The following is a 70,691-nucleotide window of genomic DNA, read 5'->3' on the forward strand; positions in this document are numbered from 1 at the left end:
CCAGGCTCAGCAAGGAATTCTGTAGGAAGTAGCCCCGTGGAGCCTGTCAGCCCCTTCAGGCCTCAGCCTCACACCTACAATATTCCCAGGGACCAGCCTGGTCCAGGCACATGGTATATATCGACTTTATACTGATTGACTTAGCAAAAGAAAAAAGATGTTAATCAATGAACTTCTGCTGGGTAATCGGAAGTCCTCCTCTGATGCACAAGGCAAGGATAAACGGGGTTCAGGATGGAGTCACCAGGGGAGCCCCATCCCTCCCTCAGTGACGCCGAGAGTGGGCGTCTGTGCCCACACCCCTGGGGCATGTCCCCGAGGCTCGGGCCATAGCCCTGGCAGGGGGGTGGGTGAGCCCCTGCCGTCATGGACCCTCTGTTCTCCTGGAGGTCACAGGCCAGTGAGAGCGAGGCACCCCCTCCAGGAATCCGCAGAGAAGCTCAGCGTAAATGGGGTCCTGAGAGATGAGAGGACAGTGGGGAGTGGCGGGTGCGGGGGGGGGGGTCTTGGTTGGCTGGGCCTGGAGGACACTTCGAAGCTGACACCTGAGCTGCCTTAGTAGAAAGAACCAGCCGTCTGACAGCTGTCGGGTAAGTGTTTCGGGCAGAAGGGGTAGCAAGGTCAAGGTCCCAGAAAGGTGACGGGGCGGGGGAGGGGAGCCCAAAGGAGACAGGAGAGGGGGAGGGGGAGGGGCGACCACGGAAGTTGGGGAGGGAGGTCACTGGGGGGGGTCAGCAGGGCACCAAGGGTGTCATGCCTGCAGTGTCCCTCCAGTTACTCTGGGGGGTGACTGCAGGGGGCAGGCACAGCGGTTGAGGCTCTCTTGCCCCTGCAGGTGGCTGAGGGCTTGCGGGGCACCAGGCACTTCCCCAGCCCTCTGTGGGCTCACGGGTCCCTGGAGAGGTACTGGGGCTCCCATTCCGCTGTCATTTAGTCAGTGCAGAAGGGCTGCCTCCTGAGAGCTGAGCGAGGTGTGGGGCCCCGGAGTCCACATCCCAGAGGCTGGCCGGCCTGTCCCTCGGCTGCAGCGGAGTCTGGGGTTTCTGGAGTGGGAGGGACAGATGGGGAGAGTGACGTCTCGGCCCAGGCTGGGGGAGGGCTGCTCCCAGCCTTGCAGATGTGGGATCCGGAGTTCCAGGGAGAGGTAAGATCAGGATAGCTCATCGGCCCTGGCTTGAAGAGCCACGTCCCCTGTGGAGGGCGGCTAAGGAAGGCGAGGACACCAGTGCCACTTCTGTGGACGTGGGTTTACATCTGACGGCGCGTTTGAACAGAAGTAGGACAGGTGAGTCTGCGGCCAGACGGGGCTGGGCCTGGCTGGGGTGAGGCCCGAAACCCGACAGGACGACCGGATGAGTGAGCCCGGAGGCCAGGAGGCCGGCCAGGAGGAGACCTGACGCCGGCAGCTGAGCGTCAGGTGTGGGAGTGCAGGACACAGCCGAGGGAAGGAGTCCAGCACCCTGGGAGAGCACCGCCTGGCCTCACCCGGGCCCCACGCTGCTGCAGCCAGGTCGCCGTGACCCCCGGGGTCCCCCACTGGATCAAGAACCTGCAACATTTGTCTTTTCACAGTGTCTCGGAGGTTTTGTAAAGCAGCAAACAAGGGGAAAGTGAAGAGATTTGGCGTCGTAGCTCAGAAGCACTGATGGGAGGACAGAGCAGAGCCCTGGGCCTGAGAGCAGCCCCGGCTCCCTGCCGGCTGTGCTGTGGGACTAGAGTTTCGGGGGTCACTTTGGCCTCTCTGCCCTCTGGCCTGGAGCCATACACTGGTGTCCCTGCTTGGTAAGCATCCCCACCGCATGCTGGGGACCCTGGAGGGGGACCTCGTTCCACCTGCTGACGCTGCCAGAAGAGCCCTGGGCTGGCTCAGACCGGGCTCCGACCCGGTGGGTTTGGGGGTGCGCCTGTCTCCCAGGCAGGAAGCCGAGGCCCAGGGCGGGGCTGTGGCAGTGTCACAGACGGCCTGGGGCTGGATCCAGGCTTCCACTCTCACAGCCCCGTTTCACGGCCTCCCCAGCTTCTGCCCGGCCGCATGCGGGCCGAGGCCGCTGGCCACCTCCTCACCCCCTAGCATTTCTGGGCGGCTGCTCCCTTCCCACCGGGACTACAAGTAACCCGCGACCTCGTCCTGCCTGGCCTCCATTCACAGGACCCTCTGTTCAGGAATCCTCTCCTGCCCCCGGCCCCCTGCACCCTCACGTCGGAGTCACACACGGTTGTTTCTCCTCTGCTGTCGGGCAGGGCAGAGCGAGTTCCAGGAACCCTCCGCCCAAAGGAGGGTGAGAAAGCCCTTTGCTGACTCAGGGCCAGGAGAACCTAAGAGGAAACAGATGCCTGCCGCTGCGGTGTCTCCATCCAGGGCGCCCAGCTCCCTGCTCCCGGCTCCGGTCCTGCGCCCTCGACGGCTCCGCCCCTGCAGCCCCACCGGCTCAGCACTGCGAGGGTCAGATGGTCCCGGCCCCCCGCCCTCCCCTCCAGACCCCCTCGGTTCCCGCAGAGACCGAGATCCCGGAGTGAGGGGCGCTCGGAACGCCCCAGGGAGCCGCGCTGGGCTGACCCTCCTTCGATTCCACCCAAACCTCAGCTGCTCAGAGTTTTCTCGTAAGAAGAGCAGAGAGTTCATTTTGTTTGTCTCTTTGTGAACCCACTGGCTCATTCTCTAACTCAAAAGGTACTTACGGAGCATCTGCAGCACGTGGTACAGAGCAGACCCCGTTCTCCGGCCAACGGCCCCGCGTGTGCCAGGACCGCCCCGTGTTTCTGGTGAATCCCCTGCCACATCTCCTTCAGGGTCCATGGCCATCAGTTGACGCTCAGGTGTTCATTGTGACTGGAAGTCGCTGACAAACAGGGAGCTGCCAGGAATGAGCGGGAATCTCACCCTGTTTCCTTGGTACGTAAATTCTAATTTTGCTCCAGAGACACGAAGACACCTTTTCCAGAGGCTTCTCCAGGCATCTGGAGTCAGTGGCGTGGCCCCCTAGGCATTTGCTCTGGTCCCCTCTCCATCCCACCCATCCTTCCCCCTCCTGCCCCAGGGACCACGTCCATCTAAAGTCCAGTGTCTGGAACTGGGCACCTGCCTGGTGGGGCTGGAAGGGGCAGATCATACGTGCACTGGGCACTTATGTGGGAACACAGCCCAGCCTAGGCACCTGGGGTGAGAGCTGCACCCCATACCCCACCCTCTGTGTCGGATGCCCTAAACAGGGTGATGTTTGATCCCGTTGCAGGAACCTGCCTGGACCCCCATCTGTCCTCCTCATCCCAGAGCCCCTGATTCCCGATCAGACTCGGAGTCATAGCCAGGCTGAGCCCAACCCCAGCCGCGGACGGTCCCTGGCCCAGTCGGTAGCTGGTCCTGCAGTCCTAAGGTAGCTTGCCCCACTCCACTCCACCCGGGCCTCCCACAATGACTGTGCAAATGAGTTTCTGGAACCTGGCAGTGCATCTGCGTTGGTCTCCTGGGGCTGCTGTAACAAAGTGCCACAAACTGGGCGGCTTGAAACAACACTGGCGAATTCTCTCACCATCTGGAGGCTGGACATCTGAGGTCCAGGTGCAGGCAGGCCTGTGCTCCCTCCAGAGGCTCTGGGGAGGTCCTACTGCTTCTGGGGCTGCGTGATCCTCAGGTTCCTTGGCTTGTGGCCTCATCCCTCCCATCTCTGCTTCTGTCCTCACACGGTGTCCTGTATCCCAATGACCTTCTTGTTATAAGGACACCAGTCACTGGACGTAGGTCACCCTCCTCCAGTACGACCTCACCTGCAGAGACCGTGTCTCCAAACAGTGTCAGGTCACAGGCTCCAGGTGGCCACACACTGGGGGATGTGACCCAGCCTGCTTTGGCCCTTCTTTCCCCTCTTCTGTTAGATGCACACACTCTCCTCATCCCCGAAAACTGATATTCTGCTCAAGCGTCTGTTAACTCTTCAGAATTCCCGTTTGCCTGCTGTGACCGACCTTGCCTTGTGGTTCGTGGTCACATGTCCCTCTGTCCCGTGGTGGCCGCCCAGGACCTGCTCCAGCCTCCAATGCCCCCTGTGCAGCGGAACTGCCAAGTCCAGCTTCCCCTTTGGAAGAAACCTCTTCTCTGGAGCCCCAGCAAGGTAATCCCTCTGGCCAAGCGCTCCTCTGACCTGGTGCTGCTTGTGGTCTGTTCTCCTCAGCTGCGAAGGTGGTGGGACCCTTCCTCACCCCGTGTGCTCCTGAGATGCTCAGCACAGCAGGACTTCCTGTCTTCAAGCTCATTGGGTGAGTGGCCGTCAGACGGGTGGGTAGATAAAGAAAGGCACTGACAGCTCTGTCTGCTGGCAGGTGGGGCATGAGGGTTTAACCACCGTTTTCTAGACAAAGGAACAGCCAACCTGTCAGCAAAGTCAGGTCAACTAGCATATCAACAAGCTCCACTGAAAAGGCTTTAAGGGAAACGGGGTTATACATTCTTCTTTGGAGTCTGAGACAACAACTGAGTTACATAGGGTCCAGCTTTTTTAATTTAAATGATGACTGTGTCACCAATTAGTTGACCAAAAGCAAGATATCTTACCTTGAACAAGACATATACTATATATTCTTTGAGTCAAGTTTCTTCTTCCTCTGTAGCTCAGAAATTGATATTGTGTACCCGGTAATAAATATACAGTCACCATAAACAAAGGCTTTCAGAAAATGCAAACAGTGGGCCAAGGTCATTGTTCTGCTCGGTGACAAGCCCTCTCCCTGTCCCACTTCATCCTCCAAACCCCCAGGGACACCCTGGCTGGGCTGCAGTGTGACTGGCTCTGTGTGCACCTGCTGTCCCTCGTGGCCCCCACCTGGCAGGGACCCAGGTGTAGAGGATGCAGGTTCCTCAGCAACGTTACCCGCATCAGATTTCAAGGTGGCTTAGAGCAAACTCCCTCTAACACCCTTTAGCTGAGACTTGACCTGTCGACTGCTGACCACACCGCTGCCCGGTACCTCGGGGGTCGTCAGCCCATGCAGCCGACCACACCTCCTCTTCTGTCTGCGGTCCAGCCTGGTCTTGGGGATGCCTCGCCTCCTCCCTCCATCCACCTGCCCCTCATCCGCCCCCTCTCCCATCCATCTCCTGCCTCCGTCCAGGGCGCAGCCTGGCCTCAGGGGACGTGTGAGCTCTGGGAAGTGGCAGGGAGTCTGGCTGTTGCTATTCTTACTTCTCGAGGCTTCCTCTTGCACGACCCGCTCATCGGGCTGTCCTGGTAAGCGAGCCTTGGAAGCTGACTACGGCTTGTTCATGCCGCGGGGAAAGTCTGTGCCAGAGGTTCTTGGCCGCACACTGGGCGTCCCCAGGGAGAGGCCATCCTATGGGGTCCGGGCTGAGCTCATGAAGTAGAATTTGGATGAAAATAATTCCCCATCCTGTTTCTCTGTCATCTAGGTGATGTGTTGACTTCCTTTTAGATTAAATATCGTACTTTCCGCACATGATAAATGAATTGGCCCGTATAACTTCATCAGTAGGTGGACTGATCATTTCCACACACTTACCCTTTTGCGTTTTATTGATTGTTACTTATTTGGTTTAGACAGACCATTCTCACTTTGGGTAATGTGAACCAGATCTGAAGCCTACAGCTTGCATTCTTTCTCCTAAGCAAAAAGGGGAGTTCCAGCCAATCTTGTTGGTTTTATTTATAGCATTTTATTTCCTGAGAGAAGACAGGAAAAGTTAGTCTTCCCCTCACTCATCTGGCTTCTCCTCTGTGGTCCCCCAGCTGCGGGTCGGAGCAGGGGTGGGGCCACGGGGTTAGGGGGAGGCTGGACCAGACCGGTGCCCGGTACTCCAGCAAATGCGAGATCAGAGGAGGAATTATGTCATTTCTCCGAAGGAGTGAGTTCAGCTTGCTTCCGCGTGTGTCTGACTGACAGCCCCACACAGGACCCAGCGCATATAAGGAGCGCCTGCTGCCCAGCGGGTACCGAGCTCTGAGCCCAGCTCCTCTGCTGAGTGGGGCTGGGTCTCCTCCCTGACCCTCATACCTCCTGGACCCCATTCCCAACTCTGAGAGGAGTCATCCCTGCAGGTTTTCCACATACCAGGTAAGAGCTTTTTTTAAATTTACCAAAACATTTCATTGTAGTTTAATTTTCAGAAAAGGTTCTTTTTGATTCTAAGAGGGGAGAAGGAGAAAGTGCAGAAGAGGTTTAAAGTAAGGAGGGGGCATGCCTATTAGTACCTCAACAGCAAACACGTCTTCACCTTGTATTTGTGCCGCCCAGTTGGAGAACTGAGGCGAGTAAACTCATTTTCAGCACTTTATTTGCAGGGATAATGTTGTGATCTCCTGGGCTTTCGCATCACCTGAGGATTCTTGTTACTTTCGTGAACGTACCTGCCTGGAAACTTGGGCAGATGCTTCTGTTTTCAGCTACAAAATAAGACATTTCCACATAAAGTTTATTATCAAGGTGTGGCCATGAGAAAGAAACTAGAAAAAATTGTTCCTGAGCATGTGAAAAACAAGCGGAGAGGTTATAGAGACAAATTCTAAACATTTTTCACAGATGACAAGTGCTTTTGAACGTTCTTAATGAATAGTATTTAGTGAGCCTTGCAGAGTGTTCCGGCTGCCCGTGGACTCCAGCTGTTCTTGAAAGTCTGGGGAATAATTTGCAGATGAAAAGGCAGAGGGGAAATAGCGTTACTTCTGTCAATCCGAGTTGGGCTCCTTTGGGGAAATCACGGCGCTCTCGGCCGAGGGAAGGAGTGTTTCTCAGTGAAGTTATGTTTGCTTTGATTGTTGATATAAAAAGAATTTTAAAAGATCTTTACAAGTTCTAATGGTATTCTGTTGCAGAAGGCTTTGGAAACCTTTCCTTTGGAAAAAAAATATGACCTTAAATAAGCAGTAAATGTGTGAAGTGAGGCGTAGGATATGGGAGCGTGTGTCCCCGTCCCTATGGCGTGTGTCGTAGGATATCACACGTGTTGCCTTCTAAGAACACAGGACTTGATAAGGCTGTACCAGCCATACCCGTGACTCCGACCCTGCTGCGTTCTTTTCTGCTGTCGCGATCCCCTGAGATAAGATGGGACAGATGGCAGAGGGCTGATACTTCTGCTTTAGAGTCAGAGGATTTGATTTTGTTAGCAACAGAGTTCAGCATACTCCCTTGATAGGAAGCTGAGCCTCCAGAATTTGGAAATTTACATTTTGGATGGAGCTTGTCATTGCCAGAGGCAGTGGTCACTGCTGTCTGCAGGGGACAGAGGTGCACGTGAGGCTGAATGGGGAAAAGACCTGAGCTTTGCAGACGTGCCTGCCCACCGTTTACTCTGAAACACTTGCGTAGTGTTCACTGAGTGCCAAGTGCTAGTCCAAGTCCCTTACGAGGCTTCACTCGTGTAACTCAGCCCTCTGGAGTCCTATCAACACCCTCACTCCTACTGCACTGGGTGGTCATGGGACAGCGCATTCCAATGAACAGCCATGCGCCCTGTGCTTGCTGGGCTACCTAAGCCTTTACAGACACTAACTTGCTTGATTTATTCTCTCACAATAACCCCATGAGTAGAAAATTTAAATGCCCATTCTTCATTCTACAGGAGAGGAGACTGAGACCAGAGAGGGTAAGTAAGTTTCCCCAGGTTGCACAGAGGGTGCCTGACAAGGCAGCCTTGAGCCTGGCCCGGCGGGGGCTTGCCTGGGCACACAGCTGGCTCCTCGATGTGCAGGTGGAACTCAGCGAAATTCTGGACTTGCTGTGGGCAGACTGAAAGCAAGTGTCTGGATCCCAGGGGGAAACCTGAGGGTCCTGCATGGACCCCACTTGCCCAGGGGATGGTCCCCATCTTGGGGGGAATGGGTAGTTCTAGGTTTCCAAATCCTTCTGTAGAGGGGACTCCTTGGATTTCTTTGTCACTGAGAAGCTCAGGATATTTGAAGCCCTAAACAGGGAGGGGTGAGGGTCTCAGCTTGGCTTCGCCTCAGCGGGACGCAGTGTATCACCGGAGGGGCGTTGGGACCGTGCGCTGCTCAGCACGGAGACCAGGAGGCTGAGCAGGGGTTAACGGTGGATGGGCTCCCGGCCAGTCTCTGACTTCTAGGCCAGTGTCTGCTGAGCCTGCCAACTGAGAATCCTCAAGAATGGAAAAACAGGCCTCAGGAAAACAGAAGAGCAAAGTAAAAGTGATTACTCAGTAGAAGGCTATTTTTGTTTTTGTAATTATGATCCACCAGACTAAGTTTACTTCTAACGCATATACAGTTAATATTTATTCTATTAATTAAGTCATGTGCAGCTTTTTTCTTGGCTCTTTACACAAAATGTCTTCATAGGTCATTTTCCCCAAGCTGACATTTTTCTGAATTCAAACTTCCTGGGTTTACATCCTGGCCACACCTTTCAGTAGCATCACTGCTCTGGGCAAGCACTTAACTTCTCTGAACTCCACTTACCCGTCAGTAAAAGGGAGACGATAATAATAGTTGTTGCCTCCTAGGTCATTATGAGGGTTAAATAATATGAATACTTAGGACGTCATTAGCATAGTGCTTGTCAGCAAATGCTAGACCAGGGAATACCAGCTACAGTTAGAAGAATCCATTTGAAAAGCACATTTCCTATCTAGCTTTAACTGCCCACAAATCCATGTGGGCAGTTCTGATTTTCCTACACAAATTCTTTTTAAATGGTCATATGAGTAAAAATCCCAGTCTACATTAGACGTTGAGGTCATGTATTCAGAAGTAACGGGTCTGATTTATTCGCAGGGGTTCAGCCCGGCAGAGGCAGGATGCTGTGGCCGCTGCTGCTGCTGGCCGTATGGCCCTGGTACGGTGCTTGGGGTGAGTGTGGACCCTCCCCCCCCCCGCCCAGTGACCTGGGCTCCCAGAGCAACAGCCTCGCCTGTGGGAGGAGGGATGGGCAAAGTGGAGGCCCGGATGGAACCTCCTTAACTTAGTTTAAGATGAATCCCCAATTACCTTTGAGTCCATACACCAGGAAATCATTTATTTTTGGAAAATCCAGGTGGTAGAGAAAGAGACCGTCTGACCTGGAGATGCAGTCTTTGGCTGGGGCACTTTTTGCCTTTTTTCATATGTGATATTCACAGCATACTAAACTTTTTGGTGTTTTATAACTTATTTCCTTCCCACTTTTTATTCTGCTCTTAAAAATGTATCAAAAATATTTTTCCATGTGTTTCTTTTCTTACAACATGATTTTTCACGACTGTATCATATTCCATTAGAAGGTAACACCCAGTATTTTTAGGTCAATTCCCGTTTACTTTACACATCCCATCTACACTAGTATAAATGATGCCTCATGGAATACTGCTGTGGATACATATATCCTAGAGTTTGTGGTTATATATTTAGGATAGCTTCCCAACGTAAAATTGCTGAGTCAAAGGTTTTAATTATTTTAAGGATTTTTGAGATATGGGCAAATAGCTCTATTGCAGGTAGTAAAATGACACTTCTATCAGCAACACTGTGTATTATAATGCTTTAATTTGCCAAGTATTAGATGAAAAGTTTTTCTCTGTTTAAACTTTCTGTTCAGAAAATTATTGTGAATGACTTAAAGTGTTAGGATTTGGGGAGGTCCGACAACAACTCTTTCCAGTAGTTTAGACGGTGACTTAAAACCATTCATTTGTGGCCTTACGGCTCCTCATCTCTCAGATGCTCCCCCGCAGGGTGAGCCCTGAGTGGGAGCACGTCTTTCTACAAAATAAGGGATTCCCACGTGACAAGCTCAAGTCCGCTGATCTAAGAAAGCGACATGAAATGTGACTGCTTTCTAATGATGCGCCAGTGGCAAGACTGGAGGTGCACTTCCCTGCGGGATGCCTTTCTGGGCAATCAGAGGCTAGAAAGAAGGTCGCCTTCGAGCTTCAGCTCTGGGTGGAAGAGCAGGAAAGAGCAGGCGGCCAGGGTCCTGGTCCGGGAGCAGGTGGGACCGAGTATGACCCGAACGCTGCATCCGTCCTGGAGGAAGGCTTGCTGGGCAAAGGGTCAGCTGGTCTGAGCAGAGCGCCCCTGACGGTCAAGGGCGGAGCTGGTCCTGTGGAAGCAGATGTCTGAGGGGGGAGGTAGCGGTGGTTTTCGAGGAATAAAGCCCGAGCACCCAGGCGAGGAAGGGGGGACTTGGGGCCCCGAGATGAGGGTGCCTGTGCCTGCTGCTCCCCGTGACCCCCTTGCTCTGCTCCCCGGCAGCCGGCGACCAGGACGAGGACACCGCCTTTGACCTCTTCAGAATCAGCAGCATCAACCGCAAGACCATCGGGGTCAAGCAGTTCCGGGGCCCGGACCCCAGCGTGCCCGCCTACCGCTTTGTGCGCTTTGACTACATCCCTCCGGTGAGCGCGGAGCACCTGGGGCGGATCGCCGAGGCCATGCGGCGGAAGGAGGGCTTTTTCCTGACGGCCAGCCTGAAGCAGGACCGCAAGTCCAGGGGCACCCTGCTGGCGCTGGAGGGCCCAGGCGCCACACACAGGCAGTTCGAGATCGTGTCCAACGGCCCCGCCGACACCCTGGACCTCACGTACTGGGTGGACGGCACCCAGCACGTCATCTCCCTGGAGGACGTGGGCCTGGCTGATTCCCACTGGAAGAACATCACTGTGCAGGTGACCGGAGAGACCTACAGCCTCTACGTGGGCTGCGACCTGATGGACAGCTTCACGCTGGACGAGCCCTTTTACGAGCAGCTGAAGACGGAGAAGAGCAGGATGTACGTGGCCAAGGGCCCCGCCCGAGAGAGTCACTTCCGGGTAGGTTGTGCGGGACGCCGCCGAGGGCCCCGCTTAGTGCGCTGCCTCGTGCAGGGGTCGGGTGTGGCCTTGGAGGAGCAGACACACGTGCACCTACCCACACAAGCTCCACGTGCACCATGCACACCCACCGGCACATGCAATCCTGTACACGTGCACGGACTATACACGTGTACACATGCTTGCACACACACTCGTAGACGCTCTTACGTGCACACACGGCACACACGGCTTTCTGAACCAGGAAGGAGCAGAGCACGCTGGCATAGGTGCCCTTTCTCAGCTGCACAAATGGTCAGCGATTTCCTGAGTGAAGACTCATTTGATGATTGAGGACGCAGCCCCATGCAAATGTGTCCAGATTCCAGTTCAGTACTGACATGGCAGGAAGACAGGAGAGAAACTATGTTTTCTAAGGAAGGGGCTATTGATTTATGAGGGAATAGTTAGTTCCATGTTCACCTCAGTTATAATAGTTTTTACAAGAGGATCTCCCTAAATGCAAGTGTTTAGAACCGGCAGTGGAGGGTTAGTAACTGTTCTCCTCCAGGTGTGTGTGTATTCTTTGGAAATAAATGTATGATTAGACTCAGTTATTTCAGTAAAGGCCTAGAGATGCTGGTCGTGGTCTCTGGCCATTGTCAGGAAGCCCCCCAGGCCCACGTGGCCGACTGGCCCCACTGGGACAAGCCCCTCACTGTCACCGGGAGGACGGCCTGGTCTCATAGCTGTACCGTCTGTTCTGTGGTTGGAACAGTGCACGTTCCCGAGACCCATGGCCGCGTGCGGGAACACCAGGCACCCGCAGAGTCCCCTGCGGAGAGAGTGTGGCCCCCGCTGTCCCCTGAGCGTGTTCAGAAGACAACCCTTGCCATCCCTCTGGGGGCCACTGCCCCTTCTCTAAGACACTCTTCCTTCTCCTCGGGTCAACCCCACTGTCTGCCTCTTGCCTCAAACGAAGCTTCAAAGTAACACACAGATAACCCATTAATGAGATTTCAGACCTGCTGAGAGCAAAAGCACAGACGAAAATGTTCTCGCTGCTGTAAGGTTACATCCTGTATTTTTGAAATATCGTTTAACGTGGCGTCGAACATTTGCTGTTTATCCATCTCTGTTTCTTTCCTTGTACATATTTCAGGGTTTGCTGCAGAACGTCTACTTAGTGTTTGAAAACTCTGTGGAAGATCTTCTGAGCAAGAAAGGTTGTGAGCAAAGCCAGGGAGGTAGGTGTCTGGGCTGCGTGTGGTGCCCCATGTCCCACCTCTGACGGGTTCCTCCTCTGGTGTGTGGGGAGGGGCCGGTGGGACATAAGTAAACATGTTGGAATATGTTTCAAGCGCTGCCACGGCCTTGAATGAGCTCGCTGGTCAGCTGGGATGTGTTGGCCTCTGAAACAATACATTGCTTGAAGGATTCATTATGAATATATTTTAATTATCCAATAGAATCCATTTTACATGCCAAAAAATAAACCCCTGGCATTTTAACATGATTTTAAATACATGCGACTATTCCAGTCTACTGATGTGGGAAGATCAACTTAGTAAGATAAACCAGAGACGTTTGTCCAATTTGGTTTATGGAAGTTTTTTATACTATTCACAACTGTTGGTACAGCCTTATTATGAAAATGGACGCCACTGGCATCATTGACAGGTAATCCCACGCTGTCTGTTAATTGCATTTTGAATTTACATTCAACCATAATTTGTCAACATTGTCTTGAGCATTTGGTATTTGAAGGTCACTATGCTGGGGCTTTCTGAATGCATTGTGTCATTTCATCTTCAAAACCCCTTGAGTTGGGCTTATCCACTTCCCTCACTTTACAAATAAAGAAGCGGGGTGCCAGGAGGGCCGCTAATTGTCGGGGGAGTGGCCTGTGAGCATCAGAGCAGCGCACCTCCCGCCCCCAGGCCGCGTCCCACACAGGAGGCTCTTATCTGCCACGTGATCCCATTTTCCGACTTACTTCCATTAAAAGGCTTCTTTGTGTCAGCTGTAAGGAAACATAAACTGTACTCGTGTGGATCCGCGCGTGAGGACGCGTAGGATCTGATGTCTGTAATGCGCAGTCGCGGCTGGTGACCCAGCCGTTGCCCCCGGAGCGCCCGGAGGGCTGGCTTGACGGCTCAGAGCCGGAAGCCCCGAGCGCCGGCACTGCAGGCATCATCCGGGTCTCTCCATCCGAGGCCGCCCACCTTTCAGTCTGTGCGTCTTTCCACAGTCGGCCAGTTGAGTTCAGGAAAGGAAAGAAATGAAACTGTGACTTTTGGTGGCCTGTGCAGTGAGAGGACCTTATAAGGCCTCCCGTCACACACCCTCAGCTCCAAACTCCCTGAGCACCACAGCCTCTGAAGCTCTGGACCACATCCCATCCCCAACCACCAGCTCCGGCTGAAATGCCAATATCAGCCCCTTCGGATTAGGTCATAGACATTTTTTGCGGGGAGCTGAGGTCATAAAAAAGCAAAAGTTCTAAAAAGGCTAAGACAGTACTAACTGACATCCCACAGGACACAGAGAAAGAGAAGATGGTCCTGGGGGCCCTGATAGAGGGAGACTTGCTTGTCTCTAGATAAGAGCTTAGCATCCTTGGAAGCGGTCACCCGGTGGGGTGGGCACGTCTCTGTGACAGAGAAAAGGAAAGGGGGCACTTGACCTTCGATGCGGGGGAGAGTGGATGTGGCCCTCACCCCGGTCCCTGCCCTGCATGCCACGAATGGGGGTGTCCTATCCTGAGGAAGGGCTCTGCCCACCTTCCATGAGACGGTCGTGGGACTTCCAGGCACTTTTATTATTGCCGTATTTTTATTCTTCTACATACATGTAGTGATTAATATGCTTATGTCTGTATGGTTATATATGGTTTTAGGTCTGGTGAGTCTGAGGTATCAGTGTGAGTTGCAACAAGGATTTACAAACAACAAAACTCGATCATAGACTGTCTGACAGAATTATGACATTGACAGGTCATAACTCAGTAATGGAATGTATCGGACGAGACAGTTGAGCATCACTGCAAAGAGGACGCTGGGGCTGGCTTGCCGGCCACATCCCAGCTGGCCAGGCTCCCCCGAGGGCGACACCCGTCTCGGCACTTGCCCAGATCACTTTTGTAACTAGTGGCATAGCCGTGTGTGTGTCCCATGTTCAGGGACTTCCAGGCGCTTGTACTATTTCTGGGGTAGTGAGCTCTGAGCCCGTGGTTGGGATTCTGCCTTTCTGGGGGTCTCATGAGGCCAGCAGGGAAATGATGAAATGACTCATTTAGCAAGAAAAGAACTGAATTTGCCTTCATGCAGTAGCCAAACGAAAAGGCATTTGGGATGGAAAAAGGGGATAAATGAGGAGTGAAAGGAGTTGTTGGAATTCATGGAGAATATGGGGCTGGAAACAGGTTTAGGGTGGGGGACAAAAAGAAGGAACTTATCTCAGATAATAAATGATATAAATATTTATATAAAAACAAGAAAAACAGGAAACTGTTGCCTCTAGTGAGTTTGAGCACGATGCGTGATGCAGCTGTAGGTCTCTGGCTTTTTGCGTCTCTCCATCCCTGAGCTGACCGCTCGCTCTGCTCATGGGCGGTGTCTGGGGTTCAGTCCCCACGGTGCTGCGAGGTTAGCAGCGCCTCTGGTACAAGCAGGGCCGCAACGGGAAACACCTCCTCCAGCTCTCGGGCTCTTGGGCGCCCGTGTAGCTCCAGTGCTCTGGGTAGCGCCCTGCGGGCCCGGCCAGGCTGTGGCCAGAGGCCAGCGGGCTCACCGTTCCGTGTCTTCCCCACAGCCGAAGCCAACGCCATCAGCGAGAACACGGAGACGCTGCACCTGAGCCCCCCAGTCTCCATGGAGCACGTGGGCCGGAGCGAGGCCAAGGGCCCGGAGGTGTGCGAGCACTCCTGCGAGGAGCTGGGCAGCCTGATCAGGGAGCTGTCGGGGCTGCACGTCATTGTGAACCAGCTCCACGAGAACCTGCGCAAAGTGGTGGGTGCCCTGGGGACCCTCCTCGAACCACGAGTAACCTCGGCTGTCCACCGTTAACCAGCACTCTCTCCACCACTACCCCCGACTAGCCACTGCCAGCCGCGAGTAACCACCCGGCTCCCTGACGACCAGGCTGCTGGTCCCGGACGTGTGGCTGGAGGGCGGGGGAGGGGTGCTTATGGAAAGTGTGCTCACGGCCACAAGCGTCCCTCTCAGTCCTTCAACCCTGGGGGCTCGTCTCCCAGGAAACAGGAAGCCTGCACCCGAGGGAGGTGCGTTCACCTAAGGATGGCGTTCAGAGCGGAGCCCGTCCCTGAAGCCTCGAGGCCGTAACAGGCAGATTGGTCTCCTCTCCGCAGCTCGTCAAGGGGCAGAACACGTGCCTCAAGTCTTAGCAAGCGCGCCTCAGGGCTCAGAGCAGGTTGCTGGCAGTAAGCAGCCTCCGTGGGCCCATCCTCCCGCCATGTAGACCTCAGGCTGAGCTCAGCTGAAGGAAGCTTGTGCCCCGGGGCGGCTCCGAGGGAAAGAATACAGAGGGGAGGGGTCGCCAGGCCCCTGAGGCTCTGCTCCACCCAAGGGCCCTGGATGGGGCACTTCTGCTCCAGCTAGGGTGCTGGCTGGGCAGTACCCACGACGAGTGTGGCTTCTGGGATGTCCTACCATGTGCTGGGTGGGGGCAGGAGTGGGGCGGGCGGGGGAGAGCACCCTCCCCGCCCAGCGCTCGCCACTTCAGGGAGCCTCCAGGGCTGGGGGCGCTGAGACCAGGGTCACTCGCAGGCGGGGGCCCTGCTGGGCGGGCATCTTCGTAAACGTGGAGGACCTTCCCACGAGCTGCACGTGGCGTGTGACCTCTAACTGGCTGCTTCAGGACACAGAGCCTCAGCCCTGCTGGTGCCGGTGGCGTCCGGGGGGTCCCGGCGGGGGAGGGGCTGCAGAAGGGAGGCCGAGACAGGAGCGGGGGAGCCTTTGCCCCTGACGCGTCTCGCTTTCAGCTGAAAAGAGCTTCTGGAGAAGTTTACCTACATTGGAGTTGGGGATTAAGGAAATTCGCCAGCTCCCTGAATCACACAAAAACATCCGGATGGTGTGTTTCTGTCCATTTTGCGCCAGAGGGGGGGGGCATATCTTTTGGGTGATTCTCAAAGCGCCCATTATCCCCAGATCAGAGATGTTAGCGGGAGCAGGGTGCCTAGAAGGAGGGAGGTGACAACACACGTGCTCAGGGGACAAATGGTGTAACTTTCACTAGTTGATTTTCTTTTAAACTTTGCATTGTTTCCTGCAGTCTGTAAACCCCATGACAGCAGGGCTTATGTCTGTTTGCCTTTGCCGTTGTGCTACCACAGCTGTGTCTGTCACACTTGGAAGAATGGGTGAATTCAAGAATTGAACCTCAGTTTTCAGCTGCGGGTGGTGGGAGGGACCCCGTCCCCCCTGGTCCAGCCTGAGGCTCCTTCACGACTGCACGTCCTGCATCCGCCCGTGTGCGATGGCTGCAGAGCCTGCTGTGGCTGTGCTGACCTCCTTCCCTCCACTTTCCAGTCAAATGACAACCGGTTTCTCTGGGAGCTCATTGGAGGACCCGCCAAGACCAGGAACATGTCCGCCTGCTTGCAGGACGGCAGGTTCTTTGCGGAGAATGAAACCTGGGTGGTGGACAGCTGCACCAAGTGCACCTGCAAGGTGAGACGGGCACGTGGTCTCCTGGCGGCGGCCCCGGGCTGGAGGCTTCCTGCTCTCTGTTCCCCGCGCCGCGTGTGGGGCGTGGGGAAGGGGGCCACCTCCAATGAGGCCCGAGTGCCCCCGTGGTTCTGCGCCCAGAGAGCCGGGGAGGGTGCAGCCAGTGTCACCCGATGGCTGGCCGGTCCCCCACATCTTTGCGTTTGAGGCCACTCGGTCCTGCAAGGGCCTCGGGTTCGGCACAAGCCGCTGGGGATGGGGTCACTGCCCACGACACAACATGATGCTTAGTTTCCTTATGTCCTGGCACCTGGTCTCCACTGCTGGGGGCCTGGACACCAGACGCCGCTGCGACCTTGTGCATCCCCCCGCCCGCAGCGCGCGGAAGGCCCCGTGCCCGCGGCTCCGCGGACGGAGAAAGGAGCGTGCGCGCGGCGAGAGATGCGCTCGCGTCCTTGTAACCGGCAGGGTCTGTGGGCAGAGACCTCCAGCCTTCCTGCCAACCCTTCCAGTCCAGCCCTGGGTCAGTGTTCATGTTCCTAAATGAGTGACATAAATGCCTCTTTTCCTTGCAGAAATTTAAAACCGTTTGCCACCAGATCAGCTGCCCTCCCGCCACGTGCGCCGACCCGTCGTTTGTGGACGGCGAGTGCTGTCCCTCCTGCTTCCACGGTGAGTGCCCGGCGGGCGGGCGGCGGCCTCGGCCCTAGCGGCCCCGGCTGTGGGACCATGCGGGTCTGTGTCGGATGGTCTCGCAGGCGCCAGGGCTCCGAGGTCTTCCTGAAGCGCCCAGATGCTCGTGGCTCTGGAGTCGCAGTGGCCCTGGTCCTCCTCAGCCTTCCCTCCTGTGCTGATCCAAAGCCACAGCCCCCGCCTCTGTTTTGAGTCCCCCATCGCCCTCCCCAGCTGACCCTAGAGCAACTGAGCCTCCTTCACACCGGCTCCCCACCCCCTTCCTCGTGGTGTCACCGGCAGCCTTGACTGAATCGGTTGCTGCTCTGCGTGTCCTGTTTGTCTTTCACTGTCTGGCCCTCATCCTGGTCTGGGGGTCCTTGAGTCTGGTGACCCGGGCGGGGCTGGGCAGCTTCCGTGTTCGGGGAGCCCACGGACATGAGCACAGGCTCTGCCCCTCCATGAATCTGAGCAAAATGTGGCTTTTCCAGGGTTCAGATTCTTCATCTGTAAAATACAGAATGAGTGTCCCCATGACACAGGCTTAGTTTAGGATGAAAATAAACAGCAAATATGTACGAAAGTGCCTGACGTATATTAGGTGTTAAACAGAGACCAAATCGGACCTGCTACAGAGAGTAACAGTGTGATTGCGGGAGCCCGAGGGCCCACTTTTGCCCAGAGGGAGCCGTTTCACGTTGTTGAGTAAAAGCCCAGGAAGGGTCTCCTCAAATTCTTCTCTTGCTGCTTCTGAGACGTTGAATCGTAGCAGTTACTATTTACCAGAACGATCTCTTGCATTAAGGTACAACTTTTCTGTTATTCAGAGATTGATAATTTCCTGTGAAGAATTTCTTGGCAAGAAATTGCCTTTTTATTTAACTTGTTCCAATTTAAAGTATTTGGAATGAAATTTAGTGTCCTGTAATTTCAACCAAAAATTGAAGTTTCATCACCATATATAAATCAACACATGGAGGTGCAGGTGGAAATAGCTTACATCTTAGCAACTCCAGCGAAAGCTTGTGCAGACAGGGTTCAGCGCTCTCCTTTGTGAGGCCGTTAGAAGCAACCACAGACCCCTTTCCTGCCAGTAGACCCTGGGTTTCTGGCCAAGCTCCTTGTGCATCCCCCTGCTTCCCTTTCCTGGGAGGGCGGCCCCTGCGCTCCGACCCTGGGACAGACGTGGGGCGGCCCTGCTGTCTGCCCGCTGCCAGCACCCACCTGGGGCATGCAGCTCGGAGCCCAGGGCTGGGCTCTGCTGTGTGGGGCAGTCCCCGGGGAGGTCTGATGGGCAGTGGTGCTCCCCCCAGCAGACGGCGAGGACGGCTGGTCCCCATGGGCGGAGTGGACGGAGTGCTCTGCCACCTGCGGGCCTGGTACCCAGCAGAGGGGGCGGTCCTGCGATGTCACCAGTAACACCTGCCTGGGGCCATCCATCCAGACGCGGTCGTGCAGCCTGGGCAAGTGCGACCACCGCAGTGAGTGTCAGAGGCCGGGCCGGCCCGGGGTGGGGGACAGGGCCCAGCCCCTGGGGTCTTGGGGGTCCAGAGACCCCCTGCTGCTGCCCTTTCTGGGAGGGGCTCCATGTGGCCCACGCACCCTGCTCTTCCCCAGCTGGGCTCCCCACTCCTGCCTGGTTGATGGGCAGACTCCCGGGACGGGTCAGCCCCGCCTCTCACTCAGCGCCCTGAGCCTCTGATGTCCTTGTTCCCTCCATGTGCTAGTCCGGCAGGATGGTGGCTGGAGCCACTGGTCGCCGTGGTCCTCCTGTTCCGTGACCTGTGGGGTCGGCAATGTCACCCGCATCCGGCTCTGCAACTCACCAGTGCCACAGATGGGCGGGCGGAGCTGCAAGGGCAGCGGCCGCGAGACCAAGGCCTGCCAGGGCCCGCCCTGCCCGGGTGAGTGGACAAGGGCGGGGTCCGGGCTCGCGGCCGGCCTTTAGCAGGACACAGGCCCGGCGCGGCCCCGCGAGGTCAAGGCACTGGGATCCTCTCGGTTGGCTGGTTTCTGGAAGCTGGGCCTTGGGGTGGATGCCCATTGTGGTGCTCAGCTCTGACCTCCCCAGAACAGACTCCAGTTAATCCACGATGGAGCAGAAATAGGCCGGGACCGAAGGGGAAGTGACAGCAGGCACAGGAGGGGGACTCAGGAGGCGCCCCCCCGCATCTGGGGCATCTGGGGCCTGGGTTTGGGAGGACACGTGCTCCCTGTACCAGGCCTGCTCTGGGACGTGGGCAGGGTCTTCGCCCAGAAAAGGCTGTGCTGTGAGTCTTCTCCTTACTGAGTTATCTGTACTGATGACGAGTGACAGCCTTTTAAAATGAAACTCAGCTCCGCACAGCTTTTCAGACGTGAGCACCTCTTGCCCGTGGCAGGGGTGGACCCATAGCCAGCGGCCCCCGGTCAATGGTCCCAGGTTCTGAGCACAGAAGATTGTGTGATTTCCCTTCCCAGAGACAAAACGAAACAAGTGAACTGTCATCATCTTCATCCCTCCCTGACCATACGGTCCTGAGAGGACTTTCCTACCAGGCTTCCTCCACGTGTGGAGGCGTGGCCTTATCCCAGGCTCTCTGTCCTGAGCCCCCAGCACAGGCTGCGCCCCCAGAGTGACCCCTCTGTCCTCTCTCCCCCAGTCGACGGTCGGTGGAGCCCCTGGTCCCCATGGTCGGCCTGCACGGTCACCTGTGCCGGAGGGATCCGGGAGCGGACACGCATCTGTAACAGCCCGGAGCCCCAGCACGGAGGGAAGGACTGCGTCGGCGACGTCACGGAGCATCAGATGTGTAACAGGAGGAGCTGCCCCGCAGGTGGGTGTGCACGGGACGGGCCCGCAGCCTCCAGCCTTTCGGCCGACGGGCGTCTGTTGTGGGGCCTGGACGCTCCAGCCGCAGGCGTCTTTGAAGACACCGTTGGGTTTTAATTCTGATTAAATGTATAAAAATGCTTGGAAAATACAGAGAAAAAAATCCGTTCTACACACGTGAAGCTTTACGCTCTGCTTCGTGTTCCTCTGGCCTTTTTACGTGAAGGCAGAAAGCATGGCGCGCAGAAGGGAGCATCGTAGGTAGTGCGGCCACAGAGCACGCGGGCCCCGTCACCCCTACATCTCCGACGCTTTACTCTTGGAGGTGGTGACTTTTGGTGGCTGTCCCCAACATCTTCCTAACTCACTCAGTTTCTCCACAGCTGAACCCCGGAGTGTGTGAAGGGCATCACCCGGGCCTCGTGTGTGGGTTCATTACGGCGCCACCTGGTGGCGGCTGCTGACTCTGCTCTGCTTCCTCCGTGCAGACGGCTGCTTGTCCAACCCCTGCTTCCCCGGAGCCGAGTGCCGCAGCTTCCCCGACGGGTCCTGGTCCTGCGGCTCTTGCCCGCTGGGCTTCCTGGGCAACGGCACCCACTGCGAGGACCTGGACGAGGTAGGTGCCCCCTTCCCAGGCGGCGGGGCGTGCCTCGGAGGTGGGGAGCGTGGGCTCACGTCTGGCCCGCTGGTCCCCGCAGTGCGCTCTGGTCACCGACGTGTGCTTCACGACCAGCAAGGCGCACCGTTGCGTCAACACCAACCCCGGCTTCCACTGCCTGCCCTGCCCCCCGCGCTACAAGGGGAGCCAGCCCTTCGGCGTCGGCCTGGAGGCGGCCAGGACGGAGAAGCAGGTGAGCTGCTCGGCCTTCCGAGCTCCTGTTAGAGACAGCAGGACAGTCAGGCGGGAGCTGGGACTGGAGGGTGGACGGGACAGGAGCGGGGACGGCGACCTGGGGGAGAGACGGTCTCACTCTGCCGGCCAGCGCGACCCCACCCGCAGGGACCACAGGGCTGAGTTTTCTCGCACAGCATCCCCGAGGGCCAGGGTGGGGACTCGTGGTCTCCCCGTGACCCCAGGCGCCACCGGAGGCCCGACGTGACCTTGCTGTTGCTCGGGGCCTTCCAGGGGAGCAGAGCCCTGGGTCTCTGGACGCTGCCCCTCCTCAGCATCCCGTGGGTGGCCGGGAGCCCTGCGCCCTGCACGCGGCCCTCCCGTCAGGGTCAGGGTCGGGGTCAGCACGCGTCCTGACACGCTCGGCCCTCCCGCAGCTGTGTGAGCCTGAGGACCCCTGCAAGGACAAGAGCCACAGCTGCCACAGGCATGCGGAGTGCATCTACCTGGGCCACTTCAGCGACCCCATGTACAAGTGCGAGTGCCAGACGGGCTACGCGGGCGACGGGCTCATCTGCGGGGAGGACTCAGACCTGGATGGCTGGCCCAACAAGAACCTGGTCTGCGCCACCAACGCCACCTACCACTGCATCAAGGTGAGGGTGTGGCAGGGGGTCCCCCTTCCTCAGGCCCCAGCGGTTCCAGCTCGGGGCAGCTGTGGCCCTGGAGGTGCCTCTACGGGTCCAAACAGTCAGAGGCTCCGTGTGGGCCCTGCACTCTGCGTGGTCCCCACCCCCGAAGCTGACGGGAGCTGGGGTGTCACTGCCCACCCACTAGCCCCTCCAAGGCGTCTGCCTAGTGGGTTTCTGCAAATTCCAGGACCACTCTGGAAAAGCAGCTGATTGTTGGGAGCTGGGAGAGGACGCGGAGCCTAGTACATGTTTGTTAACTGATACAAAGAGGCTTGACTCATTGGGGGTGGGGCGATGTAAACAGGCCCCACCCTCCTCCAAGGCTGTGGGGGCCTGAGGTCTGCAGGTGGGCCGGGCTGTGCTCACACAGAGCCTAGCACACAATTTTCTTTGCAAAGACCCCCATGAGCTGCACACAGGAAGCGGTCAGGGCCCCCGGGTGAGTGGGGCTTCCTTAGGGCCTGTAACGGGGTGGGGTCCTTTCCTGGGGCCACTGCAGCCAATGACCACAAACCTGGTGGTTTTAAAAGGCAGGACTGCACCCTCTCACGTCCGGAGCCAGGAGTCTGAGGTCAAGGCGTGGCAGGGCTGGGCTGCCTGGAGCCCCCAGGGGAGGGTCCTTCCAGCCTCTCCCAGCTTCTGGGCCCTCCAGGTGTCCGTGGCTTGTGGACACACCACCCCAGCCTCTGCTTCTGCCTGCTCCTCTGTGCATCTGTCTCAAACTCCCCCTGATGCCCTTATAAGGACACGCGTGGTTGTATTTAGGGCCCATCTGGATACTCCAGGGTAAACTCGTCCTTTCAAGACCCTCATATCAAGCGCGTCTTTTGCATATAAGGTGATATTAGCTTTACCATGTAAGGTGATAGCCACTCTTGCTATATAAGGTAACATTTACAGGTTCTAGAGGTTAAGACATGGCATATATTTAGGGGACACCATTCACACCACTAAACAAGGTGTACCAAAACGTTTCAGTGAAGTTTTATACCTTAGAAGCTTCAGAAATATAAATACTACAAACTCACAAAAGACATTACTTGCAAATATACATATATTAATCTATTTAATATTGATTTGTTCTTGTGAATTTTGAGTAAAGAGAGTTTTACATTTTATCTTTCGCCCTCTTGATTAAAGATGGCAGGTGTTGACTGAAACAAAAAGTGAATCTGCTTTGAAATAACAGAGACAAAGTTTGCAACCTTCACTGTATCTCCCTGACCACATTCCCTGACCTAACAAGGTCAGGTGTCAAGCTTGGAAATCCCCGCAGGAAGTGGGTGCCTATTGGATGCGATTACTGATGAAGAGTTCCACTAGGGACCCAGGATGCCCTGGTACCGTAGCAGGAACAATGGAAGGTGTCCACGAGGTGAAGGACACCCCCTTTCTTTTTCATTTTTGTGGAACTTCAGACAGGAATTTAATAACTAAAAAGGTGGCACATCAAAATTTGCACATTATATTTGCATTAAATATAACTTATGGGAACAAACAGATGCAAAAGTAAGACAGTTCATGGGAAGCCCCCTCACCCCGTCTGAGAGGTTCCCTTACTCATCCCGGCAAAGGTGCTGAGTCCCTCCGTCAGGACCTGTGTCCACACCACAGGAATATGCTCTCCTCCTTCACGGGCTGGAGTTGAAGCTTGGCTCCAGACATGGCCCTGGGCTGTGCTTCTGATGAGACCCCTGACCCCCTTGAACCCCTGGGGCTTCTGGGACACCTGTGTTAATGGCATCGAAACACCTTCACGTGGACCCTCTCCTGGTGTTTCCAGCTCCCTCAGGCTGCAGTGTCTGTACAGCTCGGGTCTGAGTCCTTATATCATTGGACTGAAACAAAATGACTTTTTTCCCCCGTTATGGGAATTCTCCACTTCTTGGGCAGAGCTGAATCAGGGAGATGGTTTGGGGAGCTGGGCCGCGGTTCCTGAACAGAGACTCTAGGCCACCTGTGGGCTAGTGAGGGTTGAAGGTTTATGACCTTGGCTTTTGGATGGATGCTTGGAGTTTGTGGGAAGCAGTGGGACGGGAGGCTCTGCCCTGTCCTGTATTTTCATTCTCTCCTGGTTCCCGCAGTCATTCAGCTGCATACAGGAATCCCGAGCTCAGGACACAGGCTCCTTTTGCCTCAGCTCACTGGCGGTGGTGATGTCGGTCCTAGAGCAGCACCTGAGGGGAAACGCGGGGCCGCGGCGTCTCCGTCCTGCTCCCGCGAGGACAGGTGCCTGGCGTGATGTCGCTGGCTCCGCCCTCACCATCTCATCTGAAAGAAGCGGGCTCTTGGGAATGTTTTTGTAACTAGCCTGCTTCCTCTGCTTGCAGGACAACTGCCCCCTCCTGCCTAACTCTGGGCAAGAAGACTTTGACAAGGACGGCATCGGGGACGCCTGTGACGATGACGATGACAATGACGGCGTCAGCGATGAGAAGGTGGGTCCGCACCACCTGGGCACCTGCCCTCGGGTTGAGGAGTGGGGGAGCGCAGTGCTCTGCACCCAGGGGTCCCCGTGAACTGCTGGGTTTAGCGCTCCTGGGCTAGTAACGGAAAGTCACCGACAGGGAACGTCTGTCCTTCGCACAAGCACACGAGGCAGCCCGAGCTTGGAGCCGCCTGGGGTGCTCTGTCAGAAGCGCTTTCAGTGGTTTAGTTTACCTTTAGTTGCATAAAAGGGACTTATCCCCCCTGCTTCTGGGGCGGGTGGCAGCGATGGGGGCTGCCTGGGATGAGCGATATTGCCACTCCCTGCCTTTAGGGCAGAATTTAGATGTTACCATTTCCCGAGAGAAGTGTTGCAGACATAAGTGCTCTGACACGCTAGTCCGTAACTCAGCGCTAGCAGAGACAGAGGCGAACTTCTTATTCACAGGTTTACTGCGCCTGGCTTCCACCGATCCGTTAACTCATTCATTCGTTCATTCCCTTGACGTTTATGTTTCTATCCTCACCATGAAATATGTGCTAGGTCACCTTTACTATAGAAAATATCAAAATTTTTCATAGGGGCAGATGCATAAATAATTATCAAATGATTTGATATCAAGAAAGTGTCAGCAATGGCTACCTTGGCCAAGGTACTTTATCGCTGCCTTGATCATCTTGATCTACTCTGAATACATAGCCTGTAAGTGCTAAGCCATTTTATAAGCAATTCAACAAATACCCCTACCCTATTTCTCAAATTCTTCCCTCACTTTCTCTCTAGGACAACTGCCAGCTTGTCTTCAACCCACGTCAGTTCGACTACGACAAAGACGAGGTTGGGGACCGCTGTGACAACTGCCCCTACGTGCACAACCCGGCGCAGATCGACACGGACAGCAACGGGGAGGGCGACGCCTGCTCCGTGGACATCGATGGGGACGGTCAGTCCCGCGCGTCCTCCCGACGGGCTTCAGGGCTCACGGTCGGCAGTGGTCCCAGGCTTACTGCATAAGCCCAGCTTCCCCTGTGCACTGACATGAGACAACACGATCCACGGCGCTTTGCTCATAGGGTCCCGGCCTCATTCGGCCCCTGTCCCCGTGGGGTCCTGGAAGGGGTTGCCGGCCTCAGGTCGCTGGCCTCAGGTCGCCGGCCTAGTTTCCCCCTTTGGAAAACTACGCGTTTGGCATCTTCCTTTCCTGGCCCTGAGCTCTTGTCCCATGTCCTTGTGGCCAGTCCTGGTGTCTTCTCCCAGGTCCACGTCCGTTCACAGCCCCAGGAACCCAGTACCCTGTCCTGACCCAACCGTGCTTCTGAGAAAGGCCTGAGGACAGCTTTGTTCCCTCCACGCTGTATTTCTGGCCATTCATTGAATCATTCACTGCAAAGCCTCCCCGAGGGGTTGCCGGTACCCTCGGACTTCAGAAACATGCGACACCGCCCGGCTATTTAACCCTGGATGCCAGTGCCGCGGGCACGAGCTCCACACCTCACAGCACAGCCTCGCCCTGGGCATCTGACGCTCAGGGAGCAGCTGGGACAGACTCACACCCACTCCCTCTGACTCCGCCCTCCCACCCCAACCTGCGTTTGTCTCCTGGCTACTTTCTTGGTGTAACTTGACATCACACTCACCAGCTTCCACCGGCACCAAGACAGCGTCCGGCCGTGCCGCTTTCTATGGCTTTCCAGCAGCCGGGCGTCTCCTCCAGTCCTCCGTCTGTGAGGTCTGACCCCCTGCATATCTCAGGGGTCCTTTCTCACTGCCTTGCCCCCTGCCTCCCCCCATCTGCCAGGATAAGGCAGCTGCCTAGCCTGGCTCAAGCTTTCCTGCTGACTCACTGATTTGTGAGGTTTTGCTTTGCCCTTCGAGCCTGATTACTGTTAACTCAGTTTTCATAACCCCAAAGTTGATGAAATTCATTATCTATTTTCAGATTTCTGGGTGTAAGGCACTATAGCTACCCCCCCTGTCAGTCTCTGCCATTGTTATTTTCCTGCTAACGTAGGGAACAGATGAGGCTGTGGGGCCCCGGAAGCTGATCAGGTCCTAGGAGCGCGATGCCAATTTTCTGAATGGACGTTAGGGCAAACAGTCCGCGTGAGGACTCCGATGTTTACGCTGTGATGACTCACTCGTCAGCCCTCCGTGTGTATTGTCATCCAGAAACCTCCGAGAGTTGGTTCTGCTTCAAACTAAGGGAATTTTAAGTTTAATGGGAAATCTGCCATGAATCTAGTAATCTTTACATTTTATCATTTTTTTATTAAACAAAAGTTTGGCCGTACGTTGCTTACTGAGATAGGAAAAGCAACGTGCCTTTTCTAAACTCCATTTGCTTCTGTTTTCCCCCTGAATCCTACAGATGTCTTCAATGAGCGAGACAACTGTCCCTACGTCTACAACACTGACCAGAGGGACACCGATGGGGACGGCGTGGGCGATCACTGCGACAACTGCCCCCTGGTGCACAACCCAGACCAGGTAACTGGCCGGCGACTGACCAGGTGTGGCTAAGAGCAGCGGGGGCGGAGGGGCTTCTCCGTCACAGAACGGGCGCGGCTTTGCAGCTTTTCATCCACCTGTCAGGACGCGACAGCACAGGCTTTTCAATCACTGTGATTGAAAACATTGAACTCAGGTCTGAGCATGACTCGTATCTCCGTGGCCACTGGCCAGATGAGTGGGTGCCTTTGTCCCACTGTCTGAAAGGAGAGAGTCTTCATCTAATTATCTCCGTATTTCCCTGATGCAAACATAGGAATTGGCTGCTTTTCCAGTTGTGCCTTTGGAAGACACGGTGAGAACGTAACATACGAATGTAGTCCCTAGAACGTGTTGCAGCAGAGGTTGTCAGAAAGGACTTGATTCTGTTGCAGCTCATTCTTTCCAGTCTTCCGTAAAGAAAGTGAATCCCCGTAGGGAGGTGGGTTAGGATGGAGAGAGACCGTTTCCTCTCTGCGGTCACGGCTCACGTCGGGGGTGAGGTGGTACCGGCCACGCGCCCTTGGAGACTTTCAGCCTGGCATCTGCTTCACCGGTTGGATGCTCACTGCTGCTGTCCCCGAACTCTGTCTTCCAGACCGACGTAGACAACGACCTCGTGGGTGACCAGTGTGACAACAATGAGGACATCGACGAGGACGGACACCAAAACAACCAGGACAACTGCCCCTACATCTCCAACGCCAACCAGGCCGACCATGACCACGACGGCAAGGGGGACGCCTGTGACTCGGACGACGACAACGACGGCATCCCCGACGACAGGGACAACTGCCGGCTTGTGGCCAACTCCGACCAGGAGGACTCAGACGGTAGGTCCTGTGACAGCCGCCCCGCAGGGGCAGAGAGGTTGCGGGAGCGCGAAATGCCGGGAGAAAGAAGTACGTAGCCCGACTGCTGACGTGAGTAAGTGGTCCATGAGCACAGGATCCGGAGGGGGCAGGAGTCTCGGGTAGCGTGGCAGGTAATGTGGCAGGTGCACCGCTGGGCTCGGTGGTGGCTTGGCTGTCCTCTGGCATCTGCTGGAGCCTGTGGGTGCAATCCCGGCTGACCCGGGTGCTGCCTGGGGGGTACACATCCACTGTGGATGAGATGGGGTGTGGGGTGTTTGAGCCCACATGACCCAGAGGCACGTGGAGACTCACTGACTGAAGGGTAGCTCCAAGGACCACCCCCACCCCCATCCCAAGAGCAGCACAGAGCTCATTCTTGACAAGAGGACAGACGGCTTCAGTCCCCACAGTGGGGCAGGGGGCGCCTGCTGGCTACCGAGCAGCCTTTTACCAGGAGGGAGGTTGGGACGGAGGCAAGGCTGGCGTGCTCAGGGGTGTCTTAGGGGTTTTGGAAGCTCCTTTTTGCGTGATTGTGTGCCTGTCACCCAGTGCGTGGATGTGTGTTACTGAACAGAACTGAAGGATGGTTTGAAGGATGTGATGGAAATTCGGTTGAACTTGGTATCTTTTCCTCCTTCTCAAGCAGTAGGCACTGCAATGGCCTAATTGCAGTGCTAAGTGGTCATCTGGTTCATCACTATTACCATGAACTGCACGGCTGTGAAGGTCTCAGCAGGCATCTCTCTGTGCCAGGCTGGTCCGCAGCCCCATGGCCACATCCCCACCTCATTAGAAAATTTGACAAGATGCTTCCAAAAAACAGAAGTCCACATCTCCCTAGGGAAATCATTTTTCATGAAGGGGTTCTGCTTTCAGTGCCAAACAGATTGCAGGCAGGGGTGATTTAGGTAATAGTAGAGGTTCTGGAGACTATCAGAGAAAAAGCTGGAAATTCAGCTTGACTTCACTTGGCAGCGTTCAGGTTTGGTACCCCCAGTTTCAAGTTCAGAAGGAAGTGAGAAGTGACTCTCCAGGAACTGGATTAGGGCGTGCTTTGCTGCAGGGCTTATCACAGCAACGTTTTGAAAAGAGCACCAGACTCCTCACAGCACTGGGGTGAAATGTCAGAGATTACAGGCACTGGTCCAGGAAGGCAGGTCCAGGTCCTGCCAAGCACCTAACCTTGAATTTTCAGAGAATCATGTGCTAAGTTTTCTCAGACACGGAGAGGCGGACAGCAACCCCTTACTTTGCGTGTTTCTCTGCTTGTCCTTGGTGACAGGTGATGGGCGTGGTGATGCCTGCAAAGACGACTTTGACAACGACAACATCCCCGATATTGACGACGTGTGTCCTGAGAACCACGCCATCAGTGAGACGGACTTCCGGAACTTCCAGATGGTCCACCTGGACCCCAAGGGTACCACTCAGATCGATCCCAACTGGGTCATTCGCCATCAAGGCAAAGAGCTGGTGCAGACGGCCAACTCCGACCCTGGCATCGCTGTTGGTGAGCCTTAGAATACGCACCACCCCTGGCGGTTCCTGCCTGCAAGGTGCCCACGGAGCACATGCGCTACCCTTTAAAGCCGAGTGGACGGCAGCAGTGGATCTTTCTGGTAGCCCCCATCCTCCCTTGGTTTGTAAAGCCATCTGCCTACATATTTTTGACGGGAGAACTTGGGGAAGCACTTATTTGCCTCTCCAAATTCTCCGCGATTTAATATTCAGCAAGCCATTTCACTTTATGGACTGGGGCTGTAAATTATTGCCTAGGGTGGTGAAGCCCTGCCATGACTCTGTAAGTGGGATCGAAAAAGAGTAAATTCCACAAGTGTTTAATCCCACAGGAGCAGACCTTGAGTTAGATGGAAGAGGAGAGCCTCTTTCCACCTGCGTCCAGTGGTCCCAGGGCTCATCCAGTAATTTCCTAAAAGGCTGTTTCTGACCTGGTTTTGTGACCAAATGTTCCCTTTGGCCCCCAGGTTTCGATGAATTTGGGTCAGTCGACTTCAGCGGCACATTCTACGTCAACACGGACCGGGATGACGACTATGCTGGCTTCGTCTTTGGCTACCAGTCCAGCAGCCGCTTCTACGTGGTGATGTGGAAGCAGGTCACTCAGACGTACTGGGAAGACCAGCCCACCCGGGCGTACGGCTACTCAGGGGTGTCCCTCAAGGTGGTGAACTCCACCACGGGGACAGGCGAGCACCTGAGGAATGCCCTGTGGCACACGGGGAACACAGAGGGACAGGTGAGGAGGACGGTCTCTTCTGACCGAGGCCGGCAGCTGCTGTGAGCTTTCAGGAGAGCAGTACCTGCCCCATTGCAAAAGTACCCCCACCTCGGTTTTTGTTCATTTTACCTCAAGTCACGGTGCTGTGAATAATCTTTTATCGGATACCTCGCTTATTAAAGATGCCATGCCTGGTGGTTTTATAAACACAATTGGTAATCCTCTTGCACATGAAACATAGGCGTACTCCCTTATAGAAAAAGGGAACACAGGGTTTCAAGAGTTTAAGTGTTTTGCCCAAGGTCCCACGTTGAGGAAGTAGAGAATCTGTGACTCGGCCCAAGTGCCTGTGCTCTTTGCGCTGAACTACGTTGTTCCCTGTCAGTGGGTTTTGCTCATGCTAGAGATTTATAATATGAAATATATCGGAGGTAGATGTGGCAGCAGGGGCCATCGGGATTACTTAGCAGAGTACTGTTTTTATCTCCCCCCCTTGTGCCATAAAACTGTGGTTAAGACTCAGGGTGCCAATTATACTCACAAGTGATGTTTTTCCTCAGGTTCGCACGTTATGGCATGACCCCAAAAATATTGGCTGGAAGGACTACACTGCCTACAGGTGGCATCTGACCCACAGACCTAAGACAGGTTACATAAGGTAGGTGAGAGGGTAGCTCAGTAGCGGCTGTATTTCTACCAAGTAATTTTCACATTCCAAGAACATCCTTCCGCTGGATGGCAAGTTAGAACATTAACAGATGAATAAGCCAAAGTGGATTCCAACTTGTATGCTGTTCCCTGGATTCTTCCACTTTAAGTGCCTTCTCTTTTCTGTCCAGCATCTTCTTCACGTTTTTTAAAAAAGCAAAAACAAAACTGTTGAAGAGAAGAAAAATCAAACTTGTTAAAATAACCCAGAAAGTGATAAGCATCTCTCCTCCTAATGAACATTATGGGCATGGGAGGGAAGGTGCAGTTAAAATAACTGCATCTTTGTGAATTAGCATGTGATTTCTTTGGTGCACAGGTTCCTATTTATTTCTGATATTGTGAATGGCTGAATTTAAAACACATCTTAAACAAAACTTTGACAAATCAGTCCAACAGCATTTTGTTCTCCTGGCATGACAGCATTTGTCATCAACTTTTTTTTTTTAAGCTGGGACAATTTCTAATTTTATAAAATGAAACACGGATGATTTAAATTTAAAGTTTTTGCAAAGTTAAACTTAGTCACTAAGAGCATGAGCCAGTCCGATTCTTCACCAGGAGTGTGTGCGCGTCCTCAGTGCCAATAAGCACATCCTAGAAGGGGAGGCTCAGGCTGGTGCCAGGGGTGTGCTGTTTCTGTGGAGTGTCCCTGTTTGTTCACTCCTCTCCTACCAGGGAAGCTTTAGTGCATCTGTACGTGTAGGGTGGAGCCTGGTCCTTGCTATCGCACAGCTCACAGTTTGTGGGGCGGAAGCAGGTGAGCTCGTGGCTTCAGTGCAGTGTGAAGGCCAGGAGCTTGCTGACACGGGGGAGGCTTAGAGCTAGGGTTAGGCAGAGGGAGGGGCCTCCTGACTCCACTAAACTCTTCCTGGCTCCTGAAGGTGGAGACAACTTGGATGCTGGGGTGGGTGATGGTCAGTGAGTCATAGGGAAGAAGGAGGGCTCTGGGGTGGTGCTGTGTTACTCTTGGCCAGCCTCGTGAGGAGAAGGCTGACCTCCTGCCCTCTGGTGAATGTGCTTCAAAGAGCTGACATTCTCTTTCTTTCTCCTTTTTTCCTGTTTTCAGAGTCTTAGTGCATGAAGGAAAACAGGTCATGGCGGACTCAGGACCGATCTATGACCAAACCTACGCTGGTGGGCGGCTGGGTCTGTTTGTCTTCTCTCAAGAAATGGTCTACTTCTCGGACCTGAAATATGAATGCAGAGGTGGGTGTGAGAACATTATTCACTGTGGCCGTGAGTGGCACAGGGGATGGGGAAGGAACACATACTTTACTTTTCCTCTTACAAAAGCTACACATCAGGGAAATAAGCTGGCGGCCTGCCAGGCAGATGTCTTGTTTTGGTCAGCTTGAGTTGGTTTTGTCTGTCAGTTTGTTTGTTTTAAATTCAATGTGAATGTCGTTGGTAAGACAAACACTTTTAAGTTATTCACAGGCTCTACGTGTCCCACTCTACTCTATCCCATAGCTTTTTATATTTTCTACACCTTCTGGGCTCTTAATGGCATTTTAGATTGCTATCTTTGCTAGAATAAAAGAAAGAAAGGAAGGAAGGAAAGAAGGAAGGAAGGATGGGGGGAAAGGTTCTCTTTAGTTATCACTCTAGGAGCATATTTGAATCAAAATATTATAGATCTGGAAGGGAACTTGGCTTCTATGTGGTCTAAGCCTGTGTCTTCATGTAGATATGAAAATATCCCTATTCTACAGATAAGGTAAGTAAGGTTCAGAGATACTTCTCAAAAATCACACAAGAATGTTGATTTGTCTTCTTGATTCTGGTAAAGTGTTCTTTTCCCTATCCTTCGTTCCATCCATCCACCCATCCATCCATCCATCCATCCTTCCATCCATTTATCCACCTATCCATCCATCTATCCATCCTTCCATTTATCCATCCATCCATCCACCATCCATCCATTCATTCAACCATTCACACATCCATCCGTATTGTGGAAACCTTTTTTTTAAAAATAGAAATAGTGATTTTTATGTTATAGTTAAACAAAATAAAGCAAAACAAAATGCATGGTCCAATCTCCCAAATTCTGTTCACTGTGTTTTGCAGATGTCTGAACAAGATTTGCTGTATTTCCAGCAAAGTACTGTAGACGCCGTTACCCAGACACCTCAGTCCATCCCAGTGTTCCCAGCTTCTCTCTAGCAGACCTCCTGTCCTTGACCCCAACCTTGAGTGGTTCTTCACCTCCTGTCATCAACCCAAGCCCACGTGCCTTCAGAGGATGAATATTAATGGAAACAAAAGATGAACATCAACCCACTACAGGAAAGACAGTTTGATGATCCATGAGACTTTATGTGGAGTGAAAATCGAGCATGGTATTACATTGTTTTCTCTTGTGTGTTTAAAAAGAATGACGTTTACATATGAAATGTAAGTACTTATTTTATTTATGTGTATATGGAGCTGAAGGGAATATTGTGTATAAGCAATTATCATAAATTAAGCATTTATGCTTAATATTGCTACACTACTTCCAGTGCCTTAAGTTTGGTGCAAGAGCACCCAAATCCTGTTAGGTCAGTTATAAAGAAGAGTCAACTCAAGTCTGAATAATGCCATTTTCGGAAAGAGGTCAGGAGATACCAGTCACATATGTGGGATGTCAAGTAACTAATTGGAACATCAAAAATAATTATGGGAATGAATGGATACCCCTCCCCCACTCTCTTGTCCTACAATGGAAGCCCTCATTGATGCTGTCTCATCAAAGAAGGAATATCCTTGCAAAATGGCTCTAATGTGGGTGCAGACGTGGGCCTGGCAAAGCCTCGTCTATGTGAGGGTTTAACCTAGGGAAGTGCTGTCACCGTGGTTCGCCCCTCCAGCCATTGTGGACCTGAGAGAACTCGTGGCCAGTGGTCACTTGGTTCCGAAGTCTGATCCCTAGAATCCCTGCTGGAGCTCCTTTCCAAGCTGCTGGGGAAGAGTCAGCAGGCGAAAAAATCAGCAAATGCATTTTGGCATCTAATCCCTATTCTAGGCTTTGAAACTACGGACGATTGCTTTTACCTAACTTGGTAACACATTCCATTAAGGTTCCAGTTATAAATGTTGTGCTAATATTTATTAAGTGAATATAGAATGCAGTTCCGTTCACCAATAACTTATTTTAAATATGACAAGTAGCACTTATGTAAGTATAATATCTAAAAGTAAACATATAACTAGCATATAATATAAAGATACAGTTACAGCAAAATATCTTCAAAATACAAGACTTTATAATACTATGTTGTCATCATAAAACATGCTGCAAAATGTAATAGAATAAATAAATAATAATGAAGAGTTTATAATGGAACCTTAATATATACTGTTGCCGGTGACTTTAATTCAGTATTTTTTAGTGTTATCTGCTGTACATAGGATTTTAAAGACTTGGAATGCCGAGGGTAAACCAGCGTTGTCTCGGCAGACATACCCCTGAATCAGTCATATAGTAATACACACAGGTCTGATTTATTTTTTGCTTTAAGTTGCATGACGTTTCTGCAGAAACTATTCGTTAATCTCACTCCACATAGGGGTTTAGGAAGAAGACTTTGTCTTGTTGGTCTGATGCGGACAAACTGTTCTCTTCCTGTTAACAGCGACTTCACTCCTCTGTCAAGTAGGGAGCGGCTCCATGACTTTGTTTTCATTTGCTCGTGTGTCTGATAAAGTTGCATTTGTTGCTTCCTTTGAGGTTGATTTTACTTTTCATTTTGCTGCACTTTTTACTTTTTGTGGTGGAACTGTATTCCCAAGACAAGGACGTGTTGGGAACTTCATTAAATGTAACGATTGTGAAGAGCGTGTAGGCTTCCTGTGTCGGTGGTGTTTGCCTGAACAGCACGGTGGCGTGGGACGATGATGATGTGAATACTTAGAATGTACCGTATTTTTTTGTAAATTATTTATGTTTTTTTTTAAAAACAAACTTCTCGTACAGATGGATGAAACTCTTCTGTTTTGACAAAGACTGTAACTATTTATTTATTTGTTCACATGGTCAGAATTTCACCACTGAAACCCTGCATTTAGCTAGAGACTCATTTTTATACTTTAAAGATTCATCACAGGAAATAAACTGTAAAAAGGTTTTCTATAAATGAATCTCTCTCCCTTTTTTAAAGAGCTAGCAGGGCTCCTGCCGGGGGGGAGGAGAGGGGCCCCGGCTGATGCCTTGCCTCCTGGGCCAGGGACAGCCTCCTCCGTGACAGTTCTTCCTCGTGCGCTTTTCAGGCTGAGATGCCGTTTGGGGTCTTCACGGAAAGAAGCTGTTTAAGGCAGGTCTCATCACGGTTTGTGGAGCCGCCCGGGTCACGCGCTATGACACGACCTTAGGAAATCCATCCTCCGGCTGCTTCTTGCTGTCCGACAGGGGACAGAGCAGTGCAGAGAGCGTCAGCACCACTGAGATGACTCAGAAAACGGGGGCAACACAAGGGGCCCCTCATCAATACAAGCGGTGCTTCCCATGATCCAGTCTCGTTCCAAGCCGGAGCGAGAAGCAGCAGAGGACTCGGTGGGACACGTGTCAGATCATGACATCACGTGGACAACAAACCAGCTGCCCAGTGATGGGAGGAGAGCCACAGGGTGGCCCGCGGTGTCTCTGGCTGCCCCACTGCTCTCGGGACTTCTGAGCATTACGGTGGCGTCAATTATAGGGGAAACGTGAGAGCGAGAGATGCAGGGGGAGCGGAGAGACAGAGGGGAAAACAAGCGTGTTTGGCTGAAATAGGCTGGAAGGAGTCTGCCAGGGAAGTGACAAGATCTAGGGAAGGCCTCCTGAGGGGGCGGGATGGAGCTGAAGGACCTGGCCTTGACTGGGGTTGAGAACCTAGGGACTTGGGGACATGGAGATGGAGGAAGAGACTAGACCTGCAGAAGTGACCCAAGAGGCCTTTGAGAAGTTTAGAAACAAGGAGATATAAGGAGAAGGGTGAGGGTTGGACTGTGGGTCATGGAGCCACTGGGAGACCCTAACGTGCACTTCGCTGGTGAAACAGCAAGTGTATCATATGTTAGCAACGATGCTGAGAAGTCAGGACATTAAAACGCGATACAGTTTTCACACATTCAGATTTTGGGGGAAGTTTATTGAAAATACAAGTTTCTGACAGACTCCCTGTCAGCGTCCTGGTAGTCCCAGAACTAATTTTTAGTGTCTGTGGCCTAACGGGGGACTAGGTGACGCGTGGGGCAGCTCTGTGGAGTGTCTTTTCCTTCTGTGTGAGGTTCTAACACACGCCGTAAAACTGTGCACAGTCACTGTTCCTGAAAGAAGAGACAAAAAGCCCCGCCCTGCCCCAGCTGTGCACCTTCAGGCCGCGCTCCATGAGCCATTATCTAGGGGAGCTGGGGGTGATCTGAACGGGGGGATCCAGCCCGAGGTGCAGGCGTCCGAGGGGTCCAGAGGCCAGCTCGCCCTCCCACGGCACCGCAGCCAGGGAGCGTGGAGTCTGCAGCGGCTGAGGGTCCAGACTGGAGGCAGTGCCCCTCCGCCACCCCCGGCTGCCAGCCTCTCGCACTGCCCGGGGGTCGCTGTGGGTCGAAACGTCTCAGGCAGGTTTTGCTCACTTAGTCTGAGCTTCACAAAGCGGCGTTTTGGCCACGGGAGCGGAGTGGTCCGTGGGCTTAGGGGACTTGTAGGAGCTGCCGCCCGACAGCTCCATAGCCCCGGTCATGCAATCACGGGTGCCTACACGGCTCTGCTAAGGACTAAAGGATCCTCATCTGGACCCCACAGACCACGGCCCGGAATCCCGGGGCAAGAGGAGGGAACAGCGGGGCCGTCTGGGCCTGGCCAAGCCTGGGCCCCCGCTCCCAGGGGAGTGACTTGGCAGAGGGCAGGAGTCCAGAGGTGACAGAGACTCCTGGCTGGGCAGTAGGGGCCTCAGCTTCGGGGAAGCCGCAGAATTCCTGCCAAGACATCCGGGCCTCGCCTCCATGTCTGACCCTGGCTGAGCTCGCCCCACGCGGGTCCTTGCCGTCCAGGGTCCCCTGTGTGTGGCCGCCTGAGTGGTGGACATGGAGGAGGCCCTGAGCCCCGTGGAGGCCACGCGGGGCCCCGGTCACCAGGGCAGGGGGCCTGAGGTTATAGGCTGGCCTCCCCGACTGCCTTCCAGTTTAGGTCCCTCAGCCGTAAGGAGGCCTGGAAACTTGGACCACGTTCAGTCGTCACTTCTTCGTAGAGTGGCTACGAAACACACGAAACACACCAACTACACGTGAGAAGTGGGATTCTGACATTTCCAGCAAAGACACATTCTCCACACCATTGACACAACAGCTTCGGTCAGAGGCCATCCCAGCGAACACGCTTATGTAAGCGCCTGAGTGCGGACGGGACCCGATGGTGGGGAACACCCACCCACAGCATCTCAGACCCTGGCCACCGGCTCAGTTCCCAGACCCCAGGCTCTTGGGAGGTCAGCCTTTTTTGCCCAGAGGGGCCTCTTCTGGGCTACAGCCTCATGGTAAGAAGATAGTCCGACTGCAAGACAGCTGTCTGCACCCAGAGGGCTGATTTTTGAAAAACGTAGTGTAGGGAGAGGAAAAAAGGGTAGTCCTTAATACCTGACCGCACTTCGTTTTGTGTACTAGTAATTTACTTTCAAATTGTTGTTTATTATTTATATAAATGTGTTTTGTTTTCAGTGGATTTATTTTTCTACCTGTGAACATTGTTTAGTTATCCTGGGTTGGGATAGAATGCATGTAATTCTTCCCATTTAAACTTTCAAATGATGAGCAACATGGATGGACCTAGAGATAATCACACTAAAAGTGAAGTAAGTCACACAGAGAAAGACAAATATCATATGATATCCGTTATATGTGGAAGCTAAAAACTAATACAAATGAACTTATTTACAAAACTGAAACAGACTCACAGACATAGAACATAAAACTATGGTTACCAAAAGGGAAAGGGGGTGGGAGGACAAATTAGGAGTATGGGATTAACAGACACACACCACTATATATAAGACAGATAAAGCACAAGGGTTAACACAGGGAGTTATATTCAATATCTTATAATAACTTATAATGGAAAAGAATCTGAAAAGGTCTGAATCACTTTGCTATACACCTGAAACTAACACAACATTGTAAATCAACTATAGTTCAATTAAAAAAATTTGAATTATTTTTCTTTAATATGGTTTCAGGAATAAATTACACTTATTAAACAAGATATATATCTGTATATACAAAACATATTCATATACACTTAATATAGCATGCATGAATATATTAAAAATATTTAATGACATATATTTAATATTGTACACACACACACACACACACACACACGCCTCATGAAGATACAGCCTCTCCGTAAGGAGCCGTTTCTTTAGAAATTACCATCTTGCACACAAGAATCATTGGCACTTCAGCTAAAGGTTTCAGCTGCTGTGGAAAGATGAATTAGGAGACTAGCGTCAGGAGGATTCTACCAGACTCTGGAGTTTCTTGCTATGTTGGGGAGGAGTGACCTTCACCATGCTGTGGTGAGCCGAGCCAGTTCCGGAATAGGACATGCAACCCCAGATTGATCAAATCTCGGGTCCTAAATAATTGGGCAAGGAGACTTGTTCACATGGTCCATCCTGGCAGTTTCTTAAACATATTCATGTAGCTGATTATCCTTTGGGGCTGTTGCATGTTGTTTGATAAAGAATACAATATCAGACTACTCTAAAATCCGTTACTGGAATGCCATCATATCTCATTCATAGGTAATTTCTATTTTTAATTCCCAAGCTCTTTCTTTCTTAATGGGTTGGGGGATTTAAAAAATGGATATGGGTGTACAAAACCCTAATGGATATGGGGGTACAACTTAAACTTAAAACAATGTTTAAAGGTATCAGTTATAGCTCAATAAAGTTGGAGGAAAAAAGGGGAATTCAGCAAAGTTGAAGAGTACAAGATCAACACACAAAATCAGTTGTGTTTCTATACACCAGCAAGAAGTAATATGAAAATAAAATTAAGAAAACTATTTCATTTGCAATAGCATTTGAAACAATAAAGTACCTAGAACTAAATTCAACCAAAAGGTGAAAGACTTGTATAATAAAAAGTGCAAACCATTGTGAAAAAATTAACAAAAACCTAAATTAATGTCAAGACATCTCACGTTTATAGACTGCAAGATTTAACACTGTTAGGACAGTGATACTATGCAATGCAAACTACAGGTTCAGTTCAATCCCTATCAAAAGTCCAACAATTTTTTATTTGCAGAAGTGGAAAAGATGATCCTCAAATTCATTATGGGTTTGCAAGGGCTCTGAATTGCCAACACAAAATTGAAAAATAAAAACAAAGTTGGAGGACTCACACTTCCTGATTTCCAGTCATACTACAAAGGTACAGTGTTCAAAACAGTGTGGTGTTGCACTGGGCTGGACACATAGACCAATAGACTGGAACAGAGTCTGGAAATAAACCCAGACATTCACGACCAGTTGGTTTTCAACAAGGGTCCTGAGATTGTCAGTGAGGAAGGAACAGTCTCTTCAACAAATGGATCTCCACGTGCAAAAGAATAAAGTTGACTCCTAGTTCACTCCATGTACAAAACTTAACTTAAAATGGGTCAACAACCTAAATATAAGAGGTAAAACTACCAAAGTCTCAGACAAAAACATGTATAAATCATCATGACCTTGGATTTGGGAACAGATTCTTAAATAAGACACCAAAAGCGTGAGCCACAAGAAAAAAAAAAGTCGCAGATAAACTGGAGACCATCAAATTAAAAACATTTCTGTATCAAAGAACCTTGCGAGGAAAGTAAAAAGACAATCTACTGAATGGGAGAAAATATTTAGAAATCATAGATCTGATAAGAGTCTGGTGTCCAGAATATATAAAGAATTCTTCTAACCCCAAAACAAAAGGCAAAAAAAAAAAAAAAAAAAAAAAAGAAACAATAAAAAGTGGGCAGTGACTTTGAAGAGATGTTTCTCTAAAGACACAGAAATGGCCATCAGGTACGCGAAACGTTGCTCAACATCAGTCACCAGAGAAACCACCACGCGGTACCACCTCGCACCCACTATAATAATGAAAAGGACAGGTGCCGGCGAGGACATGCGGAGAAGCTGGAGCCCCAGCGTGTCGCTGCCGTGGCTGTAAAGCGGGTCGGCCACTGTGGGAGACAGCTGGAGGCTCCTCCAGAAGTGAAGCACAGGGACGTCATGTGACCCAGCACGTCCTCTCCTGGGTATAAACCCGAGACGACTGAAAACAAGAACGCACACAAGGACATGTCATGCATGCTCTTGGCATCACTACTCGTAACAGCCAAAACCTGGAAGCCGCCCAAATGCCCATCACAGATGAATGGATTCCAGACAAAGGAATATTATTCAGCCTTAAAGGTTTGAAGCTCTGACTCCTGCTATGACACGGTTCGACCTAAGTAATATTATGCTGAATATCGAGGAAGCCAGGTGCAAAAGGGTACATATTGTATGATTCCATTTATTTGAAATATTCAGAATAGGTAACTCTGTAGAGACATGAAGCAGATTCGTGGTGACGGGAGCCTGGGGCAGGAGGGAATGGGGGTGACTGTTTAATGGGTACAAGAGTTTCTTTCATGGAGATAAAAACATTCCAGAACTAAACAGAGGTGATAGTCTTACAACATTGTGGGTGCGCTAAATGCCCCTGAATTGTACACTTGAACCTGGTTAGTTTTATGTGACACGAATCTCACCTTAACGTAAAAATGGGAACTACACGATCATAGCTGTAGCACATGGTAAATGAACGGTCAGGTGAGAACACGATCATAGCTGTAGCACGTAGTAAATGAACGGTCGGGTGAGAACACGATCATAGCTGTAGCACGTGGTAAATGAACGGTCGGGTGAGAACACGATCATAACTGTAGCACGTAGTAAATGAACGGTCGGGTGAGAACACGATCATAGCTGTAGCACGTAGTAAATGAACGGTCGGGTGAGAACTTAGGTGGATGCACATAGACCAGGACAGGGCGAAGCTGGCACGATGTCTCCGAGCCGCCATCCGCCCTCCGCCCTCTCTGGGGGTCTTGCACTTTACCTCTGGTCCCTCTTCCTCCCAGGCCCGCCTGTGTCCCCTTCCTGCTAACCCCTGGTGACTTCGGAGCTGGAAACACTCTGGAGCCAGGGCACCCACGTTCTGACTTTAGCTCTGATGCTGCCGGCCGTGCAGGTGGTACGTGCTCAGAGTCTCACTCGCGCTCTGCAAGGTGGGGGAACAGCATCGGCTCCTTCCCGAGCTCCCAGGAGATGAGACGGGCCGATGTCCAGAGCTGGCGAGTGCCCTCACCCCTACGTGGCCTGTGAACAGGCTGGGCGTGAGGAAGGGGTGGCGGCCCCAGGACAGAAAGACGGACCCTCGGGTTTACCTCCACTGCTGAATGGCTTTTAGAGGCAGGGGGAAGGCCAGGGCATCAGGCCTGTGGGAGGGACGGGCCTTCCACGCCTGGATTCCCAGCTGGTCTAAATGTCAGAGGATCTCATAGTATCCAAGGCCTTAGCTGAATCCAACCACCGTGTGACCGAGAGAAGGGTTAAAATCAGCGAATAATGTTGTGTGTGCTGTTCCGCACTGCTCTGCGTCTGGGAGGCTGTGCTACAAGAGCGAAGAAAATGCCCAAATTCCGGGGCATGGCCGCTTGGCGTGGCTGAGTTATTAAACCCCAGGGACTTGAGTTTTATCACGTGTGCCAGGAGGACACCCGCTTCAACACCCTCCCTGAGCGCTGTGATGTGTAAACACCAGGTCCACGTGACGCTCTTAGCGGAGAACTCACAGGAAGTCAGCAGTCACTGAAAGGCACTATGAGTTTCTGTTTGCCCTCGAAGCAACGGGAACGTTTTGGAGGCGGGTATCGTGAGAGGCCAGCAGCAGAGGACTCTGCGCTCCCCGCGGGGCTCAGCCCCGCACTGACTGTATGTCTCTGGGGAAGTGACTTAGCCGTTCTGAGCTTCAGTTTCCTTGTCTGCTGTAGGGCAGGAACGACAAAGTCCTTAAGGGGCCAGTGCATGAATGAAATGAAATTAATAGTAACAGTAATAAATGAAACTGCTCATCGGAGCTGTTTGGGAGCGGCTAGGAGACAGAAAGGAGACAGTGGCCTGAAGGATCAGGAAGTCCAGCAGAAGGGGCTTCGGGGCAGGAGAGACGCTGCTGGCAGCAGAGGAGGGGCCGCTGGAAGGCAGCAGGCGTGGTGGTGGAGAAGACGGGGCCTGAGCACAGTGGGGCTCGGAACTGGGCCCGGGGGGAGGGGACCCGAGGCCCCCGCGTGACAAGGCAGGGGGGCCGGACCCCCGGTGCAGCTCCCTTGCCCTCCCCCTGCCCCGTGCGCTCGGCGAGCAGGGTCACGAGGCCTGTGCTCACGGTGGCTGGAGGGACAGAGACATAAAGGCCGGTGGTCACAACCACAGGCGGGCCCTTCAGGCTCAGAGCCCAGGCCCCGGCCACCCTGCCAAAGCCCGGCTGAGAGCTGGACGAGGTCCAACCGTGAGGTCAGAGAGGCAAAGACCGTCTCAACCAAGAATGCCGTTTCCCACACCTGCTCCCTCAGCTGGAGGAGAAGAGGGTCATCGCTGCCCGTGCGCGGTGACCGGACACCCCGCTGTGATCCTGCCCAGGGCGTGTCGAGGAAACCTGCGTCGTGTTCTAGGAGAAAGGCACACAGGCGGCTGGAGGGCTCTGGACAGAAGGCACTCTGCTCAGGAGCCACAGCTGGGGAAAAGCGCGTCAGTCCTGTCCCAAATCAACTCGGTAGCAGAGGGCAAGCCATCACCTTTGTCTCCATCACGGACCGTTATTCGCCGTGGGAGGAAAATTATTGACTCAAATTCAGAACATCTTGGGATAAAACTCCTAAAAGAACTGAAAACAAGCTCGGAGTGTCTGAAAAAAAGCTCTCGAGATCCGGTGTCCCTACTGTGGAGCCCTACGTCAAGGACACACTACGTCAAGGACACAGGACAAAAATTCCAGAATTAACCGAGCCCCCATAGCAACTGTTGCCGTGGGCTCTCCTGACCTAAACCGGACAGCCCCCGACTCCATATTAGGCGAAAGCATCACCATGTAGTCACCTTGCAGCATCTTGACCAATCACCTAGCGCTCCTGCCAGCAGAAGTTTTCTTTGTCTTGAGGCTCTAAAAGTCGGCTACCAGCCCACACAGGGGGCCTGCTCTCCCTGGTCTATCAGGAAGTCTGCTGGCTGTGTTCGCAGGGCCCCTCACTAACTCTGCTCTTCGTGCTCAATACACTCACTCTTTTCTAAAATACTTGGTGTCTGGAAGCTCTTCTTCCAGCCCGTGCTCAGACTACGACACCTACGATGTGTACCGTTGTGTGGATGTGTGGGCAGGTCCTCCCGGGGGACAGCGTGCTGACAAAGTGACTTGGCAAACAGCCTTTGCTCATGTGAACTCTTACAGGGGGAACTTCCCTTAAACCTTCAGCAGGAACAAACCAGGCCAAGGAGGCCTGGAGAAGATTCAGCAGGCCTCAAGTCACTTTCCCACGGCCGCCCTGCTTCTTGCCAGACATGGGGGAGGCGTGAGAAATGCAGTCCCGCTGCGAGGAGCCTCTGAGCCTGAATAGAAGGTGGGACCCTTGGAAAATTCGGTCCTGATGAGCCGGCCTGGTTCAGGCGAGGTCGTCCTCACGGAGGGGAACCTCCCCAAGCCTTAACCTTGAAGGAGAAACACCCAAATCCTGGGTGTAACCTTCCAAAGGAATGCATTTTTAAAAGCTTGAATGTGTTCCCTGCAGTTTGATTTGCTAAAAGCAGACTGTGCTATCCGAGCAAGGACAGTCAGCCCCGGGGCACAGACAAAGGGGCAGCAGAGAGGGAGACCCGGGAGCCTGTGCAGGACGAGGACTTCCTGCGAAGCGTGTGGACAGCCAGACGGCTTCATTCCCGGAGTGCCGGACGGTCATGATGTGATGCTAACAGAGTGTGAAGGTCATGGCTTTTATGATGATACGATTCGTTTCTCTGTCGATTCTCCAGTAACCAAGGAGACTTTGCCGCTGGGCTTTGTCTCAGGTCGGTTGCCCCAAAGGGGAGCGTGGCCATGGGCTTGGGATCAGCTTACTTATCTTGGAGGTGATTCCTGGCGCTGGAGTGGGATCCGGAAAGTGACAGAGGGGATTAACGTGTCCGTCACCAAGGGGTCACTGCTATGGGCAATTCAAGCTCAATAGTCCTCGGGCCCATTTGAGGAACCAGAAGGTCCCTCTGAAAGGAAGGAGTCCAGGCCATTTGCCCCCCAACCCCAACCCCCTAGTGCTTTTAATCATCCCACGACTGGGGCTGCACCCACCTGTGGGCTAAGCGGGAAGAAGGAGGCCGTGAGGATGAAAATGGGAGACCATCAGTGCTTGAGGTGGGGAGGGTCAGAGAGGGTCGGCCATGTCCACCTGGCTACAGCTCAGGCTGGGGCTGGTCTGAGGGGATGGGCATAGCTCAGGAACACGGGACATCTACCTTGGGGCAGTGTGTAGATGTTCCTGCAAAGGCAGACAGCACCGCCCAGGATGCCCCGTCCCGCCTGCAGGACAGTGCAAAGCCATGCATTTACACTGTTCTTCTCCAAAAGCAGCTGATTCGCCACCAAAGAGATGGAGTGGACACAGAACCACAGTGATGTGACCAGGGCTGACGGTGTTCTCTGGTTGTCCAAGCTGTGTTTCTGCCACTGTCCTCAAAGGGCTGGAGTCTAACCTTCCCAGCTTAGAAGAGTCTTCTGAGAGGCTCACCATTTTGAGTTTGAAACAGCATTTCATGTGATGCACTGGGATTTCCTGGAGCACACAGAATCTGCTTCTGGAAAGGATTCCCCAATTCCTGGAAGAGACCCTGCATCATTTGTTGAAGAAGTTTGACGGCCAGATGGAGAGAATAGGAGTTGACTTCAGGCGCAAAACAGACGCCACAAATGTCCACGTGTCCACATCAGAGGCGTGTTATTTTTCTCTCTTCTTTCCTCATGCCAACCTCTGACAGGGCATGCCTGTCTTTGCAGCATAAGGATACCAGGGATTTTGTTTAAAAGAGTTCAAGACCTTTGGCAAAACGGAGTGAAACTGGGCACAATTTGAAATCAGCTCCCGTGGCCCCCACCATCCCCTCCCACCCCCAGTAGCCCGTTTCCTCCTCTGCAGCATCTGGGGACCCGTCAGGTGGGCCCGCAAGGGGAGGAGCAGGGAAGGGCAGCTGGCCCAGGCTCCCCTGCAGGGAGGCCCAGGGAGAGAAGTTAGCAGAGCAGCCCTCACATCTGGAGATGGGCACGCGGGCTCCGTGGGAAAAAGCCCGAGGGGAACTCACGACCTGGAGCCGAGGGGAGAGGAGAGAAGTGGGGTGTCAGCGTAGGCCACCTGTTCGCAAGAAGCAAAGGCATCCACGGAACAAATGAAGATGGGCCCTGTGAAGGGCCTGGGTACAGGAGGGTCCAATGCAGCAGGAAACCGGAAGAGCAGAGGTGCTGTCCTCTGATCAGGAGGTGCGACTGAGGGCTCAGCCATCCGTTACGATGGGGAAGTGGGGTTGCTCTTCTGAGAGGGAGGGTGAGAGAGCCTGGGGCCACGAAAACTTGTTAAAACTGCGGGAGGAGATGCAAGGACCTTCCCAGACTCGGGCATCGCCAAGCAGATGGGCGCGGGCCAGCCTGTGGCATCTTCCAGCCGGAAGCGTCTTCATGATCTGATCTTTGCATCAAGTAAGAGGGATGGAGGGTGAATCTAACCCTGAGTTTAATCAGAGGGCGGAGGGAGGTTCCAGTGTGTTTTCAAATGGCTAAGGAGTCCGGCCCCAGGGATCATCGGGTGTGGGTCAGGGTCATCAGGTCAGGGGTCAAGTGGTTGGGGGTCTCTGTAGCTTCTGTGCTTCTTGTCCGCCAGCCCCGCTCCACGTTGCTCACCCCGCTCAGCGGTAAAACGATGAAAGAGAAATTGCCGTCAAAATACATTCCCGATGGAGAAAAATAACATCTGAAACACGATTCATTTGTAAAAGGAAAAACTAGACATTTTGATACCTTATTTTCTCACTTAGTTCTGATAACGAATGAGCTGGTCCAGGAGGGTGGAATTGCCCTTTTCTGCAAACGAAAACCCTAAAAGAGGGTGGTAAGGAGCTGTGTAAGATCATACAACAAACACGTGAGGGACCCAGGGCCTCTGATTTTGACCCTGTGACTCTTGGGCTATTATTTTATAATCTTTTACTTAGAAAATAACTTGCATGCGTGAACAGAAGTTAACGTTTGTAAAAGGCAGACATTGTGTTGTAATAGGAAGCAGAGGTTTCGGGCACAAATTCTAGGTGTGTTGTCATCTCCGAGCCGTGTGGCTCTGACTAAACCATCCAGTTTCCCGTCTGAGAAACGGGAAGACCCCTGCGGGCTTGCAGGGACCCTCTGAGTGTCTGATGGGCCCCGAGCCATGCTGGTGGTCCGTTGCTTCCTGTCTCCCTTCCCTGAGCCCCAAACTCCACACTCAGGGACCGTTGTCGGGGCCACATCAGGGTTCCCAGGACCCCACCTGCTGCCGGGATTGGACTGTTTTCAGTCTTGTCTGTCTTTTGTTTTCAAGACCCACTTCCGTTCTTGCAACCATTATTTTGAGCTTATTTTGTTTGTGTTTCCCTTGCACCTTAATAAACTGAGAATCTGCATCTTTTAATGACACTAAGTTATACAGTGTTCATCTTCTCACAGTGTTTTGTAAGTTATCTTAGCTTTTAAATGGAAGTGGTCTTCAACATTTTAAGTCCAGAATTCTTGTTCAAGAAAAGCTCAAAACCCAGAAAGAGCTACTACACTGCTTGCCAAAACATGACTTAAAAAATATTTCTATGAAAACAAATCAGCAAATAATTTGTGGTTCTCTTAATGGCTAGGGAGAATATATCCAGCTTTTACTTTATTATGAAATGGCGAGTTGCAACATTCACCTTCAATAAATAATATGAATTTTGTCAGACATCAAGATTCCAAGCTTCCCAGAAAAGTGCAATTATGACGATTCAAGTAAGAAGAACCCGGATTCCTGGGGCTGATGGCCTCCACCGCCGCAGTCCCCACAAGCACCCCAGTCAGGGGCCTTTTGTGAGGCTAATGATGTGGCAGGGAACGCTGGCCCGTCAGAACGGGCCGGGGAGACACTCATGCCTGTGGCCAGGGCTGCGGCACATCCGGGGCGTGATGAGACCCGGCGGGCCGAGGACTGCTGGACCCCCCAGAGATGTGCCCTCTGCACTCCAGGGCTGTGAGATGCTCAGCTTGTTGGAGGGGATGCTCTCTGTGTGGGAGCACGGGGGTGGGGAGTGGTTCCAGTGTTAGGAATTGAGGAATCCGGGAGGAGGAATGACCAGTTGTGGTCTTGGAAAGATTCATTCACTCACCGTTCAGCAATGTTTCCTGGAATCATATGTTTCAGACACACTTAGGTGTGTGGGATGTGGTTGTGATGATGCTGGCAGAGACACGGCCCTCACGGATCTCACACTCTTAGGACCAGGGGAGTGAGGAGGGCGCAGGCAGAGCAGAGGTAACTTCAGGACTCGTGACTGACAGCTGTAAGGACAGGGCAGGAGCCGTCGCCGGGGAGGGCTTGGGCACACGGGCCCGTCTCGCAGGTGGTGTTGTTAACGGCAGTCACGTCGGGCACCTGCATGGGTCTGTGTGAACCAGAGCACATTTCCATCCTCTTCGGTAATAATTTGGACACTCATGCACAGAAAGTAAAGGAGAAATAGACAAGCTTTGTAGATCACCGAGCATTTCACAGTAGATGACTCCATCCCCACAACAAGCCTGCAGGTCCGTCCTACCCAGACGCAGGGCCTGAGCTCCCCAAACTGGCTCACTGGGTGTTACTTCCACAGCCTGTGTCTAGTCAGTACCCCGGTCCTGGGGAGGCAGGGTCTCCCACTGAGCCCAGCCCTGTGTCCAGTCGAGGTAACCACAGGGTTTCCCTAGTGGCAAACTCATAGGTTACTATCTCCCTTGCAGTTTCTGGCAGAGACCTGAGCCCTGCCCTGAATGGCCTTCCATTGTCTGAAGACCTGGCCTGTGATTTAGGGTGGCCTCTGTGCTCCCTGGCCTGGGGACCCTTCTCTTCCACAACCCCCCAGGAGCCCAGGGCTGTGCATGGCACCTGGAGACCCCTGCCAGGACCCCAGCTGCATCGGGGCTTTGTGTGTAAGTTGTGCACCTGGGTGATGGGGGGTGGTGGTGGTGGGGTGATTCCCCTCCTCTTACAGCTGAGGGAAGATGGGCTGAAGAAGGACCGGGTGACTTTCCTGCTGCACCAGAGCCCCAAGCCTGACAATCCTCCTGGCACAGCAGAAATACCAGAGTAAAGCCTTTCCGTGAAAAATAGACAAACCTGAGTACATGACATAAAACAAGCCAAGTATTAAACAAAACCCCAAAACCTCGAGTCCTTATTTCTTCATGTTTTAACTATCAAGACTTCTCCTCAAACATACTGTATATTTTTTATAAACATTACATTGCCTAAATATGCTCATATTCTCTTTATATTATATTAAACTGTAATCATCACTGTTTTCCTGAAAATAAACTAAACTTACAGAAGCAAAAGTTTTGTCTACTTTAATTCTAAACATGCCGTGTTTTCTTTCAGAGAACTATAGGTTTAATAACATATAGAGACGTTTTTACAAGTCATTTGAGACAATTACATTTTGTTTTTCTTTTGAATATATACTTTGGAATAAAGGACAGTGTCTTTATGAAATATCTGTAGGTAACATACCTTATGGATATGAGAGTAACGTTTACCCATGTGAATCATCTCCTCACCCCTGCAAACACACATACACACACACACGCACACACACGCACCTTCACAGGCACCTTGGGAGACGCCCTCCCAACATGGAACTCACAGAACCATCACTGAAGTTACAGTGTGCCCCTTTCAGACAGGTGACCATCTCAAAACAGAGTGAGGTGACTTCACATTTTAAAAGGCACAAACCACATGAGAAATGAGAAATAAATCTTGCATTTCTGAGAGGGGCAGAATTGTTAGCTAATATGTGGAAAGGGATTTATATATTCTAACTGTAGAAAGTGAGAACCCATAAGCCTAACAACTTCTTTTGTTCCTAATGTGTTTTTTTGAAGCGTATCTTTTAATTTTTTTCTCGTTAGTTATCTGTTTTATACGTATTAGTGCATAGATGTATATACGTCAGTCCCAATCTCCTAATTCATCTCACCGCCCCCGCTCTAATGTTTTCTAACCTGAGCTAGAACCCATGACATACCCCAAAGCAGAACTCACCTGGGGGCTGGATGTTTTTTGCGTGGACTTGCTGTGTAAAATCAGTATGAGAGTTTGGTAAATTAAAGCATCCCTTTCCCACGTCCTTTGCAATTTCCTGTACAGCTAAATTATACAACATGACAGACACAGATAAAGGAATGTAGGAAAGACTGGGTGAATTGCAATATTTGTGCAAAAGTAATATTCATATTGCTATACATTTCCATTGGTGTCGTATTTTCTTATTGCTATAATGATAAAGCACTAAGAACCTAGATATTATTGGTAGAAAAATTATGTATATAATTTGTCCATCTATATTGCTTACTTCTTTATTGACAGACTGGAAAAAAGTCTATTACTAAAACAGATTATAACAGTATTGGGCAAAACTTGTCTTATAATTTCAAGGCTTTTTCCTCAACAACAGTGAGTGGTAATCTTTTTGCAACAGTAACTTCAAAGATCACTAATCAGAGATGAGCATAAGAAATAAGATAATAATGAACAAGTTTGAAATATTGTGAGAATTACCAGAATGTAAGACAGAGACACGAAGTGAGCAAACGCTGCTGGGAGAAATGGCTGCGACAGACGTGCTCGGTGCAGGGCTGTCACAAAACTCCAATTGGTAAATATTGCGAAATCTGGAAGCTCCGTCAAGGGGAGTCTGCCTGCATATACAGTGCCTGATGCAGTGTCTGGAGCAAAACCAGCAGTTGATAAACATCTATGGCTGTAACGAACAGTGACTTTTTACGTGTAAGCATGTGGGTGTAAGGAGACCATTTCCAGGGTGCTAAGTGTCCTCTTTATGACCGATGGCTATGGAGGTCTGGCATCTTTGCTGTCAATTCTGTGACAGACTAAATGTCTGTGTCACCCCCCCCCCCAATTCACATGTTGAAGCCTTACCCCCCAGTGTGATGGTATTTGGAGGTGGGGTCACTGGGGTGATTAGGTCATGAGGGTGCAGCCCTAGTGAATGGGATTAGTGTCCTTATAAAAGAGCCCCAGAAGCCCCTTTGCTCCTTCCTCTATGTGAGGACCCAGCAAGAAGATGCCAGGAATTGGGTCCTCACCAGACACTGAATCTGCTGGCACCTCGATCTTAGAGGCCCAGCCTCCAGAACTGGGAGAAATGAGTGTCTGTTTATAAGCCGCCCAGTGTGGGGTGTCTTGTTACACAGCCTGAGCGGACTGAGGCAAACACCTTTGTTTACCTTCAGAAGATGGCATCCTCTCTCGTAGGTAGATGATGGGTAGATGGATGCATACATACATAGGTAGAAAATATATCATTTGTCCATGGCAGGGGATGTCATTCCGTCCCACTGGCTGGCCCTGTACGTGCAGCTTCTCACCACCCAGCCTCCCCACCATCCCTCCTGGTCTGACTTAGCGTTTGTCTCAGGTGGAGCTCCCCACATTGCCGTGTTCTATGAATGCTGATACAGATAAGGAATTGTGCTGTTTCCACATTTCCACATACCCCCCAACCCAGCTGCCGACCCCCTGCATAACAGTCAGGCGCCATACAAACACACAGAAACGAGCAAACAAGCAAACCACGCTGAGACCTGTGTGAGTAGCGGCGCATACAGGAAATCTGGGGACGAGAGGGCATTACTGCGGTACATCAGGCAGCTCTCAGTCAACCCCGAGGCGCTCGTTCCCCAGAGTCCTGCGGCCTCTGCCATGGTCCTCAGGCCCCCTTCTTTGACCTGCATCCTGTTCCTTTACTTCAGTTCTGAGCAGCTCACCTCCCTTCCTCCTTGTTCCGCCAGCTCCTGCCCTGGAATCACCTTCGTCCTGGAGCTGCTTGTAAAGGAATCTGTCTTCCTAAACACAGCTTTCTCCCTGAGAGGCTTTCTGGTAGCAGCTATCAAATACCTCTTCTGGTTATACAGCGATATATAAAAATGCCAAAAAACAGAAAAATCACTCCCTGCACCCATAGCAAATGGAAGATGCTCATCTGATCTGTCATCACTTGGCAGGTACCAAACATAATTTTAGTTTTATGGCAGAGTTTACTGGCTCGTGAGAAGAGAAAGCCCAGTCCTTGTTCTAATGAGCTTAGTGCCCAGCTGGGCAACCAAAGATAAACACAGGAAGCAGCACACCCCGGCCACGGAGCAGTGCTGTCATACGGTCCACGCTGTGGGCGGTGTCAGGGCTCAGAGGGAAGAAGGCAAGGGCCACGGCACACGGAGGACACAGCACAGATGCCAGCTGGCAGTGCTGGGGACACTTCCCAGTGCAGGTCGAAGAGCATCTGACTCACACAGGCCCCACGACGCTGGGGAGGGATCCATCTGGTCCTTGAAGGGAGGAGGGCTTCCAGCTCATCGACGTCCCGATGTGTCCCTGCGTGTCAGCAGGGCATCACCCTCACTTCGAGTTGATTTCCACTATTATTGCAAAGTGGCCACAGCACTGAGGGCCCCTGCTTCCATACCCACATCCAGGAACAAAGTGAGGTGTCTGAAGCCCAGAGGAAACGCGATCGTCAGCTGCGAGGCAGTGAGGGCCCAGCAGAGGGACAGAAAGGGCTGCGCTTATGCAACAGCGGGAACTCAGCCCTGAGTGGCCAGGTAGGGGTCAAGACTTAAGTGGTGACAGAAGGAGGAGAAGGGGAGCTCGTGGTCACAGGGTGGGAGGGAGGGCTCAGGAGCCGGCGGAGGACGCCGCAGAGCTGGAGTGCAGTCTGTGCAGAGCGAGGCCAGGCCCAGGGCACCTTCCTCTGGGCTGGGGGCTTGGCTTGGTGCCCCCCACACCAGAAGGTGTGATGAGAGCAACTCTGCAGAAGAAACCACCGCGGTCGGGGTGCAGACCTCGGGGTACCTGCTCAGGGGAGGGGAGCTGCCGGAAGCAACTGGAGAGGAAGGGGTCCCCTTCCCCATCCAGCCCTGTCTCCCTCCAGGGTCCCCCGGGCCACCCCAATGGGGGCCCAGCTAGGGATGAAGAACCTGGTACTTACACCCCGAGTGTGACATCACCACCTCCACCCAGGGAAGAACTGGCCTGACTGACATGGGACCCAGGGCCTGAGGCCACTTCCTAGTCACTGACTCTGGAAGCCCATCCTCTCCCCAACTCTGAGCCTAAGCCCTCCTGCCCCGCCTTCCCCTCATCCTCCCAGCGTGGGGGAGCATCTCCGGGTCCACGGTGGGGCGAACGGGAGCCGCACCGGGATGACCATGTCGCTGGAGGTGGAGTCCTGTCTGCCTGGGTCTGCACCGGGGCCTCCCGGGGCTCCCTGCGTTCCCATGGGACTGTGCTCCTCCCACAGGGAGGACCGTCACCCCATGGCGTACCTCCACCACCCAGCAGGGCAGGCCGTCAGAGGTGGCTAGTCAGCAAGTTTGGGAGAAGGAAAAATAATAGCGAGGAGAGGGCTGAGTTTCTCTAATTTACCGGAAAGACAAAGGGCTGGAACGTCTGTCTGAGCAGCTCTCGAGAGGTGTCATAGAAACTCCGGGGTGGGACATCAGGGCAGCGGGGAAAAGTGAGCTGGGGCTGGTCCTCACGTGGAACTGGTGGCCTCGCTAATGCTGCATTTCACCCTTACACCTGACAAAGGGAGAGAGGGAAAGAAGCCGAGCTGGCCGGGTGATTGAGGAGCGATCTGTCAGGGCCGGGTTTTCCATCTCTCGTGTCCCCAAAGACAGTTGGAAAGATCTAATCTGCAGGCTGCTGCTGTGGGCACACGCTCGCTGCCCTGATCCTTCGTTAGAAGCTGTTCCTGTTGAATGATATCCCCGAACAATTAATTCCGGGAGCTTGAAAACCTCTTAGCGAAAGTCTTCAGAATAACATTAAGAGCTTGTATCCACAGGAAGAACCTGAGCCACACGGACAGATGATCCCACCCTGTTACCAAGGAATATTTGCATTTTAGGTGGTACTTCCCGAGGAGGAATCACAGTTTACAGCCTTGCAAGAAGGAAGCATGGAAAACAGAATCCATGTGACATTTCAACTTGCCTGTGATTCACTGTGAATCTTTCTTTCAAAAGTTTGCTGTGAGTCTCTGTAAATTTTCCTGGGAAGATAAAATTAATACATGAGATATATGCATAGATGGACGCATAAGATGATATTCACGAAGGTCAGCAGGAAGCTTACTGCCCAGCAGCGCTCCAGAAACGTGGTGAAGGCGTCACAGTGGGATCAAAGGCAGGCTTCACTTTAACAAGTTATCTTCCCTCCAACCAAGGAAGAGCGTCCACATCATACACGCATGTGCCCGGCAGGAGTGCAGAGGGTAAGGTGGAAGATGCTAAACATAGGGCGTCACAAATCCTAGACTTTGCTCATCGCCAGCTCCATTTAAGAGGTTTAGCATTAGAAGAAATGAAAGTTCGGTTTAAGTGAAGGAAAGTGTCGTCAACAGCATTTCCCAGGATGGATCCTCTCAGGTCAATGACGTGCTTTTTCTGTGGGATGTGTGGCTGCAGCTTCACATTACCTTCACTGCTTGTGAATTTTATTCTCACGGGATGACAGGTAAGGTCAATGCTGCCATGTCTGTGAAGATGTTCTCTCTTTCCTTAACTGCTCACGACCGTGAGAGCAGTTGTCATCACACTGAAGTTCCTTGTGGAAAGGGGAAGAAAGATCAGCTCTCGCTGAAACGTCTGCCTTCCAAGCGCTGTCTTTATCCTGGCTGGTTTGGTTTCGGTGCCAGCAGGAAGCAGTTCCTACGTGTATGTGCCGTGGGCGGGAGTATCGCGTCCTCGATGTCGGTACCAGGGACCAGTGTCCGAGGAGTGTTGACAAGATCCCGCGTCATGGGCCACATGGGAATAAATTTAACTACTTTAAATAAATTTAATAAATTTAGTTTATTTTTTATTATTTATAAAATATAAATAATTTATAAATAATGTAGTTAAATAAATTTAACTACATACTTCACGTATGTTACTTCACCTCATCAAAACTATGTGATGCAGTTTTGTTAATTTTATCAAGTAAGTCTCTGTTATGATCCCACAGGGATGCTTGAGATGGTTCAGGTCTCACCCACTCCCTGCCTACATGAGCGGCAGACCCAGGACCCCTGGGCCTCCTGCTTCTAATCTGTTTCGTCCTTCTCAGCCTTTCCCACCCAATATCTAACTGAAGCCACGCAGCATGAGACGTCAGCCCACAGGCTTGCAGACTCTGAGATTAAGCTAATAAAAATGCCTTTGGCATCGTGTTCACGACCACATGCAAAAAGAAATCTTTCTGTACGTCAGCACCAGTAGCGTCTCTCTGAATTATCCACAGTTTGGATGAGGGCTCAGTCAGCACCAGGCTATCTATACCTGGTGGAAAAATCCCGAATGAAAACTCCCAAAGCCTGAAAGGCCAGGTGGGGAGGCTCCAGGACACACACTGCACTGTTCTCATTTCTCCTGACCTGATGCAATAGGTGCAACATTTCCTATTTTGCAAACGTGTTAAAAATCACTACTAATCACTACCATCCCCTTTCAAATAAAATTCAAAATACTGTCACACTGTTTCTACAGAGAAAAAAGAGCCACTAAGATTACAGCAAACGCTAGATTTAAAATGTTTTTGGCCCCAACAGAAAGACGGCACTGGTTTTGTCCGACTGGTGATCAAGGGGCTCCAAGGGCACTCAGGGGCCTGAAGTATCAGAGCCCAGGTTTTGTTTGTTTGCCCTGACAGCCCTGATGACCGACACCCGGGAAAGGACCCCCCTTTCCCCCCACCCGGTCCACACAGACCCCCTCCGTGGTGGTGACAGGGTCGGGAGCTAAGCCCTCAGACCCCTGGCTCCCCAGAGCCTGTAGCGGGCAGGTCTCAGTTCCACGGCTTCTAGAAAATACATGAGACGTGGTGTCTGGGCTCCGGGTTACCATGAGGTCAGATCAGACGTGCACACGCACGGCTTGGAGCGTCTCACTGTGACGGGAAGCAAAACAAAGGGAAGCCACGTCCTCGTTCACTTCTCAGGGACCACACTCCCCCAGGCGTCCCACCTGGCAGGTGGGCATCCGGCTCTCCTGACATCACAGCGGTAGGTGTGCAGCCCAGTCCTGTGACAGCTCGAGGTTACAAGGTGACCCAGTTTCTCTCAAAAGTAAGGAGACTTCATTCACGTCTTCCCATTTGTGAGGCGGGAACCCAGAGTCTATATTTCCTGTCAGTTACAGAAAGAGCTCTATTTTAAGACTGAACTTTAGCTGCCAATGTGGGGAAGATTGCATGGATTTATTATTGTTTAGGAGTCAAAAGTCTACCATGATCACTGATTCCCAGATTATGTCGGGGCCCTGGCTTAACGGAAGAGAACCTCAGACAGTCACCCTGCCGAGATGCTCGGGGCGTGGGCAAGGGCACACCTGTGCTCTGTCACATCCAGCAAAGAGCCCGTTGTACGGTCAGTGATGCAGAGATGTTTGCAGACTGAGAGGACTGGTGAACGAGTGTGGCAGTTACTGTCAGCAGCATTACTGTGTCAGTCGCAACGATGTCAACGGTTCAGGATAAGTCGTTTCACGTTCACACGTGCAGGTACACTTGACTTGTCCTGTGTCACCGTCCTGTTGTTTGTTCGTAACTCCCCCTCCCTCTTGGTGGAGGTCTCCTGGTCTAATTTATCAGGAGCGGTCCATGAATTGTCAAGAACACTGTCGATTAAAGAGAGTCTCCATTTGTGCATGAAATTGCTCAGAAAATGCCCAGAATGTGATACCAAATATCCTTGGGTCACATCAGGCCTGAGTGTTTCCCCCTCGAGGCTGCATGTCGTCCTGAGCTCAGCTCTGAGCTGAGGACACAGAGGGTCTGTGAGATGAACATGCACTAGATCTACGCTGCTATCCCTTCTCCACAGGACACATTCTTTCTAGAATGAGCAAGCGTTTGCCGCTTTGGGCTGGGCTGTAAATTATCTTCTGTGAGATAAATCTTTTGGCTACAAAATTATTTTTAAAGATTCTCAAATGCTTAGGTCTTCATTCCTGCATTAATTAAATTACAGGGAACCAGTGTCTCCGAACGCTGCTCACGTGACCTTACCTCAGAGGATGCTCTCATTATGCCAGGCTGTTTATACTCATCTCCCTCATTGGCAAGGAAGAGGAGGGTCCAACAAGTAAGGGAAGAGTCCTTCAGTCGAAGGCCCGGCGTGAAGGACTGTAGGCAGGGAGCCAGCCGTGAAGCCGGGCCACGCTCTCCACGGCTCTTAAGGTAAGAGTTCTGACCCTTCCCACTGGCCGACGAGGACTCCAAAGGCTTCGCACTGAGGTTTCAGATCTGAACGTTCCATCAAACGCACGTTGATTTATTGGCCTTAGTGTTCTCTTTTGCTCTTTATGAAGACCATGCCCAGAAAGTATCTATCGTATGTAATGCAATGTGATAGACATTAAACTATACAAAACTAATTAGAAGCAGAAAAGATGATATTTAAAAAATGCATATTGTGTATCCACCAATGAGGAGACTTACACTTTCCATCCTTTATTCATCCATTTGTTTGTTCATTCATTCGTGTGACAGTGACTGTCCATCTGCTGTGGGCTTTCAAAGTGGCTAGTTTTTTTATTTCAATTCTCTTCCTCTTCTACCTAAATGTAGAAACGTTTCCAAATTCTCACCATCCACTTGCTGCTCCATCAATAGCCCTCTTAGGAATGTGGGACGAGGAAGAGGAAAATTGGGGCAGCCCCGAGGAGGGGGGAGCAGTGCAGCACAGCGGGAAGGGCCCCGGCCCTGGGGTGGCCAGGAGGGCGGGCAGGGGTGTGTGCAGGCAGGGGGGCTGCATGCATCTGGCCGCTCTGAATCCAGCTTAGACTTGGGTACTGTCATCCGCTGATGGTGAGCGTGGGAAACTGGACCTGCCTTTGTGCTGGAGGAAAACCCCGGTTGGAACAAAACTTCAGATTCATACCTCTTCTTCTCCAAAATTTTGCCAGCATTTCTCTTCTGGTATTAGAGTTGCTACACAGACCCCGGAGGCCAGCCTGGTTATCGAGTTCTTCTAAGGACATGGACGGATACCTGAAATGTTCTTTCTTACTCCTTGAAATTCAATAGCCTCATCAGTATACGTCTTGATACAGACCAAATTTTGTTTTCTGTAACACAGAGTGAATTTTGCACAGTAGTCTTGATTCCTTACTTCAGAAACATCTTCTGAGATCAGAGTATCTGTTTGCTTCTCACTTCTTCTCTTAGCTGGAACCTCTGTTGGGATGATAAATAGGGAGAGTTTGGGCAGCCACCACCCCAAGGAAAGTCTCCCGCAGCAGCGCAGCAGTTGATGGTGGGGAAGGCGTGGGCTGTGGAGCTGGGGGCTGGGCAGGTGGGGGAGGAAGCCAGACCCCGGGGAACTTTCATCACTGGAAACAGTGGTCGGGGATGGTGCAGCAGAAGCTTGGGTAATTTACATAGTCATTCTTAACTGATGGAGAAAAAGAGAATTGTTAAGGCAGCATCACTAAATACTATTCAAAGCAGTGTCTCATAGGGCACCTGAAACAGTACACAGATGGTGATCGCTTACAAAGTTCAGAATTTAAAACAAATACGTGTAGGCAACCTTTATGGAGAACCTCCTGGGTACCGACCTGGCTCTGTGTAAGTACTCTGCGACAGTTATATTATTCAAACCGCCCAGAGCTGCCATTACATCAGTTTTACAGATGAATAAACTGTGTCCGAAGCAGGTGATGAGATGAACCAGCAGAGACTGGATCTGACCTCGGGTCTCCTGACCTCAGGACGGGTGGTCCTAACCACTCTGCTACACCAATTCCAAAGACGGGAGGATCTAGATGTTCCCACAAAAAAAGGAAACAAATGAGCTATTTTTATTAACCATTGTTAACAAATCCCAAAATTTTGAGGAAAAAAAAAAAAAAGAGAAAGAACAGGGGACTCAGAGACCGAAATTTAGAGCTTTCTGCTCTGGGCTCCAGCATGAGGTGGGCTGAGCCTCCTGGCCTGACTGGGCCACTGTGTGGCCTTAGGGAGCGTCCCGACCCTGAAGAAATACAAGTGGCAGCGGGGCCAACGTCCAGGGCACTGACCCAGCGGCACAGTCCCACGTGCCAGGTGCTCTACCCTTCACCGAGGCTCTGGGGGCTCACGCTTTGCTCTTCTTTAAAAGATCTTCAAACACGTCGGCTCGGTGGGCCGGTTGGGAGGATTAAGTGGGATTATCCGTGTCAAACACTCAGTTTAGAGCCCTCCCGCCCCAGAGCATTTTTAAATGTTGTTTATAAAACGTACGTATCTCTTATCCCTTCTCTCTCCATCAACAGTGATGAGGAAACACAGTGGAAACACACCTTTGGGTGAAGAATGGAAACGTCGTGCTGATCCGGAGGTGAGAGAGAGCCCAGGGCTTTTAGTAGATATGCCCGCGCGATGAGGACAGAGGTCTGGGAGTGGCCGGGGCTGAGGTCCTGCCGGTGTTTGGCATCGTCGAGGGACAAGGTGGAGGAGAGGGGACGGCCAGGACCGCCGGGGTGGGCGGGAGGGGAGGCGGCGCTGGGTCCCACCCCTCGGGCACAGCCCAGGGCACCGGCCAGAGAAAGCGGGACAGAACAGCCACGATAACCATGAGACGACCTAGGATGGGGACACGGGCTGCTGGGAGCCCTCTGCCTGATGTGCCCGCACGCCCTGGGGAGAAGCACCAGAGCCATTTTCCCGTCTCACAGCATCGACGACACCAGCGCATTCAGAAGAAAGGAATAGGCCATGTGCCTCCGAGGCCTGCAGCTCTGTGTGCCTTGGCAGCCGTGCCTCGCTCCTGAGGGCACCGACAATTAAACCCTCCTCTAAAAACCGCTTCCCGAGGACGTATATGAAGATGATTCAGTGTTGATCTTAACTGGATAATATTTCTGTATTTATCCAAAGGGAGGAAAAGGTTTTTAACTATTATGAAGGTTACAGATGAGGTTTTGAAAACAAACAACAACATGATGTATTTTTGGGAGATTACAAAATAATTTCAGCTTTTATAATATAAAGTTATAGGCATGAGTCTAAAAGTATAATTTGGCCACAGACGAAACTGCTGGGCATTTGCCTACTCTTGACTCATTTTGCAACATAAAACCGACCTCTCTCTCCACTTTGGTGTGGCTGGACTGGTGGCAAGGCTGCCACGTCCCCCCTGCCCTGTGCTGACTTCAGGCTGGGGGACACGCCCTCGGTGCTCTCCGGCGGCCCCAGTGGGTGCCAGGAACCCCAGCAGACAGCTCGGAAGGCTCGCAATCTGATGTTCAGTCACATAACCAGTGTCATGGTCCCCCTCTTCCAAATGGCTCTTGGCAATAAACGTTTCCAGGATTCTTCCATCCATAGTCCACACAGAGCAAAACTTAAAGGGAGAATAGTCCCTTGAACCTTACGGCACCCTTACACTGCCGCTGTCCCGACCTCACTCCCAGCCCCAGCCGGCGGGTGACGGCTTGGACCCTGCTGCCTCCTGCCACCCACTCCGCACCTCTTGGGGGGACCAGCGCCCGCCACGTTCTTCCCTTGATGCTGAACCTGCAGCCTAGCCCCTCCAGGCCTGAGCCACCAACCAGGAGCATTTCAAGGTCCCTCAGGCGGGAGGAACCTCAGCATGGCCCTGCCCACTGCGGCAGCCTGATTCGGGACGTTAAATTTGGAAAGTATTGTTCCAGGACACAGTTACCTCTTCTTCTCCGAGCCCCCTCTACACGTGCAGTAGAGATTGTCAAGCATGTGGTGGAGACAGGGTACCACGCAAAGTAAAATTGCGCTTTTCTGGGCCAACGTCCTGGGAAAGGGCTCCAGGGGGACTTCCTGTGAGCACGGCCCACACCCCTCTCTCCTTTGTTCTTCAGAATTCTTTACTCACTCAGACTATGGAAGACTGATTGCAACCATGTCCTGGCGGATTGAAGACACTGCAAACAGTGCACAGAATTGTGCTCACGTGTCCTCTACTTTCCACGGATGTCAGACTCTCCTCTGGCTAATCATAATCATTTTAAAACAAATTAGTCTTCCCGGTTCCCACGTTTTCTTTCTCAGACTTTGATAAATCATCTAAAAATTCCTTTTAATACACTGCTTTAAAATATTCCTCAGATAAGCAGAGTTTCCCCCTGCCCGAGTCCGCCAGCGGCGTCCTGACCGCCCCGCCATGCACACAGCAATTTCCCTGTGGGCTCTCCGTCTTGGTGTGGGCTGGTCCTCTGGACTTGTTTTTTGCTTAAACTTTCAATTTCCCATTTGCCTGTGATACCATATTATTATTTACCACCTTATGATTTCTAGTTTGTTCAAATTTTTGTGGAGGTAGTGAGAGTGACTTAAGGGTGTATTTAGGGATGTCGGGGAACAGTGGCTCCACCCTCAGGCCCTCCCAGGTCTCCGTGGGGCTGGGTGTCCAGCCACACTCTGCTGGGACCGAGATAAAACCATCCATGATGAAAGAGCATTTTATCAGCTTTTGAACCAGAGGAGGAAATGCTTGTGTTGTGACTGGAAAGTAATAAACATGAGCCCTCATTCCCTGTGCTTGAAAGACAAAGAAGACAGCTGAGAAAGAGAACAGTAAGAGCCATCAGCTTTGCCATGACCTAAAAATAGAGAAACGTTTCTGGGGACCAAACTGGAGGGCTGGAGGCCCTGCTCCGGGAGGGTGCGGCAGGCCAGCTGGGTGCTGGTGCCGAGACTGGATTTTATGAGCACCAAGGAAGCCACTTCAGTGGGAGAGACGTGAGCCTGACCCCACTGGTCAGTGGGCCACACTCGCAGGCTGCTGGCAGGTGCAGCCTGGCCCCCATGGAGTCCACTGGCCTGTTCTGGGTGTGGAGGCCGGACCCTCAGGCTGGGCCTGGCTCCCTGGATGGGGCCCTTTCTCTCTGGCTCCCTGGACGTGGCCCTGTTGGAACATCTGTCCTACTCGCTGAAGCTGAAGCCTAATTCACACAGGCTCAGGGATCCACCTCGACCTCCCCAAGGGCACATCCTTTCCTGGCCTGTGACGCTGTCCCTGGGTTTAACGTGGGGCCTGGACTGCTGCCCAGTGACAAACTCATTTCAGAGGGCCCGGCTCCCCCATGCTGGGGTGTCCTGTTCCCCGAGCTTGCCTGTGTGCGTGTCTCCTGCATCACCAGGCCTGCTGGGCCTTCTCCGCTCTGCTCCACACCGGCCACTTCACGCAGCACCTGGTCTTGACCTCACAGATGCTCTGTGCACTTGGCCCTGACTTTCTCTAAGTCCGAGGAGCCGAGGCGCCGAGAAGTCGAGTCCTGTCCGCGCTGGATCCTCACGGGACCCGTCAGGCGCAGAGACAAAGCCTGGTGACTCCCCTTTGGCCCCAGAGAGGGCCTCCCGGGGGGACTCGAGCTCTGGCCGAATGTGGCGTCTTGGGTGAGTTCCTCGCCTCCTGAGCTCAGTTCATCACTGAACGAGGCAGAGTGACTGTGGGATCCGAGAAAACCTGTGTGAACAGGTTCACGTGAAGCCTGCACGCGTGAGCCCTCAGGAAACACGCCTCACCGCTGTGCTGTCTAGAAAACGCCTCCTGACCTGTGGGTGGATTTCGTCACTATCTCGACATCGTCCCCTTCTCCTCATACCCCCAGGACTCCGCCATCATGCCCAGGCTCCTGAGTTGTCCAGAGTCAAGCCTGGTTCCGCCAATCACAGCCCCATCACAGCAGACGTTTACTGCTCACGTGGGGAGAGTGTGGACGAGCAGCCGCTTTGGGGGACCCACGGGAGCCCCACAAGTGGAAGGTGGCCTGCAGCTTTATTGTATGAACATACCCTGCACGAGTTAACCTTTAAAAATCTCCTCGTGGACTAGATTCATACAATTTCTGCAGAGCTACAGAGATGGTCGCTGTGACGCATGTGACGTGATGTGGAGTGTAGTGACAGCTGGGAGACCCATGAGACGCCAGGCAAATGGTGTCAGGAGTCCAGGGGGGCGTTTCAGCACACGGCGCTCTTTAGACCACACAGACAGGACCACCAGGGAAGATCAGCGGGTGTGGGTGCGTTTCCAGTGGCCACATCGGCCTGGCTTTGCACAGAGTACCCAGTGGGCCTGGGGTGGGGCTCAGTGCTGTCCTGCTGGGCTTTGGCTGAGGAAGCTCCAGGCGAGGTGCTGACAGAGGGCCTCGCTGGGCCTCCCCTCCCCTCCCACCTGCCCTACACGTCCTTTTCCTAGAGCTGTGCTTTGGGACTGGACGGTGATCGAGAGGTGCACTTGCAGGAGGGAGTAGGTGGGGAAGGCAGGTCTCATATCTCCTCTGGGGGACCCAGGGGCATTGGGACCTGCAGCTCTGCCTCAGGACACAGGGCCTCCAGGTAGGAAAGGGCTTGGGGCCCTGATGACCCAGCTTGAATTTCCTCTTGTGTCATAGGCCTTGTCTAAGTGCAGGGTTAGTTCCTGGCCTCCAAAAGCACAGCTGCTTCAGTCAGTCACTCTAGCAAATCCATGCCCCTTCCTTACTCCACTTCAGAGGGTAGACCCTCTTTCATGGGGGAGGGATCAGACCGCAGGGAGGAAGTAGGGCTGTGCTGTCTTTAGCAGCCAGGCGACCTGCCAGACCACCAAGAAGCCAACTGGATGCATCATCTGTGGTGGGTGGCACTGCACCTCGTCCAGATGCACGGGGCTGCTTTGCAGTGTCTACGTGTACATGTGACTCAAGGCCTGTCCTGTCCCACTGCCTTCCTAAAGCTTCCTGACTACGCTGCTTCCTGCTGAGGCTGCCTCCTGTGCGTGCTCCTGAAGTTATTTCAGATGCACAGAGAGATGATAGATAGATAGATAGATGGTAGGTAGATAGATGATAGGGAGATAGATAGATAATAGATAGATAGATGATAGATAGATGATAGATAGATAGACGATAGATGATAGATAGGTGATAGATAGACGATAGATATATGATAGATAGATAGATAGATAATAGATAGATAGATGATAGGTAGATAGATAATAGATAATAGGTAGATAGATAATAGATAGGTAGATAGATAGATAATAGATAGATGATAGGTAGGTAGGTAGATAGATAGATAGATGATAGATGATAGATAGATAGATGAGAGATAGATGACTGACAGATGATAGATAAATAGATAATTGATAGATAGGTGATAGATAGACAGATGATAGATAGATAGATGATAGATAGATAGATAGATGAGAGATAGATAGATGACTGATAGATGATTGATAGATGACAGATAGATAGGTGATAGATAGATAGATGGTAGGTGGATAGATAGATAATGATAGATAGATAGACAGATGATAGATAGATAGATAAATGAGAGATAGATGACTGATAGACGATTGATAGATGATAGATAAATAAATAGATAGATAATTGATAGATAGGTGATAGACAGATAGATAGATGATAGGTGGATAGATAGATGATGGATAGATAGAGAGGTGGATAGACAGATGATAGATGATAAATAGATGAATAGATAATGATTCCCCCCCCCCCCTTCAGCCAGACTGGGATAACAAGGAACATGACTTTTGTTTTCATTTCCACACATAGTTTCAGTACTTAATTTCAGGAAATAGTGATGAGTAGAGGCATTTTAATTTTCTTGTTGATAACACCTCACATTTTTTAAATGAAACGCTTGATTTCGGAAGATTCCTTGTAGGAACTGGCTCATGATCTGCCCTCTGCAGGCTGAGACCCAGGGCAGCTGGTGGCTGAGACCCGGGGCAGCTGGTGGCTGGAGACCCAGGGCAGCTGGTGGCGTCGTGCAGTCCAGGGTGGAGGCCTGAGGACCAGGAAAGCTGAGGTCTGAGGCGGGAGAAGGTGGACCCCCCACTTCCAGGGGAGAGAGGAGTTTGCCCTTCCTTCCCCTTTTTGTCCTGTTGGGGCCTCATCACATTGGACAAGGCCCACCCACACCGGGCAGTGCCATCTGCTTACTGAGCCCACAGATGTGAAGGCTCAGCTCATGCACAAACACCCTCCCAGACACACCCAGAATCCTCTCCGACCAGCCCTCAGGGAGTCCCTGAGCCTAGTCAAGTGGGCGTAAAACGGTCTCCGCGAGTCCTTTGTAGGGGGCAGTTGACTGCTGTCCACAGGTGCCACTAACACACAGGACCCAGGTCACCTGTGCAGGAGGAGTCCTTACCCTTTAAATGGTTTCAAAAGTGAGGTCCAGGACCACCTTCGAGGTGAAGGAGGGCCCACTGTCACCAAGGCACATGGATCAGAGCAACGCGAATGCCGTCCCAACAATGGCCTCCACGTGTTAACGTTTTTCAAGTTTTAAAGTTGAGGTCAAAGAAGTAAAGCACAAGGAATATACAGGGCTTTTGTTTTCTGTTTTTTAAGAAAGAGGTTTATGTCTGAAGACACTAGTAAAATGATATGCTCTCTTTAACCGCCTACACTGTAAATAAGCAAGGAGAACTGGCATTGCTTTAGACGGTTTATTTTCCATGAACTTCAGGTGCAATCACACGCTGAAAAACACTCCAGGGCCTCAATCTGTATCTTTGAAGTACTGAGCTAAGAAAGCATGAGAACCTGAAAGAACCCAACGGGCTCAACCAATAAAGGGGCTTTGGCAGGAAAAAATGAGCCCAAAGTGGAGAAGGTTGCATGTAGTACCCACTCCTCTGGGCTGACCCTGTGAGCCACAGACCCGGGTCAGGACACGGGGACACCGACAGGAGGGCATCAGCCTTAACCTGGCCACCCTGGATGTTTCCACGAATCGACCGGAGGAGAGTTTAGTCCCTATTAACTGACAAACGATTCAAGAAATGAGCACTTGACGAGTTATCTCTAGTTCTGTAAGAGAGCACATTTTTTAGAAAACTGCTATGTTAACACAGTTACATTGGTAACACGTAAGTGATCTTTTAAATCATAGCTGCTTGTGTTCATATAACACTGAAAAGAAAAAGATCATTTCGAATGCCTGTTTCTAAAATCTAAGCATGCTTCATTTTCATTAATAGGGAGGTTTCCTAAGCAAGGGATCAATTTTTATTATTTTTAAAGGTAGGCAAAGATTGAAGCTGAGATTCTCTCATGAGCTAAACCCCGCAATAGGAGGTTAAAAGACAGACCCGTCCTTCTGCTGGACGCCCACCTGCGAGTCCAGAGGCAGCCCCGGCTCCGGGCTACCCGCAGCTTCTCGGGAGGGTCTGTCTGTCCTGATGCAGCTGAAGACCACATCTTTTCCTTAGTAACCACTCGATTTTCTCTGTTAATATTTATTGTCTTACTGGGAGGGGTACACGGCATGGAGCCGGTCAAAGAATCAGTGCTTTTCACGTACTATTATTTTTTTAATTAATTAATTTATTTTTGGTGTTGGGTCTTTGTTTCTGTGCGAGGGCTTTCTCTAGTTGCGGCGAGCAGGGGCCACTCTTCATCGTGGTGCACGGGCTTCTCACTATTGCGGCCTCTCTCGTTGCGGAGCACAGGCTCCAGACGCGCAGGCTCAGTAGTTGTGGCTCACAGGCCTAGTTGCTCCGCGGCATATGGGATCCTCCCGGACCAGGGCTCGAACCCGTATCCCCTGCATTGGCAGGCAGACTCTCAACCACTGCGCCACCAGGGAAGCCCAGTGCTTTTCACTTATTTTTAAAGATGGATATGAGAAACGAAGATAAGGTTTTACGCGTGCAATGCTAACCCTTTTTTCAAACAACCTGAACCTTAAGGAGTCACTTTTTTTTAATGAAAAAGCAACCTTAAGCCACAAACCTCATGCGTTTTTGAGCAAGTGTTCTTTTAAACTCCATAACTGGGAAATACAGCAGTTTCTTTTCTGCTGAGTAATTTTCAAGAAGCATTAATAGAAGGTGCACTGAAAATGCCCTTAAGTAAAAGAATAAAGGTGCTGTCGTTTTTCACAGCTCCTCTCGTCCTCGCCTCCATTCATCCCGTCTGGACTGGAATTGTGTGCTCTACCCTCCGCCCCATAGCCCCCCATCCCTACCCGCCCTGTGTGGGTCTTAGAGTCGTGGGCAGGACTGGCCTCTGCTGGCGCCGCGGTAGCATCAGCCCACGTGCCCCCCGACGTGGATGGGGAGGGTGACCGGTCACCTCTCAGCACAGGATCGGGCCCACGGTGACTGCAGCCGGGACACAGGCCCGGGAGGCTCAGGGCTCTGGCGGGTGGCCCGTGTCCAGTGACGCTCACCACTGGGTGGCCGTCCTGTGGGTGGGAAGTGCTGCAGGCACCACGGCTACTCTTGGTTACCGCATGCTTCCAGCTTCTCGGTGACTCCTGTCAGCATGTGGCCAAAGCCCCCAGGGCAGACGTGCTGAGGACCAGAGCCCTGCGGGTCGGCGCGTGTACGGACTCAGCAGGACAGTAAGCGGGGCGCACTTAGGGCAGCACCCGGCAGACAGTGGTCACTTAGTGAGTGACGGGGGACCGCGGTCACTCCTCACCGACAACAAACCTCTGGGCCCACTTCTGTTGAGCGTGTGCTTGGTTCTAGGTGCTCAGAATTTATCAGTTAAAAAAATAGGGCTTCCCTGGTGGCGCAGTGGTTGAGAATCTGCCTGCTAATGCAGGGGACACAGGTTCAAGCCCTGATCCGGGAGGATCCCACATGCTGTGGAGCTGCTAAGCCCATGAGCCACAACTACTGAGCCTGCGCGTCTGGAGCCTGTGCTCTGCAACGGAGGAGGCCGCGATAGTGAGAGGCCCACGCACCGCAATGAAGAGTGGCCCCTGCTCGCCACAACTAGAGAAAGCCCTCACACAGAAACGAAGACCCAACACAGCAAAAATAAATAAATTAATTAATAAACTCCTACCCCCAACATCTTAAAAACAATAAAAAAATTTTTAAAAATTAAAAAATTAAAAAAATATATCCGTGGGCAGCCTACATTCTACAAGCAGAAACAGCCAATAAAGAAGGGACCTAAGTAAGCCAATTGCACAGTATGTTAGAGGCGAGCATGCTCTGGGGACACCCTCCCACGGGGAGGGCAAGAGAGAGTTCATGGAGGTGCTGGGAGAGGTCCCAGTGGACGTCTGGGGGAGGGGAGCTGGGATGGAGGAGACGGGCCTGATCACACAGAGTATAGGTGCTGCTGGTAGGTCAACAAAGGCTAAGACAGAAAGTGGCCACTGATTAGCGTGGCTGGGCACTGGGGACAGGAGCGGGGTGAGTTCAGTGGGTGGTGAGGATGGAGGTCTGGGTGGGGAGGGGAGGCCCTGGGGAACGAGAGTGCAGAGCTCATCAAGGAGCTCAGCTACAAAGGGAGCTGGCAGGAGAGTGTGGCCCAAAGAAGGGCTCTGCTAGGCTTGTTTTGATTGTGTTTAACTGGGGCAGACACCAGCGTGTGCTCTTGCTGACGGAAAAATCCCGTAAGAAAACAATGATGCTGGAAGAATAAGCAGAGCTCTGCTGGAGGAAAGCTATCGAGTGGGCGGGATGGAGGACGTCCAGGACATCTGCTCAGGACAGAGACAAGGACAGGTCCTCAGAGTTCCCAGGCACCGACGCTGGGGGTGAGCGGGAAGGACGGCAGGAGCCCGTGGGGACTTGCTTCCGAGAACCAGAGAATGTTCCAGGGAGCTGAGCGTGGGGATGAGGACAGAGGAGGTGGAGGCTGAGGAGAAGGGGGCAGGAGGTGGTGACCGAGGCCCTGGGGGTGAGAGGACCAGGCCAGGAGAGCAGGCTGAGGGGCCCTGAGGTCCCTGCATCGTCCTGGGAGCTCCTCCACCAGTGAGCGTCTGCTGCATAATTGCAGACACTGAGTTGGAAGAGCGTGTGATCTGATCAGAGTCCTGTCCACAAAGCAGGGAGTTCCCCAAATGCTGGGATGTCAAGAAAGGAGGAGTTTTATGGAATCTAAACGGAGTGAGGGAGGGAAGCTGGACATAGAGAGATAAGGGACTGACCCTTAAAAGGTGAAAGGTCAAAGGATTAGAGCTCTCAGTGAGACCAAAGGGTGGTTGGCGTCCCTTGCCAGAGGGAAGGAGCTGGAAGGACAGAGCAGACGGTCAGTGTGTGGGGCGCAGAGACTGCAGCTCTGAGGGGCTGTAGTGACCTTGCAAGGGAGTGCAGAGGTGGCCGGGGGACCAGACGTTGGGTTCAAGGAACCGATGGCCAGGCTGTTAGGAAAATGGTGTACGTGGGTCGTGAAGCCGCCAAAACGTATGTGAGTCAATGTTGGACGGTCACGTGGGTTGTTGCTATTTCTAGTTTGTTTCAGCAGGAATGAAACTCCTCTTCCCTCCCAGTGAGTCTTACAGGGTCTCAGTGTGGAAGATGGGCTGGTCCCAAAGATCAACCCCTGTTATAGCTGGATTGTGTCTCCCTGAAATTCACAGGTTCAAGCTCTAACCCCCGTGACTCTATTTGGATATAAGGCCTTTAAGGAGGTGAAGTTAAATGAGGTCATAAGGGTGCGGCCCTGATCCAGTAGGACCGGTGTCCTTACATGAAGAGCAAGAGAAACAAGAGCTCTCTCTCTTTTCATATATGCACAGAAGAAAGGCCATGGGAGGGCCGTCCACAAGCCAGGAAGAAAGTCTTCCCCCAAACCAACCTGCTGGCCCTTTGATCTTGGATGTCCAGCCTCCAGGATGCCTGTTGTTTAAGCCCCGGGTCTGCAAGGTTTGTTAAGGTGGCCTCTCTCATCATCGATTTCAGGGCCACAGCCTGGATTCTCCATTCAGTTTGGGTGATTGATTACTCTGAGCCTATAGCTCAGACGACAATGTTCAGATGGCCTTGGGTTTGGAAGAGGGCAATCCTCAGATTTCTCCCCCAAACCATCAATCACACTCAGCTCCCTGGACCCGACAGTGTGAGGCATCCTATACCTTCTCCAGCCGATGACACAGGAAGAGCTGTGATCCCACTGCCGCCCAGAGCTGGCGCGCGGCAGCGCCACCCACTCTAGCTCCGTACGGACCAGGGCTGGATCTGCAACCCGGTCCTCCCTTTCCCAGCCTGTGACTTTGGGGAACATCACCTCTCTCAGTCTTAGGCTCTGGGAAATAGAAGTGCGTGCCTCATTGTGGGCAATGGGTGAGATGGTGGCATGGCTTCTTGTCACATCCAGGGTCTCGAGCACTGCAAACCCTTTTCCAGCTGGGATACAGGTTTAGCCGGGGTGTCAAGGACACCAAAATGCAGATTCCCAGGCAAAGCAAACGGTTAGTTCTTTTTCTTCACGTCATTCTCGCCAGAAAGACAGCTGGTCCCGAGCAGGTGGGCAGCACTGCTTTAGCAGGTCCTCAGGGTGCCAGGGTGCTCATTGCCCTGACACCCTCCTGCGTGTCATCCTCAAAGCTGCTCATCAACCAGGTGGCTGGATCCCGGTTCCTGGAGGAAGAGTCAGACTGAGCCCAGAAGCAGAGGGCAAGCGCGTTCCTGTGGAGCGTGTGGACGCCACACACCATTCCGCTCCAATCTCCCTCTGGAAGAGACCAGTCAATGGTCCCACGCAGCCTCCAGGGGGGCTGTGAAGGGGGTGGGCGTGGTCACATCTCTGCGAAGTCCTGGCAGAGGAGCAGAGGGGAAGGGTCCCTTCACAACGAGGAAGGGGGGATGCTCTGGAGCAAGCTTCAGCAACGGTCACATACTCTCCTCATGAGGTGATTCACTGGGATACTTCCAAAAACACAAGCGTATTTTCCACAAAACCTTTCTTTCCTTGGAGAATGACTCAGACACGCTCTCCTGGGGAGACAGTGCCGTGGGTGGTGGTCTGTTCCTGCTGTGATTTTACAGATATCTCCAGGACACCGTGGGGCTGGCAGATCGCTCCTCTGGGATACGCAGTAGCGGGAAGAGTGCTGAAGGAAAGGGCAAGACGAGGGCCCAGGGCCTCATCTCCGGGCTACACTGTGGATTCTGGGAGATGCATAGACTTCGGGGAAAACTGATCAGTACTGCTGGAAATGTTTTTCAAAAAATAAATTAGGGCTTCCCTGGTGGTGCAGTGGTTGGGAGTCCGCCTGCCGATGCAGGGGACACGGGTTCGTGCCCCGGTCCGGGAAGATCCCACGTGCTGCGGAGTGGCTGGGCCCGAGCGCCATGGCCCGTGAGCCTGCGCGTCCGGAACCTGTGCTCCACAACGGGAGAGGCCACAACAGTGAGAGGCCGGCGTACTGCAAAAAAATAAAAATAAAAAATAAAAAAAAATAAATTAATGTTGATTGCTGAACAACTTCCAAACTTCGGTTTCACAATTCAGCTCAGAGTTTCCAGGACCCATGATTAGAATTTGGCGTATTTCTCTCTTTGAAAACTTGCATGGGTCACGTATTCCTTACAGCATACAGAAGGGGGACGAGTCTCCTCCCACTGCCTTTGCCAAGCTGACTGATTACTGGGGCTTTAACAGTGTCAGTGAGCCTGGGGGGACCTAGAAAATTCTGTACCTACTGACCCCCGGGCCTTGTTCAGCTACAGTCTGCAAACTCCTACAAGCCCATAGAGAATGAAGAATCCCCAGCATCTTCCCTGGCTTATTAATAAAGATCCTGGCCACTTGTCATGTGAGCATATGGCTTTGCTGAGTAATCTGTCATCTTGGAGGCTCCACGATGAGAGCTCCAGGCTGCCCTTATGAAGGGTCAGCAGAGTCATCACTTTGGGTTACCACTGGGTCTGGAATGCTACAAACCAACTTTCTCTTTTAGAATGTGATTTTTTAAAGTTTATTTATTTACTTTTGGCTGTGTTGGGTCTTCGGTGCTGCACGTGGTCTTTCTCTAGTTGTGGTGTGTGAGCTTCTCACGGTGGCGGCTCCTCTTGTTGCGGAGCATGGGCTTTAGGCGCCTGGGCTTCAGTAGTTGCAGCACGTGGGCTCAATAGTTGTGGCACACGGGCTTAGTTGCTCCGCGGCATGTGGGATCTTCCCAGACCAGGGCTCGAACACATGTCCCCTGCATTGGCAGGTGGATTCTTAACCACTGTGCCACCAGGGAAGTCCCTTAGATTGTGATTTTAAAAGTCCACCGTCTGTGTTTGAGTTTATGTAGCTTTACGCCGTTAAAGCTGATGGCTGTGTTTCTCTCCTTTCTTCTTGGAGGTCCAGAGAGGGTCCGCTGGGAGCAGGGCTGTTTGAACCCATGGCTCAGTGGACGCCTGCCCTCTGCTCTCCGGCGGCTGCCACGTTGCTGGAACTCTTGGCAGGAGGAGGTTGAAACCCCCAACTTCTGGTGCTGGTCCCAGAGAG

At 52.3% G+C, this 70,691-nt stretch overlaps 1 protein-coding gene across 2 annotated transcripts; it reads left to right on the top strand.

The window, feature by feature from the left end:
• Positions 1 to 5,915: 5,915 nt before the first annotated feature.
• Positions 5,916 to 33,963, top strand: THBS2 (thrombospondin 2). Of its 2 annotated transcripts, none has more exons than XM_060029622.1 (22): positions 5,916 to 6,063; positions 8,739 to 8,813; positions 10,194 to 10,750; positions 11,892 to 11,976; positions 14,543 to 14,739; positions 16,282 to 16,422; positions 16,995 to 17,091; positions 18,405 to 18,572; positions 18,819 to 18,995; positions 19,734 to 19,907; positions 20,392 to 20,519; positions 20,602 to 20,754; positions 21,173 to 21,391; positions 23,758 to 23,865; positions 24,639 to 24,798; positions 26,224 to 26,342; positions 26,941 to 27,175; positions 28,479 to 28,706; positions 29,182 to 29,453; positions 29,996 to 30,093; positions 31,213 to 31,352; positions 32,217 to 33,963. In XM_060029622.1, exons 2-22 carry the CDS (start codon positions 8,762 to 8,764, stop codon positions 32,222 to 32,224), a joined length of 3,516 nt encoding a protein of 1,171 aa, XP_059885605.1. In that variant the 5' UTR covers positions 5,916 to 6,063; positions 8,739 to 8,761; the 3' UTR covers positions 32,225 to 33,963. The 2 variants fall into 2 exon arrangements, with proteins under 2 accessions (XP_059885605.1, XP_059885606.1); XM_060029623.1 differs by having other exon boundaries at positions 18,408 to 18,572.
• Positions 33,964 to 70,691: the final 36,728 nt, after the last annotated feature.

Source organism: Delphinus delphis, chromosome 14 (assembly GCF_949987515.2).
Source record: "Delphinus delphis chromosome 14, mDelDel1.2, whole genome shotgun sequence".
Taxonomy (NCBI): domain Eukaryota; kingdom Metazoa; phylum Chordata; class Mammalia; order Artiodactyla; family Delphinidae; genus Delphinus; species Delphinus delphis.

Coding starts and splice junctions, on each gene's coding strand:
- THBS2 (XM_060029622.1), top strand. CDS start 8,762: ATGCTGTGGCCGCTGCTGCTGCTGGCCGTATGGCCCTGGTACGGTGCT. Junction 19,908..20,391: donor CAGGAGGAGCTGCCCCGCAG/GTGGGTGTGCAC, acceptor TCCTCCGTGCAG/ACGGCTGCTTGTCCAACCCC. Junction 27,176..28,478: donor CGACCAGGAGGACTCAGACG/GTAGGTCCTGTG, acceptor CCTTGGTGACAG/GTGATGGGCGTGGTGATGCC.